This window comes from Alexandromys fortis, unplaced genomic scaffold (assembly GCF_014885135.2).
Source record: "Alexandromys fortis isolate MF-2015 unplaced genomic scaffold, M_Fortis_MF-2015_v1.1 scaffold_11, whole genome shotgun sequence".
NCBI lineage: Eukaryota > Metazoa > Chordata > Mammalia > Rodentia > Cricetidae > Alexandromys > Alexandromys fortis.
Genome location: NW_026067912.1, coordinates 8,368,370 through 8,440,458, shown reverse-complemented (window position 1 = coordinate 8,440,458; position 72,089 = coordinate 8,368,370).

Below are 72,089 nucleotides of genomic sequence, written 5' to 3'. Positions count from 1 at the left end.
CTCCAACATTAGCTGTTGTCAGTGTTTTAGATCTTAGCCATTTTGACAGTTGTAAGATGGCATCTCAGAGTCATTTTGAGTTGCATTTTTATGATGAATAAGGATATTAAGCAAATTCCTTAAATTTTTTTTGTCTATTTCTGTATCCCAATTTTTTTAAATGGATTATTTGGAATTTTAAGGTCTAGTTTCTTGAATTATTTATATATTTTGGAGATCATCCCTCTGTTAGATATGGGTTTTATGAAGACTTTTTCCATTCTGTAGGCTATCATTTTGTCTTATTTACTGGGTCCTTTTACATACAGAAGTTTTTCAATATCATAAGGTCCCATTTATTGATTGTTGCTCTCAGTGTCTGTGCTACTGGTGTTATATTTAGGAATAGATCTCTTGTGCCAATGCATTCAAGTCTACGTCCCACTTTTTCTTCTATCCAGTTCAGTATAACCAGATTTACATTGTGGTCTTTGATCCACTTGGACTTGAGTTTTGTGCATGAAGATGAATATGGATCTTCTACATGTTAACATCCAGTTATGTCAACACCCTTTGTTAAAGGTGCTTCCTTTTGTCTGTTGTAAAGTTTTGGCTTCTCTGTCAAAAATCAGTTGTTGGTAGGTGTGGATTTATATTGCAGCCTTCAATCCAATTTCATCGGTCCATATGTCTGTTCTTATGCCAGTACCAAGCTGTTTTTTATTACTCTCACTCTATAGCAGAGCTTAAAGTCAGAGTCCATCTGCTTCTTACATGGATTTACCAAACAAAAATCTGCTTTCAGACCACAGTGTCACCAATGTGTAAATGGCCATGGAGAACACTTACCAAGACCCATCTCAGACCCTAAAAATCTCCAGATGTACAGGATCCTTAGATAAAATGATGTGCTCCTGGCAGGATTGTAGCCCCCACACATGTTTCTGTAGAGCACACTGGCTCACAATAAACAGCAGATGAAATAAATTCTTAGAATAAATGCAGCGCAGGTCTTGGCGAAAGCACCTGCTTAGCTAACGTGAACTATTACTAATTAGGACTTGATAGTTCTTACTCCATTCAGATTTTCAAATTTATCTTTAGATAATAATTCTGTAAACATTTTGACCAAACACGTTCCTCATACAAACCAGGCAGCTCTACATAGATAGACTTGAATAAATTAAACCCTAAGGGCAACGTTCCACAAAGCCTTTGCCTAAGGAAGTCTGTACAGCCCAAGGAAGGGAAAGGTAGAATATGGCCCGTGAATATTAGCATTCTGGTGTGACAGGTTTATAACGTATGGAATTCATGCTTCATAAGAAAAGTTTTCATGGTTCCCGTTGAGTCACCTTTGCTATGATGCTCTTTTATAAAGATACATGTTGGGTCCAATGAAAATGGCAGGGATTGATTTGTTGCAGTTACACAGGATTTCATCTGTGTGGCAACGAGGTGAGCACACAAACTTCCCCCATCAACTGGTCCACAAAGCACACCTGCTGGCAAATGTCTGTTAGACAGTGAAGCTCACTGTCTCGGTGTGTGTCACACAGCTTTTCTTTTGCCTGGCAGCATCCCTTTTCACTGGATGCAGGGTGGCCAAATAAAACTTTTCAAACCCCCAGTCCCATATGCATACAAGGTTTTTTTCCCCAGTATTTTTAATAGTTTTAAACATGTGGCATGTATGCCCGTGTTTGTACACCTAAGTGCAGGCATCCACACAGTCCTAAAGAGAATGAAGGCAAGAGGCAGTTGTGCACACCTGGGCTATGGGTCCTGGTAATGAAGAGCAGATCTCCTGCAAAAGCAGGGATCTCCCTGTACTACAGAAGCATAACCCGGCCACACAGCCTTCACTGCAGTTTGCCAAGTATTATTCTTGGCTAAATATAAATGTATTTCTTAACCATTTAACGTGTGTGGAAAAATAGATTCAATTTTTCTAATGTTAGTAATAAATGTTAATAATAGCAATAAAATCAACACCGTTCCTCACAACTGATTTCCTTCCGTGGTTCTCACCTAAGCCCCTTGATTTTGCTGTGTCATTTAGCAAAGTGAATTCAGGAAATACTTTCTTGCACTGTGGCAGAGTTCTCTAAATAGGAAAGACACACATCTCAACTGTGAGCTGACTTTTTACAAATTGTTTGTATGTCTGGGCTTGACATTTGTCGGTGGCAGAAACACTTAAGTCACTGGCCAGCCTATAATTTGGACATTTATCTAAGATTACACGACATAAGATGCCAATATTATTTTTGTCTTAACAGTCATATTTCATTCTTAATAATCAGCTATATCTTGCCTAACGTAAGTATTAGTGTACTGCTTTGTAGTCTTAAAGACTTAATAAGCTTAGTTAAATATGTTAAGTAAACATATAATTCACAATCACGCAGTCCTCAAAACAGATAACAATTTCATACTTGAATTTAATAATATAATTTAATAATTTTTAAACTATTTTAGCTTTGAAACTGCTTCTCTCCCCCCCCAGCATTGAAAACCCTATAGACACTAACTCCATTTCCAGAATAAAGAATAAAAGATTTTCTCTCTGTGTGCTCTCACAGGTTGACTTTGAATGGGCACATGCACTTCAGCAGATGCTGCCATTTTCCATGTGGCATTCCAATGTTTGTCACTAAATTCCACACAGCATGATTAATTTTGATCCTTACTCAGGATCCAGCCTTGCCCACATTCCAGTGAGTCCACTAATATTTCATCTAATAACAAGGGAGGAAATGTCAAAACACTTAGGAGGGGAACCTTCCTTCTGCTTAGGAAGTGATTTGTGCCACACATCCAGGAACATCAATTAAAGCACTTCTTATTGTTCTTAAACTTACTGTAGAATAACAAATTCCTGTTTTAAAGGAAAGAAATCATGTGCACATTGCCACTACAGTACGTGTTGGGAGTAAACTAACTGAATAAACCTTTCTATGAAATAGGAAGTGGGTAGCAGTGCTTCAGATATACTGTTCTTTACTGTGGTTCTGTGTCTTTGAAAAGATATTTTTTTTTCATGAGAAAGAATTCTAGATGCATTTATGCTGACAGGATGCAGATACATTTTTTATTTTAATTTACACATTATGAAGGGAAACTGTTTTGTGGCTCTATCCTTGCCCTGTTTGAGTAATAGTGTACGCATTCATTAGCTCATTAGAGATCAAACTCCAGAGCAAGGTATAGGCAGTAGCAGCTTTACGTCCAGAATTAAGTCAATTTTATCATCTTCATCCTTTCATGTAGAGGGGCATGGCCGTAAAGAAGGAGAGAGCATCTTCATGGGGAAAAAATGTGTTGACTGTCACTATACACAAAAGAATCCATTCAAAGAATTTCCCTTGTTTAAAATAAGAAAAAAACTGAGTATTACACCTTTGTAAGGGACATGAGAACCCTGGGATTCCATGTATAAAACAATGGCTGTGTTTCATTTCATGACGTTGTTTAGTTTCTCAGGATACTTGGTGCAGAAAATAAGAATGGGCATGATGGCTATACTGAGACCATTGCAAATATGGCTGCAACCAGGGTTTCTGAAAAGTGTACCCATGAAAATACTATCTAAGCCAAAATCATTGTATAATGTTTCCATGGATCTATTAGCCTTTCTAAATTGTGGGCTGTGGATTTCCATGACATCATCAGTTCCCCATCTAGCCTTACTCTCTCGCATGCTGTTAATCACTCCATGTCTGCTGTCATTGTTGGAAGAAATAGTTCTAAAATAAAACTTCAAATAAAACAAACACATGAAAAGCGTGTCTACCTTTTATTTCTTAGCAATCTCTTTAGCTGAATTTTGAAGGAAGGGAAATTACAACACAAAATCCAATCTAAGGCGCTTCCTGATTAAATAACTAATGATAGGAATACAGAAATAAATGAAGACCTTTTCCCTTAAAAATAGAATCTAGCTGCCTGGTGGTGTCTCGTGACTTAATTCCAGCATCCTGGGGTCAGAGCAAGGTGCATCTCTGACTTTCACGTCCGACTGGCCTAGAGAGCAAGTGCCAGGCCAGGCGGAGAAACACAGATAAAACTTGATTTGAAAAACAAACAAACACAAATATAAACCTCTTCTTTCTCTCATCTATCATCTTTCTATCTGTCTGTCTGTAATAACCAGAACACCATTTGCAATTTCTGGTCTTCTTTTGCACTTAATTTGTGATGAATCACGAAATCAATAAAACATGCCGAGATTAAAATACTTAACATGTACATATGCTAATTATTAGATTTTTTTAAAGGAATTAGAATAATACGCCGAGCCAGAAATGAGACCCATGGAGAGTCTTATTTCTTAATTAAAACACATGAATCCTAAATACGCTTTCTTGGCCAATCATGTCATCTCTAAGGATATGCCATAAAATTCAGAGTGCACCCATATATTCCAATTAATGTTTCTATCTTGGCCGACTCACAGGGTAGGTTCAGGAAGCCAGAATACTCTAAGCACCTCACACACACAGCAGGGGAGCTGGCTCTGCACTTTACCATGCTAGCATTGTAATACCAAATACAAGGTGCAGCTCCACAGTAACCTGCAAATAACACACACACACACACAATGCTAGTGCACACTGATGTGCTTCTGGAGGTGGGAAACTCGGGTGTGAGGGTTATAGATGTGCGGCTTTTGTTATGACCCAATGAGTCCAGGAAGGTCATGAACCTGAGGGACAATTTATTTAAAAGCACCAACACAGTCCTGTGCCAGTGAATGCAAAGACATTTCTAGGCACCAGATTAAGTCGTTTATTTATTTGGTTGGACAAGATTTCTTCTGAAATAACAAATTCCATATGAGTTGAGTAGAATCTCTCCTTCATCCAAATATCCCGCAACCAGTTGAATTTTACCATATGCCAGTTCCCTGCTGCCCAATTATACTCTTAGGCACAATCCCTTTAACCAAAGGCAGGCAGATAACAGGGAGAGGTGGAGAGTATTAGGAATAATCAATGGGATTGAAGTATATTTTAGCCTGTAGAAACACCTTTCAGGTTTGCTCTTAACTTGTCTCTTCCTCTGACTTAAACATTGTTTAATTTTTATCCAAAGCAAATGACAGACTCTATCCCATGGCCATTGCTGCCTGGAATTTATGTCTTTTATTTGCTATCAGATATTGAAGTGTGTATTTTTTTCTTTAACCATCTCTTCTTATTCTGTGTAGGATGGTGTGGGAAGGGGTTGTACTGAATATTCTGTTTGTGGGAGAAGTGTATGTGTCATGGGCGTGGTGTATGTGTGTGTGTGGTGTGGTGTATTGTGTTTGGTGTATGCTATGCATGTTTTGCTTGTGTTATGTTTTGCATATGGGTATGATATGTGTGCATGTTTGTTTTATCTCTCTGTGTGTATGTATGTGGTATGTAGTGTTTTGCGTGGCGTATGCTCTGTGCAGTGTATATTTTTATAGTGAGTGTGCATGTTGTATACGTGATATTGTATGTAGGGTGTGGTATGCATCATTTACTTGTGGTATGTTTGACATAACATGTGATGTATGTGCATGTGTGTTGTATCTATGTGTGTATATGAGGTATGTAGTGGGTATCTGTGGTGTATGTGGTATATGTGAGCAGTGTGTGTGTGTTTCTTTCAAGCTTCCAGTATTCCACATGTGGTTATTTTAGGTTTCACCTGAATAACTTCATGAAAACTGGAGTATTTTTTTAATGGAACCAAGAGAATCCTTTGAAGGGATTTTCACAAATGCTTCTTTGTGGGACTCAGCACTTTCTGAGCAAATCTGATATCTAGGGTCATAAGTACACAATATTAACCATTTTCTCAGTTGATTCTTATGTCCACTAATGTTTGGAGACGAGTGCTTTCAATAATTTCACAGCTCAATAAAACCTCCGCTGTAGGTTAACGAGCAAATCCTAAATGGGAAGAAAAAAGTGTCATTCTATTTGTTAGTCACACTTTGGTGGAAGCCAGAGAAAAATACTGGCTAAATGAGCTTTTGGAATTGTGCCTGGCTTTTATTAATTTCTGTCATTTTTCCCCTACGACTGTGAAATATAAAAATGTGATGAGCTGAACTTTGGCTTCATTATATAAACTAAATTTCTGAATACGTTTTCGCAAAGCTATCTCTTAACTGGCAAGATGGAGGCACGTCGCATGTATTCATGCATTCATATATGCCTTTATTCTTATATCAGTCACTACTAATTGCCACATGATGGGTGCAGCCATCATTATTTTAAATGCGAGAGTGAAGGGATAAGTAACACAAAACCTCATCATCTAGGACAAAGCAGGATTGTGACTAACGCAACAAGCGTCCCCTGAAATTCAAGTTTGACCAAGCCATGTGGGAGGACAACGGAGTATCACATTGGCTCGGCTTTTAAGGAAATGAAGGGAAAGTTTCAGTCAAGGCTGCGTTGTGTGAGCTGACCTTCCGCAGACCAAAAGATCAGTCTTAGTTGCAATGCGACCTTGTGCAGGGAGGATGGTCTTAGAAAATAGGTTAGCCGGGGTACCTTTCCCAGCGCATGGGGATTCAAGATCAAAGCTGAGGATGGATGATGATCTATCTGGTACAGGCTGTTCGTTTGCGTAGGCTTGAGATGGGTTAAGGACATTGAAGCTATTTAGTAAGATAAATAGGATTTGTCATCAAATGATGAAGTAATACTCTGACATTAGGATCAAGATCCAAATGAACAAGAATATAGTTATACTGTGCCCCCAATTACAGTAACAGTGTTGTTTTGTGGCCTTGGAATATACAATAAGTGTGGCTGGGAGTAACATTATATACATTGAAAAGTTTAGATAAAGGTTAGAGTAGAAACAGTTATCAATTCTGAGGTAAGAGTTTTAGACCTTGATCTCTCTGCATTTGCTTCCATCAGCTGTTGGATGAAAGTTCTATGATGACAATTAAGATAGTCATCAATCTGATGATTATGGAGGAAAGGTAGTTAAAGGTACTCTTCCACTATTGCTTAGATTCTTAGCTGGGGTCATCCTGGTGGTTCTGGGACAAACTCCTGGTGTCCAGTCAGCGAGGGAGAAGTGATGTTACAAGTAAAAGGGTCAAGATCATGATGAGGACACCCACAGAACCAGCTGATTTGAGCTAGTGGGAGTGCCCTGATCCCAGACTGGCAGCTGAGGAACCAGCATAAGACCACGCTAGGCCCTCTGAATGAGGGTGACAGTTATATGTCATGGGCAGTTGTGGGACCACTAGCAGCAAAACCGGTATTTATCCCTAGTGCATGAACTGGCTCTTTGGAGCCCACTCCCTATGAAGGGATACCCCTCAGCTTAGATACAGTGGGAAGAGCCTTGGTCCTGCCTTAAGTGATATGCCAGACTTTATTGACTTCTCATTTGGAGACATCACTCTCTCCGAGTGGGATTAAGGGAGGGAGATGGAATGGGGATTGGTGTGTAAAATAAGATTAATTTAAAAATAAATAAATAAAAAGCTTAGATGTCATTTCAAAAGGAATAGAATGAAATGAAAGGTATAAATGAATTAAGATGAAATTTTAATATGGAAATGACAATGCCATGACCATAAGTCTCTTTGTAAAGGATAGTTGCACTAACACTTATTTTGTGTGTCTTATACTATTCCCTATGTGGATGTGTGGATGTATTATTGTAGATACATAATTGTGTTCTTTTGATCTATAGAACTATACAGTACCAGAACCATCTGAGCCATAGCTTCCCCCAAATAATGGCTGAATCACACATTCAAACTAAGGTAGATAAATTTACTAACGTTCACAAATTGTGTTTCCATACATATTAAATCAAGTGACTCAGCAAAAGTCATGACGACGTAGGAAAGCCATAATAAAGCCAAACAAATAATTGCAATAGATGATTTCTTGCAGGCTCATTTAGAAACAAAGTACTAACAGTAAAGGGGGAGAAAAAGGTGTTGCAGGCATAGGTCACAGGTCATGACACACCCATAGAAATGGCTGGTTTTATACGAATGATGGGTTCATTTCCTCTAGTAACTTACACTTGTCTTCCTCTGTAAACCCTGCATGGCTTGCCTCAGTGAAAGCCATGTATACTTAAACCTCTCTTAAAAGTAAAGACTAAGTAAAGAAATTGAATACTGAACTCAGTTTTAACTAATAAAGTATCTATTTATCCAACTTATCCTCAGACAACTCAAGGCTTATTCTGTCATTCCTAAACTATATAATGTTTAACATTTCTAAGCATGGTTTTAAGAAGAAAAACTATTTGAGCTGATCAACTGAATACGACTTTCAGTAGAATCTGGTCTCACATGCCTATGATCTCAGCACTCAGGAGCATATGGCAAGAGAATGCTGAATTTAAAGACAAGCTGGGCTAAAGAGGAGAGTCTGACTCAAAACAGAGAAGGGGACAAAAAGGACCAGCAGGACTGTCATATCCTGGCCCCTTGTCCTACCTTATACACAAGGCAAGGAGATAACAAAGATAAGGACCAGATGTTGGAGGGGTAGTCTAGTGTTGGGTTCCATTTCATACAACAAATTCTAAAAGGCATATTCAAAACACTTCCTGGTTCAGTCTCCCTACTGAATTTTTGGGCTGACAAATTGAAGACAATGGCCCCAGTCCCCAATACATTTTAGTATTGTGATTGCCTCTTGCTTCACTATCTGAATGCAAGGATGATGCATTATCTGGTTTGGAAACAAGGTCTTACCATGCTGCCATGCTGGTCTGGAATGCCTAGGCTCGAGTAATCCTTCAGCTTCTGGCTCCCAACTAGCTGAGACAATGCACACAATAGCAGGCTTGGCTAAAAGGTCTTGATATCATGGCATCAATTAATGTTTACAGAATAAAGTCCAAGTAACTCGCTTATCAAAATGGGTTATCTTGGAAGATTATAGAACAGGTCCCCAGATAGATGTGCCTTATGACAATTTGAAGCTGTTACAACAGAACTCTGGCAGCTAAAGCAGATGAGATGAGGTACCTTCTTTAGTTTTCTACAGGGCGGGATTGATACCAAACATTGCCCATAGTTGCTTGTCTGCCTAAAATGTAAGTATGAGTATAGGAAGTCTAACATAAAATTTTTGTCACGTATCCATCTATGTGGGCTAAGGAAGTGGGTTGTCTCCAGAGAAAACCCCCACCAAACTCCAGAAATGTGGACATCAAGAAAGTTCACTGAAGGCCATTAAAATTAATAACTTCTTTCTAAAATGGGAAATAAAAGCAACAAATGTTCATAAAGTCATCTAACTCAAACCAATGAATGAGGAAAATCATAGCTCTCTTCCCCAAAATGCTTGATTTATGTTTAACAGTCAGCAAAGGGCCAGGGATTGCATGCTAGAAGCCCAGCTGCTACTGAAATAGACACAACTTGTGCATACAATATAGTTAAAAATGCCAATGAAGAAAGGCAAAGGGTTGATGTGGGATTCCCCTCTGCATGCTGTGAATACCATTGGTGAATAAACTGCCTTGGCCTGTTGATAGGGCAGAACTTAGGTAGTTGGGGAAAACTAAACTGAATGCTGGAAGAAAGGAGGTAGAGTCAGAGAGAAGCCATGGAGCCACTGCAGAGACAGACATGCTGAAACCTTGCCGGTAGGCCACGAGCCTTGTGGTAAAATACAAAATAATAGAGACGGGTTAATTCTAGATGTAAGAGCTAGCTAGCAATAAGCTTAAGTAATTGGCCAAGCAGTGATTTCATTAATACAGTTTCTTTGTAGTTAATTTGGGAGTCTGGGCAGTCAGGAAATGAACAAGCAGCCTTCTTACAACAAAGGGTATTTAAAATAACGCCGATGTGATAATAATTTTACAGTAAAATCGTACACTTATTTTTTTTTAAAAAAAAAAGGAAAAGACATGTTCAACTTCTCAACATACCAATGTATGATAGACTCGTTTCGGGTAGTGTCCTTCTACCACTTGTCTTCACCGCAGTGCTTGGTTAACACATTCATGTCTCACTTTCACGGGTGAGAATTTCACGTAAATCACAACTGCCTGGCTCTGCCCCTCCTGCTTTCAATGCTGGGCTTTGGAGTCTGTCCTGGACAGTGCACCGCACTCCAGATGGGTCTGGGATTAATGCCACGAGCTTCACTTACTATCCCAACATGATTTTATGGCCTTATGTTGGAGCACTGTTGAACACTAGCAAGCCTAGATGACACTTTTAGTCACAATAATGACATATGGCACTGTCTTCGTAGCCCTTCCATTTGGGAGGAAAAAAAAATCCCTGCCTATTTTCTTAAAACATGGGGGCTGAGTGGCTGCTGCAGCTTCTGCAATGGGCACTCAACGCTAATGAGCGGTCGCCTATGGTGACCTATTCAGAATAGAAGACTCACAGTGTGACATTCTGTTTAAGTGGGCTAAATGATTGGACATCACTCACAGGAGTTTAAAGGTCTAAAGAGACGGCAAAATATTATTAATTCAATATCTCTTTAATGCTAAAAAGTATGGCCATAGGGACCCTTTGACAATGTCTTGGGCTATCCGAATACCTAATTGGAGATTAATCTCTAATAACCTCTTAATACCATCCAGAAGTTTAAATGAAGCCCAAACAAGAAAGAAATTGTCAGTTCAGTCGTGTCATTTACGGCTAATGCTATGGAAAACTGTTTAATTCATTACGGCGGCAGAGAGGGGCATTTCTACTTTACCTCATCTCTGGCCAATTAAATACAGTACTGGCTAGACGCTAAAATTAGAACATGGGAATGCTTGTCTCTAGGTTTAAAACTTCTTCAGATACTGTCTGGGCTGATGCTTCAGATTTATGTTAAGCATTAATCTCAAGGGGTGCTCTCCTCCCACTCCAAACTGAGTCAGGGCTTCTTTCATAGAGAGCAGGAGAAATGAAAATATATTTGTTAATTATCCATCATTCCTCATACATACAGAACAAGTACAGAATATTAGTAATCTAACTTTCCTCCTGGAAAATTACCTAAATCAGTTATCAAATACTTCCTTGTAAAACAATGAATGACTCAATGAATGAATGAATGAATACATAAAATTATACTGAATCCTGAAATTAAATCTGAAAAGAACATCATATATTTACCCTTGCTTCACTACAATTATATCATTATAACATAGTTTTGTAAGAATTTAATATATTTTGTCACCTCCATCATCTTCAGGCCTTCAAAAAGTATTCCATTTGGTTATGAGGTTCGAACCTGCCATTGACTGTCAAGGTGTAACCACACGGACTGTATAGGGCATAGACAAAAGAAGTCTCCAGATATTGACTTTCCTCCCATTTTTCCTCTATCTTGTTCTCTTTGCATAGTGCCTCAATGGTTCTCACCTCATATTTATCCAGTCTAAGGGATATGGTCCTTGATTGTGGTGAGAAAGGGGTCTATAGATAAGCACAGGGAATTCTCACTTATCAGAAGAATGCCATGTAAAGCCCTGGCCATGCAGGTAGTACAACCCATGCTTGACTCCCTTTAGAGCTCACATAAAACTATGTACGGGAACACATATCTATAATTCCAATGATCCTATATCACGATGAGGAGCAGAGACAGAAGAATTCTGGAAGCTTGAGGGCCTGCCTCCACGCAGCAGGAAAACATCAGAGGAGCCCTATCTCAAACAAGACTGAAGACGAGGACCAACAACACCATGGCTGTTTACTGACCTTCGTATGTGTGATCAGACACAACTACATATCACACACACGCATATACCACACCCAGAAGTAATTTTTTTAAAAAGGCACATTTGACTCCTTGTCTACCTTGATTGGCTTCATGGGAAAGTATTCTAAAGGAAATGGTTATGTTTTTAAAATCTGATTTCTACATTACTGAGGTGTGGATGCTAAAATTTATTGTATAAGATGTGCCTGCCAATTGCACCTAATATAACTCAATTGGAAGAGCCATCTGTGTCAACGATCATACATATGTTTTGTGTATTCATGTGTGTTGAAAACATTTATTGTTTACATGCCCAGCAAAATTTCAAGCATATACCAGTTCTGTTAACTGTAGTCCATGTTGCCTATTACAACCCCAAATTTGTTCACCTAACAGCTGAAAGTCTGTAACCTTTGATCAACATTCTCCAGATTTTCTGGCCCTGGAAATCACCATTCTGCCCTGAGCTCCTCTGAGTTTCTATATCTCACCTACCACACTTTATACCCTCTGGTTCCATCCATCTTATTGTGCACGTCAGGATTTCCTTCATCTTCATGTTATGCCATATTACATACAGTAATTTTCTGTACCATTTATATGTACATCTTGATACGTATTTATTTATGAATAGAGGAAGACGTATTAAATAATTACATGTTAACACTTCTCAGATTTAAAATCCCTTGGAACCAGGCTGGAGTACAATGGAGGATTATTAAAGAAAGGAAGGAGTAGAATCTCAAAAGGTAGAAGGAGCTACAAACCATCCTTCTCAAAGAGAACATTTTGTCTCAGCCATCCAGAAGGACATCACTGTTTTTAACGCTGTTAAAGGATTTGTGGGGGCTGAGAAGACAGATCAGTGGGTGGATAAAGTGTTTGCCTCCCCAAGCATGAGAACCAGAGATTGGGTCCCCCAACTCCACCTAAAGTTCAGGCAGTGGTAATAGCATCCTGTAATCCTACACATAACAGGCAGAGACAAGGGATCCCGAGAAGAAAATGGGCTAGACTAGTAAGAATTGACTAGCAAGAATTGGTGAGCTCCTTATTAAGTGAAAGAATCTGCCTCAATAAATAAAGTGGAAAGCTATCAAGGGGAACATCAGACTTCAACTTTGTGCCTACACACACGTGTACATGCTTATAGATGCCCTTCACCCACATATACACCCACCCCATGGTGAATGTGTCCACTTACCCTCATGTACAGCACACACACATGCACATGCAAGCCAAAGAGGATTTTAATCAGCATAGTTTTTTGCTTAAATTAAATGTGCCTAATTTCCTTTCTAACTGTCTTTATTATTATTACTACTATTTTGTGTATATGTGTGGAGGGGTTTTCATGTTATGGTATGTATGTACAGAGGACAGAGAACACATGTCCTGGAGTCATTCCCTCCATCCAGTGTTACATGGCTTCCAGGATTTGAACTCAGGCCATCATGCCTGAAAGGCAAGCCTCTTTACATGCGGATCTGTCCCGCTAGCCTCATGATTTTACATTTAACTTCTAAGAAATATTCAAGCTTTAGAATAAAGTAAATGCATGATGATAAAGCCCTGACTATGATGCTATAACACTATTTTTTTTTTTTTTTTGGCGACTGCAAGTTCTTGATTCATTGCTAAAACTTCAGGAGGCCAGTTATACCCCCAAAGAGAAGTTGTCATAGTAGGACAGAGAAACAAAAAGGTGTTAAATTCATGGCACACAGATGTAACAACAATAAAAAATTTATAGAACCAAGGAAAAAACCTGTCAAGACTATTTCCTATGATATCTGTTTTATCTAAGACACCTTTAAAAAGGTAAGATAGCTGAAAGGACACATGATGCTCTTCTAAGTTCAAAACACTGCAAACAATTCTACAAAGGAGCTCTTTTGGGACATCATGGTATAATTCAACAAGTTAGCCACACCTCATGGAGCCTGAGCCAGGAAGCCATTCATTGGCTTCTTACACAACTAAAGATGGTGAAGTTTTGACACTAAGAGCTCCCAGACAGAGAGAGGATGTCAGATATGGTGCAAACATGCTAGACAAAAATAGAGAGTGGGTTCAAAAAATTGAAGCAGAAGTTGGAGAATGACTCTAGGCAAAGCGCTGGTTATGCAAGCATGAATTGGGATATCCAACATCCTGGGTAAAGAAAAGAAAGTCAGGCCTAGCTATGGCTACAGTAATGGGGTAGTGGAGACAGACAGATTCCCAGTGTTTACTGACCAGCAGGCCTCCAAGAGACAACAACTAATTATGATGAAATAAGATACAGTAAGACAAGGCAAAAACCGTCATATTGAGGCTGGAAAAGGCAAGCCAACAGGAGGAGAAGAAAGTCCCAAGAACAGGAGCGGATGTGTCTTTCACTCTTTTGCCTGCTCTTCGTTTATTATTATACCATGGAAATATACTTTTCTTACAAGAATGTTAAAATTTTAAATATCCTGAAACACACTCTCAAATATTCATTTGCATTATTGATTACTTAAATTGCTATATAGAAAACATTTTGCTTACCTGGAATTGATTTTCTATGATTAAAAACAAAACTACGTAATGTACATGGATTGCTGCTTCAATCCATACTAGGCACCGAAATTCACTAGCTAATTAATGGTACTTAATATGTGTTATTCATAATGGGCTCCTGAATTTGGTCATTTATACTCAGAACAGAAGATTTTCATACTAGAACGTGTGTGTACTCAAGAAAAAACTAATTCTAGCACCTGCTAATACCAGCATTATTAGAAAACCTTTTCCTTGTTTTTCTTTTTGAATGTAATTAGAAATTTGCTTTAAAATCCCCACTGACACGAAATGTTAATATTGGTGAAGTTAATGAAATGTTAATATTTATGAATTAATTGGTGAAAATCTTGATGAAAGGAAGCTAACTGAGATCATTTATGCAGAATCTACCAGAGGACATGGGTTGTCCTTGGTGATTTGTTCATTTTGCTTTCAGAATATTATTTAGTAAAATAGTCACTGATATTTCAGAAAATGGTTGAAGTTCTCATGAACAAAGTTAGCAGGCAATAAACTAACACAGACATAATAAATGGAGATATTGTGGGTAATAATTCAAATATAATATTTTATTTTCAATACATTTCTATTTTGAAATTTTTCACTTCCCTGTATCTGAACATCAAGTCTTAGTCAGCCTTCTATTAAGTTATTGATAGGAAATTTGGAAGCAATGAGTTTTGAGTTTCAATTGACAGAAATTCCTTTGTTTCCCTTTTGTCAAACCCATTTTAATTTTCATGAGAATTAAGTAAGTTACATTTCTTTGAAGAATAGCAAGTATAAAGGAAACCACTAAATTATACCTGTACTACACCTCACCTAGATTAATCCTTGGACCGTCAGTTATATCATGTTTGGAGAACTACTTTTCTCAAATTTTAAATTTGCTCATTAAGCATTGTTAACATAGTTATTTTCTTTGCTGAACACTTTCAGAGAGTATAAATTTCCTTGTACATTTCCCTTTCTCTATTGTCTCAGACATTCATCTTGTCTTTGAGCAATGCTAGTGTTTTCCTTTGCAACACCTTGGGCACATGCTATGCCATTCTTCTAATTTAACATCTAACTACAAGATTGCAGTCCTCAGAATGTGTAGTCAACAATGGTCTACTTTTACCTCCGATGCCATCTTATTCTTTATGTTCTCAGTTCTCATATTTGTATTGTGTATTTTTGTGTGAATTTTATTCTACTTTTATTGTCTCTCACAGCAGACTATATCTCAAACTCAAGGAAAGGGCTGTCGGTTTGGGTTCACTGTTGGTGAAAAAGAAGTGGTTTTCCCATGCCTGGAACTCAGTAAATATACAGCATGTGATGAAATGATTGAACAAATATAAGAATTTGCCTACAAGAAGACTTGGACTTACTATATATACAATAAAACACCAGGCAAAACATCATGACAACCACAAAAACACAGTGGATGAAATCTTCCAGACCTTCTACAATATTCTATTACATTAGCACATGCATGTGAAAAATATCAGACTGAGCATGGAGGCTTGCACCTTAAACTCAGTACCGGGCAAGTCAATCTCTGTGAACTTGAGGACATCCTGGCTTACATAGCAATTCTAGGCCAGTCAGAGCTACATTCTGAATAGAATATGACATAGTGATTTCATCTATTTGGAGTTGTAAAGGCATCTCAGAAGTTAATAGTGTGTATGGATCTTATTGCCTTGAAGAAAACCCCAATCTGGATCACAGCACCCACATCAGGTGACTAACAACTTCCTATAACTCTAACTGCAGTGGAATCTTGACACCTACTTCCTGCCTCTCAGTACTGATACTCAAATGCATGCGCGCGCGCACGCACACACACACACACCATTAAAATTAAAATAATTTTTCAAGAAAAGAAGATATGAGAAATAATTCACATTAAAAACTATTTTTAAAGTGCTTAAAGAAAGGTCTCATTTATTAACATGTATTTCCCTATATATATCATTGTAAATGTAGATATTGAAACCACCTCATATTTCTGTTTGGGTCTGTCATGTATCATACAGCATGAGAATCACATTTGCTCCCTCAAGGTCTAAGCATCGACTCCTTGAAAAGGTGCAGTTCTGTAGCTACGCATTGGGTGTTCTTAAACTTCAAGATCTTCACAGCAGTTTATCAGCTAGGAAGAAGTCAGAAAATTTACAAACATTAATTGCAACTTATAGCCTGATCAAATGCTGTAAAACTCACACTTCACCATTTTCTCCCATTAATTATTCTAGACTTCTCGTGCTTACGAAGAGGTAGAGATGCCAAATGCAGAAAGTCTGTACAGTGACTGCCTCCTTTGGATCAGCGTCTTAGGAAAAGCCAGTAACTGCCATCCTGATTGACTGAGAGCAACAGAAAATCCCTGAGGCCTTCTGGTTCAGTTGGGATTGTAATGATAGACTAGCAAGATAAAAGCCTGCCAGAACACTAGCTTCAACTGTATGACAATGCCCTCCCCGAGAAGATACGACGCTGTGTGGATGAATATAGATTGGAAATGTGGATCCTGTCAGCGGAAGAGATTTCACTCAGTAAGCCTATACACTGCGAGGATGCTGTGTCTGCTCAGAGTGAGGACTCCAGTAATGTGTGAAAAATTCCTTTTCGCAGCTGGAAACACTCATGTGTCTTGTTGCAGAAGGGGAAAGTTGGGGGTCCATCATCACATTGAGGCTTAGGGAAACAGGAATGTAAAAGCCGGTCCCTATTAGAGGAGGAGAAAGGGGTTTGTCTTGGCCTAATCCCAGGGCAGGAGGGAGGATTCACACAATGCCCAGAAATCAAACCTCTACCTAGATTCTGGGAGCCCTCTCCAAAAGCACCCTGATGCCACAGTAATCAATTTTCCTCTCCTCCACAGAGCTCGCACAGCTGTCATCGTTTTCATTATTTCTCTGACTGCATCTCTCCTTTTGACATTCCTGAGAAGAAAATTTACTCTCTCCGAGTACAGGGAGGATGAAATCCTTCTTTTTAAACTCTTCTCCAAATCGGAAACTTGAAGGAAAAACAGAAATTTCAACGCTACCTGGTGAGAGTGATGAAAAGCCCTGACTTTGTAATCAGAGAACAGGCAATGGCATCGTCATAGCAGAATCAGAACAGGTTCTAGCATCATCATCACAGAATCAGAGAACAGGTATTAGTGTAGGGATAGCCCAGCCCATTGTGGGGCGTGTTCGCCTCGGGCTAATGTTTATGTATAAATCTAGTGGGCGTGAGCCCCACTGGTCTCTTTTTTGTATCTCCTGCTCATCTCTTGATCCCTGGTGTTGTAAGCTATCCCTTCATTAAAATTTGCTGTTTCATATTAAGCTAGCCTGGTTATTACTCCGCTTTCAGATTAGCATCATCCTAGCAGAATCAGAGAACAGATACTAGCATCATTCTAGCTCAATCAGAGAACAGGCAATATCATCCTCCTAGCGGAATCCCAGAACAGGAACTATCATCATCCTAGCACAGTCAGAGAACAGGAACGACCATCATCCTAGCAGAATCAGAGAACAGAGACTAGCATCATCCCAGCTAAGAGTACTTAAATCTTCGCAACCCTCCTAACATCACATGGATTTAATGATAGCAATAATATAAAATGACACACTGAAAGCTCTCTATAAATATTAACCAAAGGGACTATTGTTACCATGAATGCAATGGGAACATCATAACCCCCTTACAGCTATATGCATAGCTGTTTCTGTTTCATTCTGTGCACTTAGTAGCGTATCAGACTGAAGTATGTAAATTAAAAAGCATTTTTTTTTTATTTTAGAAAGAAGCCAGGCATAGCATGAAAGTTCAGCTGAAATTTCTCCACCTAGTGGGAATGAATGCATTTGGAACTTCACCTTAGAGATGTGGTGAGCGAAAGTCCTTTCCATGACATGACTGAAGATGCTCTGACATTTGGAATGAGAATGAAATATTTTTCACTAAAAATTAAACTGTCATTGGACTCTGTACCTGTGGGACATGTGTAATTCAGTCCTTGCAATTCAACTGTAATTGTTAGTCCTTCTAAAATATAAATGAAATCTTTTGCATTTTATCTTGCCAGTGGAATGGATTGCTTTTCTTGCTGGGAATAACTGAATATTAACATTACATGTGTACTTGCTTTCAGTTCTGGTTCATGTATATTTGTGGATAGTATATGAATGAATACGATGGCATTCTGACATTACCTAAGTTATGTCCATGTTATCTACAGATTTTATAATTCTTTCCCATTTACTGATTTTATTTTTTTTAAAAAAAAAAAGTTTTCTGAGTTTTGAACTTTGATACTGTTCAGGGCCAGACGTTCTCAACCTGTGGGTTGTGTCTCCTTTGGCAAACCTATATCTCCAAAACTATTTACACTACAATTCATAGCAGTAGCAGAATTACAGCTATGAAGTAGCAGTGACAATAAATTCATGGTGAGGGAGATCACCATAGCATGAAAAACTGTATTGAAGGGTTGCAGTATTCGGAAGTTTGAGAACCACTGGTTTAGGAAGAAAGATTTTAAATAACAAGATTTCTTTTAGAAGATTGTTGAACACTATTTTTATTTAATCACATTTTTATGATTTTTATGTTTTATTCTTTTTTCAAAAATAGATTCTTTTCTCTTTTTTATTTTTTTTATTAAGAAAAGGAAAAAAAAATGTTTCCGCCTCCTCCCAGCCTCCCATTTCCCTCCCTCTCCTCCCACCCTTCTCCCCCTCCCCCCACTCCTCTCCCCCTCCCTCTCCAGTCCAAAGAGCAGTCAGGGTTCCCTGCCCTGTGGAAAGTCCAAGGTCTTCCCCCCCCTCCGTCCATGTCTAGGAAGGTGAACATCCAAACTGGCTAGGCTCCCACCAAGCCAGAACATTTTTATAAAGTATGTCCTGATTATAGTTTTCCCTTCCTCTGTTCATCCTAGTTCCTCTCCATCTCCCCTCCTCTCTGAATCTACTCCATTTTTTTTCTCTCTTAGAAAAAAAACATACTTCTAAGAGATAACAACCAAACAGGATAAAAAAAACACATTTGTTTTCATTTTCCTTTGATTTTTATATTAATTCTTTCTAGAAACTCTAAACCTTAGACAATTAAGAATTAAGTAGTAGAATATCAATTTATATAAATGTTTCATATAAAAGACTGTAAGTCATTCACTTTAGAAAAGTAAAATGTTTTATTTTGTCCATTAACTAGGTGTGGAAGTCCAAAAGGAAAAGATAAGATGTTTACTTTGAACACACCATTTGAGTCATTTACTGATTTCTTTATAGACATGTATCGCTAAATGACCCAAAACTTGCTACATAGAATAGGCCTGTCTTGTACTTAGAATGATAGGTATGCCTTACCACATGCAGCCTGAAAGTACTGTTTTATATACTTAAAAATCACCTGTATGTAGGTCTACACACAGTAAAGTGTAACTCTGAACAACAAGAGAATGCTATGGAGGACGGAACATAAATTACAATGATACTTCTTAAGCTTCCCGTTTCTCTATATGAATCTTCGGCAGATCTTACGAAAGTGTGGATTTAATATGTTGGGTCTGAGTTGGAGGCTCTACCACTGTGTAAAGATCTCACAGATATTGGTGATGCTTGATGAGACACAAGAACTTAGACCATTCAGGGAAAGAAGAGTGGAAGCTGAAAGGGCACATGAGCTTGGGGGGGGGGTGATGATGATCGCACCAAGAAGTGACTCAGAAGAGTGAGATATTTTTGAAAATAATGTGCTATTAAAAAACAAAATCAGATGAGTTACAGAGAATAATAATAACCTCAATAAGAAAGACCACCATTGCAAAGAGAAATGAAATCTCTAGTAGAATGTGGGCTGGTCAAACAGGGCCAAATGATGTGAAAAATCAAATCATAAAAAAGAAGGGAAATATCATGAACATGGGAAAACAACTTGAATAACTCTTTCACAGTGAAACAGCAAAATTAAGCAAGGTGTTTAGCAGCCTCATTCATGGAATGTACAATCTTAAAATGTAACAGGTTGTTCATTGGTTTTATTCTTGATCAGAGACTTATGCATGGATCAAGCAAACTAAAGACACAACAGGCTGTGTTTTTCATGTTTAGAACTTTGTTCATGGAACATGCAAACTTAAATCACAACAGGCTTTCCATTGGTGTTATCCATGCTCATATCTTGTAACATTAAACCAAAAAATTTAAAAAAAAAAAATAACAAAAGTTGGCAAAGAATCTCTAGAAACTATAGAATGTTAAGAGAAGCAAAACTGATCTTCCCCAGGGAAGAGCTTCCACATTGGTTATTCAGTGCCTAATGGAAAACCCTAAAACTACATATTTACAAATAATTTTATATGGACTTAGCAGGTTGTGTTTATATATTTAGGCACATTATCTATTAATCTCTGTCTTTACCTCTATTTATTTGTATTTCTATAGATCAACAATTAAAGAAATAGAAAGCAACAATTTGAGAGAGAGCAAGGGAGTACACAATAAGAGTTGGAGTAACAAAAAGTAAGGGGAAATGATGCAATTAAATTTTATTTGCGAAAAATTAAAACGTAACAGGATACTATTACATATCTGTTACAAATGTCAAGAATAAAATATTTGAAGGCATAAAGTATTGGCAGGAATTAGGCTAACCAGAGCTTCTAAACTTTATATTTGGAATGTGTGCACATGCATGAGAAGCTTCCCACAGAGTTGAAGAGTTGAACGCACATCTCCACACTTAGCAATTCCATTCCTAGACATTTATTCAAGAGAAATCAAAGCATCTTCAGAAAGGAATCTACTCAAGACTCCTCATGCCAAATTCACCAACATTCATCCCTAACTGCATGAAACAAGCACACTTAAGTAAGATAATAGACCAACATATTGAAGTACTTTGATAAAATGTGACACACCCAGAAGTGGAAAAGAGTTAATTCCTGCTATACATAAAAACCTGGATGAAAGCAAAAAACATTACACTGACTGAAATGTGCAAGAAGCAGAGGAATCCACATGTGAAATTCCATTTACATGACTTTCTACAAGAAGAAACTGCAATAGACACCTAGTCAGTCTTCTTTAAGGCAATAAAGATCCTCCCTTTTTAATAACGTCAACGTTACTTACACATATATTGTGTTTAGGTGCCATTCTCTAACTAATTGTACCACTGGATAATACTAATTCTTTATCTTATAGGGTAAGATGGAATGTTCTAGAATTATTTACTTATAGAATGTCTATATTATCATGTTTAATAGAGTGTTCACATTAATACTTAAGCTATATCTTTCTCTAGTGTACATAAGTTTCATATACATTTTAATAATCATAAAAGAGAGAAAAGTAATTGTTATTTATACACAAAGCAATATATCAATAGGACTGTGTGCCAGACTCTTATATTTGGGAGTAAAGAAAAGAAGAAATGATCCATAATATTTTGAAAATAAAATAAAAATGTGGCATAAAATTAAACATGCTGTTAAATTTAAGAAATATTTGACTAAATATTTAACACAATAAGAAGAATAAAATAAGATGTAATAGCATGACCTTATTTAGCTTTAAAAAGATTTGACTAAATATTCAACATAAGAAGTATTAATAAGAGAAATCAGCTTGATCAAGGATGGCATTAGAGTAAACAGAAATGCTCTTGAATAAGAGACATCCATAGGTACCCCCTAAGCACTCAAATCCACATAAATTGAAGAAAAAATCTCATTGGGACTCTCATTTTTGTTTGTGGACTTTTGTCTGTTTCCTGAATGTTTAGTTTTGATCTATAAATAATTCTAGTGCACATATTACTGTTAAAAGTCAAGGTCATATCTGGTTACATCTTTTTAAGAGGTCTAAATGTTATCAGCAAAAGGTTTATTATATTCCCCCTCTCTCTCTTTAGTTTTTGGGAGCAGGCATTCTCTGTGAATCCCCAGCTGTCGTGGAACTCACAATATAAACAGGCTAGTCTCAACTCAGAGGTCTGCCTGCCTCTGCCTCCAGCATTCTGGGATTACTCTCTTTCTCCATTTATTCAAAGCACATATTAGGTACTGAGAGGGTCTGAGAAGCAAAAAAAAAATGTTATTTATGCTCACAAAACACAGGTGTCATGGAATCTTAATGTTAACTAGAAACAAAACCACTTAGATGCCCTTGGTGTTTTGCTCTCATGGTCTTGAGCCAGCAGCAATTTCAACTCCTAGAGAGCTGTTGCCGTCGTTCTTAAAACAGAGGTCTCCCATGGTGGTTGATTTTCACATCCCCTTATTTGAAACAAAAATTTCTCTAGAGCTTCTGCATTTTAAAATGAAATGTTACCTAAAATATTGTGCCATTAAGGATTTTCTGAAAGCTCCAAGAACAGTGCCAAAGCTTAGGTAGGTGCAGCAAAATCAGACACAAACAAAAAAAAAAATATGATGCAAGATTGGCAGGGGTTATGGTGATCCTGCATAGCAACAGAATTTAACTGAGATAAACAGTAAGAATGCAATTTAGACTCCATTTTTAGTTACAAGTTTTGTGACACTTTTGAAATCCGGGTCATGCTGAGGCCTTCTAGAATGAAGCAAATGTAGGAAAGCCATTTAATAATATTGTTAGGGAGTGTATATTTTATCCTATTAAATTTTTCATTTGCTAGTTGTTCATTATTCTTCAGGGAACTAAGACAGTTTATAAGGCAGGCCTTATTCTTTTCCTCAATTTTCTGAATTTTAAGAAGTCAAATATGTCATACTTGCTACAAATATTATATATTTCTTCACTGTAATCCAGCATATAGTACTGTGGATTGGGAGAGATATAAACCCTACAAAGATATTAATACACAGAAGAAAATAGTAGGAGTCCCTATGTTCATGAAACTAAAAGCTGATTTCACCTTGCAGGTTTTCCTTGAGAGTGTGGACTTACAGTTTTGACACAAAACTACAAAACTGTTTAAAAGTCATGGATCTATGAAAACATGATGCTCAGAAGTTGCCTAGTTTCTGTTTCTCAAATTAGTCATGTTCACTCTATATGATACATAATAGGATTAGTGCCCGCCTTTAAGTAGGCTATGAGGGGAATGGTTATGTTGATAGAAAAATCTTTGGAAGGGTGCCTTCCAGTAACAGATAGCTAGTAAATACAACCCTGTTACTATTGGAATGAAACCAAGGATATTTTATTGTAACAGAGACTTTATCTAATGGAAACATCACACACACACACAACACACACACACACACACACACACACACACACCACTGGATTTATGTATTAAAATATGTTTACACTCACAAACCACTGCTCTGGAATCCAAGACTTCTTAACACACAGTCCTAGCTAAATTGTCCTGTTTCCTCTTCTGTAGCCAACACAGAGTTCACTTCTTAAATGCCTGCCAAAATTTTTGTACATATCTAGTAAGGTTTTTAAAGCATGAAGCATATGCTGCATAGCAATGCTCCTATCTGTTCCCCTTATATGCTTTTACCTCCACCTATTCCCCCGCAATAGCCAGAAAATAGTTATTTTTCTAGTAGACACCTTGATTCTCATTTCATCTCTCACATAATATAGCTATACCAGTATTTTCTTCTTCTTCCTTTTTTTTTTTTTCTTGAACTCCCTAGTTCTCAACTTAGTACACACATAGTCTGCTTTGGAGTCTTTAATTACTGATCACACTATCCTCCTAATCTTTGCTTCTCGCTCTATTCACCCAACACTGATTTGTGTCTCTTGTCACAGCTCCTACAGACAAAACTGCCTCTCAATTAATGTACACCCGCCCCCCCCCCCACCCACTGATTTATAAAAAAAAAAAAAAGGCTTCCTATTCTGGAAAGAATGCCACTTAGAAAGGCTGTTAATCACCACATGCTTGTTCTGAGCTGTATTGTTCTGTATTGTGCTGCGCGGCTGAATTGTACGCTCCACAGGGCAGAGCCTTTGTTTGCCATGCCCTGACTATTGTTCAGAGTGGTGAACACTGATGGCACCATGGAAAACACAAACAATGGCTCGTTCCACGGTTTACTGTTTTAATTGTCAAATGGGATGGTAAAAAAAAAAAAAGAAAAGCACAATTCACAGAAGATGTTGAGTACACAGCCTTTAAAATTGGTCCCATAAGCCATCTGAGCAACAGAGGCTAACTTTAGTTTTTATTTTTTTGACTGTAACTTTTAATTTTTATCCTTTTGTCATTTTTCCCTAAAGACCTTCCTGAAAGCCAATCGTCAGTAGCTAAATGACTTCACATTTTCTTAGCTTATCTGACTCAAAAGAGCAATATCAGGGTGGGGTGTGCAACTGCCTTCCCAAATGTGGTAGGCAAGGCTTGCCCACCACAGAGATGTTAAGCCTGATGCTAAGGAAGTTTTGCAGTCCTTTTTTGAAAAGGGTTAAGAGTCCCTGGAAAATACTGCGATTAGCACCATGGACAGCAACTTTTATAGTGCTAACTGTTCATGGAATTGATTAGAGGTGAATTATGGAGAAATCATCTCTTGAACAAGGTGCAGTTTGCCTTTCTAGGAAACTTAGACAATCCAATAACAACAGCTCCTACAACACATCCCACCTGGGATGTCCTCAAGGCATCTGTTGATTTACCAGCCCAAACTCTAGATCAGCAGTTCTCAACCTATGAGTTACACTCTCTTTGGGTGTCACATATCAGATGGCCTGATTATCAGATATTTACATTATGATTCCTAACAGTAGCAAAATTATAGTTATGAAGTAGCAACAAAATAATTTTATTGTTTGGTGTTACCACATCAGGAACTGTATTAGGATAGGTGAGAGCCACTGCTCTATATAGACACAGTAAGAACAGTAGACTTATATATGGATAAATACCAAAGCAAATTTCAGGAAAATTGACTTCCAAATGGTTCCACTGCACAGATCAAATCGTAAATCATTTTCCAAAGTCAAGTTCAGAAGTTAGATAATTTTAAAAGAAATTCATATATTTTAGATATTTGTACAGGCATATATGATAATTATTGTTCTCTTATCCTTGAAGGAAGAATGATGGGGTGTGGAGAGAGCCACAGTTTTACTCAATCCTCTAGGCATTTCTCAAAATAATACATTCTTAGTTTCCACGTCAGAGTTTTTTAGACATATCTACTAGTGAATGATTGCATATATTTATATTTCTTAAATCTACACAGTTGATATTCATAAGTCAGTCAATGAGAGGTGGAATGCTGGTATGCGCAATTGGTAAAATTAAGCATCTATTTCATGAATTGTTTAGCTATTGCTGAACACCTTGGCCCTGGGAATAGCTGCTGTAGCAGTGTAAAACCTCTGTTGTCAAATGGGAAAAGAGAAACCTAGACTGCGTATTCAGGCAGATACTTTTGCCCCTAAAATTCATTCTGTGATTTTGGATGATAACATTAGCTGGTTCATATTGTTTCTGATTCATCTGTAGCTATATGAGAGGCTGAGAAACTTGCTAAAAACAAAATCGTTAGCTTATTATTTCTTCTGATATGTATGATATCAAGGATAATTTCCCTACAACATGGTAATGCATTAGCAATAAAGAAAAATGAGAATTACTTAAGAAATTTGGATGATGAGGGTGTTGAAAAGAACTAATAAGTGCATGTTTGATACAAAGACTGAATTAGGTCTTCGAAGGCTCTTAGGAGCCTCTTTAAGTAACTGTTCTGATGATATGGCCACAAGCCCCTGGAGAGTCGAATAAATTATTCTATGATTCCTTCATAAGATAATGGAGGCTAATTTGAGCAAGTAAATAGTAAGTGCCATATTAGAAGATTCAAACCACCTTTACAAGTATTTTTGGAATTCCCCATGCTGATAGATTTATTTGATGCTAAGTCCTTTTCCTTGTCTTTAAGTAAGCATTTTACATAATCTGGCACTACCTATTATACATACGTGGCATTTTGCTTAGCATTAAAGTAGTTTATTTGGAGAAGATCTTTTATAGACTATTCTGGGGGAACAGCCTGCTACCCTCTTTATGTAACAGCAAAGGATGCAGGGATGCTTGCTTAAATGCGGCTTCTTTAAACAGCTTGTGGAGCTGCGGAGCCGAACAAGAGAGTAAACACTATTAAAATAGCACCTAGTGCCAAATGTAAGGAAGCAAATGCCAAAAATTCTCCAAAAGTAGTATGGAATTGACAGGGATTGCATACTCCAGTATTTACATTCATGCTTTACTATGACTTATAAGGTTCATGCTCCCGCTACACTTTCTAACTCCTCAGTTCTCACTACACCTTTTCTCCCCAAGGGGCTATGCAGGAAAAGCAACAGATGGTTCTAGTCAAAAAAATCCACTAGCACACAGGGAGTAAAGACCCAGGTGGCTCTTGTAGACCCCAGCTTTTCTTTGAACAATCTCTTACTTTTCTGGTCCTTGAGCAGCACCCACCACACACACACACACACACACACACACACACACACACACACATCATGCAGGCATGCTCAGATACCACATGCACACCACACATACACAGACTGTTCGAACAAAAGCAATTACCTCTCACTGCTAAACACTACAGAGGGTTGTTCCTAAACTGATTACAAAAGCTCCAAGGACAAGAGTGCAGTGGACACATTTTTTTTTGTGGTGCCCATAGAAAGGCTATAAACATGGGAGATTTTTTGATTAAGCCAAGCGCTTTATATGTAACCCCCTTGCTCTTGGTAAAAACACTAGTTCCTCCACACTTCTGTATAGCAGAGTTCAAATGTAAAACTGAGACAACAGCTAAGCCCTTGGGATTCCTTTTGAAGAGTGTGTACAAGAGTGTGGCAAACAGCTCAGAAACTGTTTCTGCCAGACATGAATTTTAATATGCTACCCTTTGGTCTCCAGGAGGTCTGAAGGTTTTACATGGATAAGGTATTTTTCCGTGCCCTGAAAAAAGATGATGTTATGGCCTGTTTTCCTTCTCAACTGGGTGTATACGTAGTCCCTCCAAGGAGAATAACCCCACATGACAGTTGATGTATCTCCAGCTACTTGACTTGGTTTTCTTATAGTTAGTTCATTCCCAGGCATTAATTGACAGTGGCGGGACATGATGAGGCTATTTTAGTTTTTTTTTCCCCTTTTTTCCCCTTTCTTCTTTTTTTTCTTACTATAGAATCCAAAAGATAAAAGAAAATTCCTGAGGTTGCAGGTTACAAGTCTGGATAGCTCATTATAAAGTCTCCATTGAGATACAGGAAAAATCTTGCTCTCTGCATTTTTTTTTTTATTTTTTTGGATCAGCACCTCATTTTTATAACTAAAGTCTTGGTTGTTCTAATTTGCTGCATGCTTATCCATCTTTTCCTAACTGTCAGTTGTATGAACCCGGTTATGGAGAAAAAAATGTATTCAATAGATTTTTATGCTCTTAAAGGAGCTTAAAAGTTAAGTCGGAGGTAGCAGATCTCTGGACATAGCTAACATATGGCGGGTGAATAAATAAGGGACAGCATGAATAATACCAACGATAAGTGTTTGGAGTGACAATTATGTGTCAGGCACTATATTTTGTAACTCATTTGCATTACTTTGTTTGCTCCTCAAAGCAATGCTATGAATTAATTCTTCAGAAATAGCAGAATAAGCTACGTATTTAAGATCCTATGGGAAATAGTTGGACTGGGAAGTAGTTGTGTTTGGTTAGATACTAATTGAATTAGAATGTCTCATAAAGGACTGACATTAAATCTCTTAAACCTGTAAATGTACAGGTGAAAGATACCAACCCATAGCTTGTTCCTTAAGATCTTACAGAGTTTTAGATAAATCATCAGTATATACAATAGCCGACATTATATAATTTTTTTATCCATATGCATGTATGCACATATATGCATATCCTTAAATTTCTGTAGATATAAATATATTCAATTGTGCAAAATATTAATACAATTTTCATACTGTTATAAATATCATGGATCAATTTTTCTATTGTTTTTGCTTATCTGTTATTTTTTCAAATTGTACATGTATTAATAATCTAATAAAAATTTTCAATGACATTAAATAAGCCAGAACTTTAGAGGGGTTCATAAAAGAAGGAAAGAACACGGGTAAAATATCTCATCAGCATTTGGCATCTAGAGAGATAAGAGTCATTTTAGTCAAAGAAAAAGAAGTATCCCAAAGCAAGTTTAGACAAGGTTTTCACATACACAAAATTGGGACAGTTTTCCTGCCCTCTCATTATCAGGAGAATGAAAGTTGTGTTTTCCCACTTCAATTCCACAAAATCTAGAGAAGTGTCCACCCATAATTGAAACGGATAATACGGTTTATTTTCAAATTAGTATGTCAATCATTTCCATCAAGATTTATCATTGACCTTGCATCCATTTTACACGTTTCATAGAAAAAGATTCACTATAATTAAATAGGACTTAGGCCAAATAAGGACTTTAAAGTCATTTATACTTTGTTATAAAATCCTTTCTGTTGCAAAACCTGCCTAACAGGACTGCCAACTTTACAGTGTTCTGATGAGAAATACACCGCTCTTCCTGTGCCAAGTAAGGAGCGCAACAGCAGATACATAAAGATATTTCTACTAATGGGACCTGTTAACAACCGTGCTCATTCTCCTTCGGATAACTGGATGGAAAGGTCACTCATGGAAATGCTCAGACGTTTCTTGAAAGCTTCCTTAGAGGAGAATAAGATTCCCTTTCCCACTACCATGCAATCTACATGCTATCCACAGTTTGGGCTGTTAGCAATTCAGCTGAAATACTAGACAAGGATTATGCTTAGATCGAGTGACTGACTAAAGGAAACAGAAGAAAAAAAGTAATTAAAAGTGAACCAGAAAACTAACAATCCCGAGGCACCGGGTGGGGCACTTCACATTCATTTCTGGGTCTAATCTCTTAACATTATATGGACTACTCTTTTAAAAAAATTATTCTAATGATCTGGTTGGCACATCAGAAAGCTGAAATTCCAACATACATACGTACAGGTGATTCTGAAAACTATGGTCAGTCTCCAATGGGGAAACATTGCTGGCAAGAAGTGGGAGCCATATAGTCTAGTAGCATAAGGAGATCTCAGCTCACCAACTATTTTTTTTTTTACCCTAGGCTATGTCATTTAATTTTCACACTGTCAGCATTCCAGTTGTTAATGGAAATGTCAAATTCTAACAGCCTTATAGAACCTATTCTCTTCTCAGATCTACCAAGTGTAATAAGTTAAAGTCACTGACAATGGGACTTTTGAAGAAATGTTAGGATAATCCTTAAGTACATCTCAAGAACTGTTCTAAGAAGTTCGCACATTGCAGCTTTCCAACTACCCCATTGCATAGGTGCTATAGATATATACATTTACACCAAATGCTTTATGTAGGAGGCAGTAAAGTCACATGGATGTTAAGGAACATACTAAGGTGAAGCAGTAGAACTCTACATTATCAATATCTGAACAACTATCTCATGATGGGCCCTGACTCTTTCTGGTAACAAAGCAAACAAAGACTATAACTTTTAATACAAAATATTAGCACTCAGATGCTTGAAGGTGAGTGGTCTTGTGTAGTCAGAAAAGCATTTCGAGGACTCAGAATATCTAAAGTAGAAATAATCAAGGAGAACAGAAATTGCTACAACATAAGCAGTAATTGTCAAGGGTTTCACAGAAGCCATCACACACTTTCAGATACTTGTGCTCAGACTTTCAAGGCTATCCAGTTCTCAGAGGTCATAGTTTTCTACTATGGTCTTCAGATCAACAATATCTATGTCACATGGGCACGAGGTGTATCACCAGTCATCAGGCTGTAGGCTCTACCGGTTGAGCCAGACAATAAGTGTGGGAGGATCACTTTAGCAATCTGTGTCTTTAATTAGATCCAGAAGGAAGTCTTATGCATGCTAAACTTTGAGAACTTTTGCCTTAAAGGATGTGGTTTGGAATATATATATATATATATATATATATATATATATATATATGTGTGTGTGTGTGTGTGTGTGTGTGTGTGTGTGTATATATATGTATATATATACATATATATATTCAGGAAAGAGAAATATTCAGCTTAGATATATTTTTAAATTATTTTCTGATATAGTACATCTTAAATGCAGTTTCCCCATCCCTCTCCTCCCTCAGTCTCCACCTCCCCCTTCTCTCTCTCTCAGATCCATGCCTCCTCCGTTTCCACCCAGAAAAGAGCAGGTCTCCCAGAAACGTCAACTACACACAAGCATGAAATTTTTCTCTATTTTGATGCTCTTAGGCCAGCAACACCTGCTAGTTTACTGTAGAGTTTGCTTGTTAATGGGGAAGTACATTCAACATACTGCACAGCTATTGCACAGAAGTGTGCTCTGGACAGATTTCACAGCCATTTCTTCAACACACACACACACACAGAGAGAGAGAGAGAGAGAGAGAGAGAGAGAGAGAGAGAGAGAGAGAGAGAGAGAGAGAGAGAGAGACAGAGAGACAGAGAGAGACAGAGAGAGAGAAGGAAAAGCCCCTGATTGTATGTGTGACCTGGACAGACCTCTGAATCCCCAGAAGTAGCAGAGGCCAAAATTTGACTTTTATTTTCATTAATCCCAGCTTTTAGAGAAGTTTGGGGGACTGCTGGCTAGGAAGATGGCTATGACTGCCTGGTGTCAGTGTCATGTGAAGGACTTAACAACCCTGAAGAGCAAGCACTATGACTTGGAATGATATTTTGATGGACTATGGCTATGTTTTTCTCCTGTCCTTTATCCTGATGGAAGCATCACCTTCTGAGGTTCTGGGGGATCTGGTTGTTTAGGAATGTGTTTCTGTGGCACCAATCATGGCTTCTCTTTGAATGAACCAAGCAAATAAATCCAAGAAATAAAAATGACAAGTGAGGTTGCCGGGCGGTGGTGGTGCACGCCTTTAATCCCAGCACTCGGGAGGCAGAGGCAGGCGGATCTCTGAGTTCGAAGCCAGCCTGTTCTACAAGAGCTAATTCCGGGACAGGCACCAAAGCTACAGAGAACCCCTGTCTGGAAAAACAAAAAAAAAAAAAAAAAAAAAGAAAGAAAGAAAAGAAAAGAAAAGGTCAATTGAGGTATGTCCCATATACATAATGAGGCAATTTAGCTAAATTGATAAAATAGCAGAAAAACAGAACAAGTGGCCTAGATCTTTGAAGCAGCAGGATTAGTGTGTGCTAAGGCACCAGGTACCTGGTGCAAAGGTGACCAAAAATAGACGGGAGTTGTAGAGTGTACTGTTAAACTCACACTTCTCCTCTAAGAATAATGAAAAAATTATGAAAAATGTTATTGACCAGAATAGAATGTCCAGACTTCTGATTTAAAATTCCATGGTGGAACCCACAGCTTTTACAGAGTTGGCTCTGCACGTAACCTCATATTGTATTGGTTGTTTTATTTCCACATTGTGCGAGGAAATGCACAGCACCTGTTTGGAGCCATCACTTTCCTTCTTTATAGTTTCAGTTTTACTTATGCTCTGAAACGTGGTAACTACTTTCAGGTTTTGGAGAGAGTCTCGTCACTTAAGAGGAATGAAATGTGGAGTTTATTTTTATTAGAGTCTAATAACTGCCATTGAAGGAAATGCCTCATGCAGGAATAAATTGTGCGCACAGAGGAAAGCTGACATACATGTATCTGTTCCTCGCATCTGTTATTAGCTATATTTACTGATTTCAAATTTTTAGAAATAAAGTAAATTTTGACTGCTCAAGGCAAACGCATGCAAGGAAAATTTTATGAATGATAGCGTCAGTCCATGGCACAATAAAAATGCTGCAGCAGTGGCCATTTTTATTCAATCTTGAAATCAGGAATTATAAAACATGGGTGCTTCCAGCCATTTCTATTATTTGACATCCAATTAAAGTAACGTTGCAATAAAAAGAAATACAGAAATCCCTAAGGAAGCAGGCAAGGTTGTATACAAGCCTCCGTGGCACAATCAATAGCAAGCATCGACTACGGAAGCCCTTGGTTTATTCTAGACAAGTAACAAATGCTTTGTTAACGTTTTCCAAGATTGTACACATTATGCAATCCTGGCGTTCTTCTGAGGGTGGTTGTGCTTAATTTGGATGTTTGCAGATGTTTGCCCCTGCCACCCCCACCAATCAGAGCTTTGTCTCTCCCACAGGATCGTCACGCTTCTTCTCTTCTGCACTCAGCAGCTATTGTCAGTGGCAATTACCATCCACTACACAGGGTTGCTTCAGTTGATCAATTAGAGGAGGTAGATGTGTTTCTGTAGCTCTGAGATAAAGCAAACAGTACATATACTCCACTATAGATACTTCCTTCGATTCTGTGCAGCAGCAGAAGAAAAAAAAGGGGGGCAAAAAGTTGAGAGAAATGGGAGATAATTTGAAATATTTGAACTTATCAGCAGTACAAGAGAGGAAGTATTTTAGAGCTTTTAAGCAGAAGGAACGGTGTGTGTAGACTCCCTGTGGCAGTGACTGTATGGTGTGAAGAGAAACAAAGAAGTACAGTGCTATAGCACCAGCTAGAGTCTTTACTAGCCATGGCCCCCATTCCAACGTTACCCAGGATGCTCTAGGTGGGAGGATACCAACCTCATCTTGACTGACATCTCTTTATTTCATGTAGATGCTTCATACAAGAAGAGGGTTTTGCTGCAGACTGTTGTGCCCCTGCATTTGAGAGAAAATGTTTCATGGGAAGGAAAATTCACCCTTAGTTAAGACCCATTGTGCTAGACTCCCCCCATTTAGACCACAGACATCGCTTTTCCTCTGACTTTTATCCTGAAATTGCTAACATATAGAAATGCCTTAGCTAATGTTACTATTATTAGTGTTAATAAATAGTGTTATGTATTGCTAAAGTTAATATTTTGTTGTTTGCTAGCAGATGCATGGAAGTTCTGGTACACCTCCCCTGGCACCTGCTGACCCTGATTCTATCACTAAAAATGTCTGATTATTTCATAAAAATACTAAAAAAACAGAACCAACATGGAGAATAATAGCTGCTTATAGTATGCTACTATGCTATAGCTACTGTTTCAAAGCAAATCACACAATACACAGGCACAGACAGACACACACACACATATACCCCTGTTAGGGAATCTTTACCAGAAGACTGAGAGGTTATATCTCAGTCAGTAACGAACTGCTCACACAAGCATAAAGACCTGAATTTAAGCCCCAGAACCAGTCTTAAAAAGTTAAGCATATTAGTTAATGTCTGTAATTCCAGTTTGGGGGAATCAGACAGGAGTATACCAAGGTTCACTGGCTAGTCACGCTAGCAAACTTGGCATATTTTAGGCCAACAAGAAACTCTTTCTTAAAATAGGAAGGAAGGAAGGAAGGAAGGAAGGAAGGAAGGAAGGAAGGAAGGAAGGAAGGAAGGAAGGAAGGAAGGAAGGAAAAGACAGGAGACAACAACCAAAGTTGTTCTGTTTTCCACATACACATGTGTATATGTGCCCATACGTGCACAGACCCATTTTGATAAGTCATACTGATATTGAGAAAAGTTAAACAATGCATGCGCTTAAGAAAATCATCCAAGATTTTCCATTCTTTTCCTGCCTTTCCATTTCCTCCAAATCTATTCCCATCATCTTGAACAGGAAAGCTTTCTTCAGTTCCTCATGCAAGCAAGGCCATGTGTCGGAACACAGGTTCTCTTCTAGAGGACATAGTGCTCTGAATTCCCTACCCCCTGGTATGCAGGTCTGTTAGGACCTGATTTTCATAGGCACACCTCATCTAATGAGATCACCAGGCTCCCTCTCTAGACTCACTGCAATTGATGTTTGTTATGTCTCTATTCCCCCCCTCCCAAGTGTCTTTGTACTCTCTGAACAAAGCCAATTCTTTGTCCCTTGCTACTCTCTCTACATTCAGATCAATGCTTGCCTTAACATTACAGTAGTGTATATGTTACCAGCAGTTTGAGTGAAGGAATGAAGATTGAGTTGGTATTGCCAAAGCCATTTAGCTCAGAAATAACAGTATGGGGATTGCCACTAAGGTCTTTCTGAATTTAAAGCCAATACCAAACTTCTGCCCATTAGTTCATGTCTGCCTCAACAGTCTCTCTCCTGTAGTCTTCATTCCAATCCCACCCTGTTGCTGCTATGTCCTTGCGTGAAGTTAACAGGAGGCATATGGGTATCATGTGATCTGATCTCTGAAACTGTAACTAAATAAAGGCATCATTTATGATTCCATAAAATAAACACCTAGAAAGAAATGGACTATTAAATTGGAAAATCAAAACTGGTTGGCTTTAATAAAAAAAAAAATCCTCCAGCAACAATGACGCTTGTTTTAAATCCTGTACTAGATCTTCGGCATCCGCATGATAATGAGTTTAATACTGTGGTGGGGTTTGAAATGCCAAGCATCACACCCAGTGACTGTTAACAAATGGAGTGCCACCATGTGTGAAAATTTCATGATGATACAATCTGGGCCTCCCAATATATTTCAATAGATAGCAAGCGGTTCTGGTTAAGACTTTTGCAGCCAGGCTTCAGATTTCATTGAACTTCATTATGGTTGGATGACCTCCTCAAATCTAATAATGGGCGAGGGCACGAGGCTCCGCGAATGACTGAACGGATGTTTATAAGATCAAAATCGCCTCATGAAATATGTTTAATTATGCATAGGTGAACAGCTGTTTGCTTAGTGTACTGTATATGGGATGATATATTCAAGTCAATCATAATATAGAACCCTTTGGAAGAGGATATTAAAAACAGTTACTGTGTGAACACGCACGTTGGAACTGCATGCTAAATGTCAACCTTCCAAACACGAGGAGTTGCATTTCCTTATCTTTCTCACTGCTTGTGGTTTTGTAATTAGCCCACTGGGCAGCCAGCGACAACATTATAAAAAGGCTATTAATCTGAATTCATGATTTAATTCTTCACCAAAAAGAAAAGCCTGCTTAGCTGGTAGCTAAAGCTTAAATTATGGAACCTATCTTGAATTTTTTTTAAATAAAATGCAACAAAGATCAGCCAACACCCACTTTTAAGAACAAGGACAATAGTATCCTGGACGTTAGTCCCTGTCACCTTCCAACATCAAGAATCCACAGTTCATAATACTAAGCTGTAATAATAAGACTGTAATTCCTTCAGACTTGTAGTTGTGAAAACTGACCTCTCTCTATAATTGGATTATATATTATTCTATGTGCAAGTTTGAGCAAGGGTCTTTCAAATGACACTGAATGCTTTTGTTTGGTTTTCCTTTGTGTACAAAGTGGCGTATCCTATTTTTGTGCTTACCATATGCACAAGGGATAAAAGTGCAGGATGAAAAGTGGCTACTTAAAGTTTATTTTCCTTAGACAATTCCTTACTTCCTGCGGACAGCAGGGGCTTAATGCACCCTCTCTTAATATGTTTTTTGGTTTCATTGCTTTTTTTTAAAGCATTCTGAGAAAATTAAATATTTTTAAAAGGTTTAGAACATTAGCAAGAAAGACATGAAATTTTACAGAGCAAAGATGTCTTCATTTTGCCAAACTCATCCTGGGTAACTCCCTCAGGAGCAAGCTCTTTTGAAATCATCTCCTATAAATACTCCAACAGTCTCTGAAGTCAAAAACTTTGTTATTACAATTTTATTTAAAAGTCGCCAAGGCCGAGTAATATTGTAATCAGTAAGAAATTTTTAAAAAATTAATCCATATCTATTGTATCCCAAAGCCTATGATCTCATAGTGCATTATGATGGATCATATCACAAAGCAGTATTTATTAAATATCTACTATCCATATCAGATATTCTAGAGTCTAAAGTTCAAAGTTAAAATGAAAATATAAATGTACAAGCACATAATTGCAACAGAAAAATAAAAATTTTAGACAATAAAATGAACCAAGAAATACATGAACTAAGGAGTATATATTATTCTGATACAACACTAATAATACTTATGTAGTATCAAAATAAAATTTGGATTTTAATACAGTGAAGAAAAAAAATGAATGACCCACAATGGTATCAACTGTACGTTGCTTATATTGCAAAAGATCAGCACTATCCAGGGACCCTGCTTATCATGAAAGCCTCTTCCTCTCATGACTTCCTGATGATACCTGTTTTATGTACATGGAAACCAGTGAGTCATTCCACAGAACTTCATGCATAGTTCATTTTTACAAAGCATATACCTTGTATGGATTTCTCGGTTAGGAATTAAGGTTTGTCACATTTATTCAAACAATTGAGTATATATTTGGGCAAAGGTACAATATTTTAATCATATTTACTTATAAAAATTTAAGATTTTCTATATCTGTTTATAAAATCTACTTTACTGAATGCATGTGAAAATCTATATACATTTATAAACTTCTTTATGAATACTGGAAAGTTCTCTGTTACATCAGTTATGATAAGAAATTTGTATTCTGTTAAGTCTGATTCCTAAACCTTCTGTAAGAAACAAAATGGCAGTAAAGGTTAAATTCTTTTTAATTCATCTTGGTTATCAGTCCAAATTTGTAATATTCCACTGATGAGCCATCAAGGTTGCTTAAATCCAGAATTTAGCAAAATAGTTTTTAACTGCACTTAAGCTATCATAAACAATTCTCAATGTGTTAATCTTGTTGCAGAAAACTTCCATGGAGAACTTGCAAATTTATTTATTTATTTTTCTGAGATACACACAAGAAGCTCCACCATACCCTACAAGGTTCTAGCATTACACCCGAATTTAGGTCATCCTCATCAAATTTCAAAGTCAAACTAATCATCACTATCTGGTCTTTTTCTTCAAATGATTGTCACTTTCTGGTTAGACAATGTTTTTTTTTCTTTCTCCCCAAACTGCAAATGACATAAATGATAGCAAATAATAATGAAGCATTTACCATCAGTCAGACTTGATCATCAAGTGATCATGGGATTTACTCATTTAACTCTTGCCACAGCCCGATGCTGGAGTTGAATGGGGAGAAATTCCTATCCAGGGTGAATGTTGGAAGTCCCTTACACATGTCTGTGTCTTCTAATCCTCTGTACTATCAATAGCGTGATAGATTGTGCCTTTGTAGAGAACTGTGCTGAACAACACTACTGTGGCATTGACACTTGCTTTAAAATGGCTTTCTAAAGTTTACTAATCAAAACCATCATAGACTTTGAATAGGAACCACATTGTGATTTACCCAGTAGTTGCTCCTTTACTGTGGACAATGCTCCTTTTTTAACTCACAAAAAAAAAAATGCTTTTCTGTATAGTATATTCTGATTATGGTTGCAGCCACCCCAAATCCTCCAAACTCTCGACCTAGACAAACCTTCATCTGCTCTCTCTCTCTCTCTCTCTCTCTCTCTCTCTCTCTCTCTCTCTCTCTCTCTCCCATTAGAATACAAGCTTCTTTTTTTTTATAAATGACCCTTCTTCAAATCCCTCCCACCATTCTCTCCTGCTTTCCCAAGAATATTTTATTATGAGATCCTTTTACTTTCTTTCATATTCAGTCTCTGTTTGTGTGCTGTATCTTCACCCTTGCTTTACAATGCATTTTTATTGAGATGAAATTCACATAATATATTAATACACTCTGGAATTTACACACAATAGTGCTTCCACTATTCCATTCTAGTTTCTGCATCTCAAAGAATTCTTTCTGTACCCATTAAATCATTGTCCCTCATGACACCCACCCTCCCTGCCACATTTCATGGTAATCATCAGTTGAGTTCATTGGCGGTATTTGTCTAGGAGAGGAATTGCTTCTTGTTTTTGTTCAAAAGTGTGTTTCCTGTTATCCCCTAAATTCACATGTTGAAACTTAGTACACATTGCAGTAGCATCAAGAGGTGATGGGGTAACGAGGCCAGGCTAATATGATTATTGTAGAGCTCTTATACAAAGTTGCTAATAAGTCTGTTTGCCCCTTCCACCACATCAGCTATAAATCACCATCAAGGAGAGAGGATGATGAGACATAATCTACACACACCTTAATCTCAGTTTTCCCAAATACTGTAACCACAAGAAAAAGTCCAGTTGCCTCTTAGCCACTCTGTATGTGGTTGTTTTTGATATATCATTTCAAACAAACTAAAAATAATTATAAATTGTTCCTTTTAAGAGCCAGTCAAGTCATATCAGTAAATATCAACTAAATGTTTTCTGTTTCAACTAACCTCTACTGAGAACTATTTATATTTTCTGTCAAGATTATTGATACTTTGCTTTTTTACTTAATTCATTCTACTTTGTCTGCTGCCTGAGGACCAAAATATTTCTGGAAACACAGAAGATTTCCAGGTTTCCATTTTTATTTCAGTCTCCCCGTTTCTGTATCAACAGCATTTAGTGCTGTTGCTTGAACCCATCCATCCTTGTAGAAACGCTACATTCTTCCTGGATTCTCATTCCCTTCCATGTGATTTTTTTTATCTGATTTCCCTGAACTATCTGTTTTCCACTTCATTGCAAGGTTAACCTCATCTAGCAAAATTCTATGTGTTCCCTTGTTTCTGGGTAGTTGTGAGGGTGTTTTCTTTTGTCTGATTTTCAACCACAGGGTCTCTCACCAGCTTTGTTGATTTAGATCCCACCTCTTTCGCTCTGTCTTGACTGAAGTTCTTGCCATAGGTCTTTTAGACTAGACTCCCATCACTTCCCACTTTAGTCTATCCTCCTTTTAATTATCTGTCTCATTGTCAGTTCTTCAGGAAAATCTTATTGTCACCAATAAGTTAAGACTCAATAATGTGCCTTTAAGGCCATAAGTTTCCTTCCATGACTTTTTTCTATTATTAGTAGATAACTTGTTTGCCATCTCTCTTATCCATTCCACTCTATGTTTTACTAGACTCCAGATCTGTTTTCTTCTGAAAGTTCTATATTTGTTTAAGTAGATCTAGAATGGTGTTTGGGATATATTACCTAAATAAATATTGTTGGATGAAAAAATAAGGATGAGTGCAATTAAAATCATAAGTCTTATAGGTGAGTAATTTGTTTAGAAACCATTTATATTTTCTTCAAAATTTCGTTTTACTCATTAACCCCTATATATGTTTATTAAGTAACATAACCAGTCTTATCTAGGCTTTGAGCAGTATTTCTTAAAGAATTGCTTCAATCTTTTCTTACATAATCTCCAGAAAGGCTATAGTTCAGAGGCAAAAGGAAAAGAAACATTGGTGGGAAGCAAAATTTTATACATGATTAATAGATGTATTTTGAAACAAAAAATAAAACATGGACATGATGATGTGGCATAACACAGTTGGAATGCAAGGCTAGTAATCACATTTAACAATAAAAGAGATCTCACCTCATCGCTCAAAACTACTAACTCCCCTCTGATTCCATCCAACTACTTCTAATTTTCATAGAATCATACTTTTAATTTGACAAAAATAGTTATCTTTGAAAATATAGCCCATAAGTTAAAACATTTATGGTGACAACTTTCTTCGGAGTGCTGAACTGAAGCTTTTAATTTCTGTGTTGGATTCTTTTCCCCTAGAAACAGTTCATCGTCTACCAGTTGCAGAAGACAGAGACATGCGTGCTATAGTTTGTAACAGCCTCACCTGCTCTTCCACTGACCTAAAGGACTGGCCATGTTGTTAATATCTATGTCTATTGGTGTTTATAAACCAAATACTTCAGACACTTTTCCTAGGGGAAAAAAAAAGTGACTTCATGCAAACAATTCCTTTGGACCTCAAGGAAGAGTATCTTTTACTTTGTGTTTGGTTATTTAATAAGTTTTACTAATGAAATTTTTGTAATGGGAATTCTATGAAGAAGAACGTGTCAAATATTTCTAAAAAATGTAGTGGGATAGTGAGTTTTCCCTCTCAATTTGATTTGAATTAGGATCATGTAGGAGATAAAGGGCCATCATACAGTGTGTTTGTGAGGACCTTCCCAGACCAGATTAGACAAAGTAAGTGGCTTCATGCGATGAACTGGGGCCTTGGTAGAATAATTGGGGTGGGGGCAGGCATCGAAATGCTCACATGTCACCTTACTCTTTCTTTGTCTCATGTTAGGCATGATACGATGCATTTCATACTATGGCATAGCAGTTATTAACCAACGGGGCATGGCTTTTTGGGGGGTCGTATATCACATATTCTGCATATCAGATAGTTACATTACAATTCATAGCAGTAGCAAAATTACAGTTATGAAGTAGCAATGAAAATAATTTTAAGACTGGAGGACAATAAACATGGGGAACTGTATTAAAGGCCGTAGCATTAGGAAGGTTGAAAACCACTGCTATAGAGGAGCATCAAAAGAAAGTCTCAGCAAGAATGAGTGACTATAGGTAATTGTCTTGGGACTATGCAAATAGCATTGAAAGATATATACAAACTAGTCATTGAGCTGTTACTGCTAGATTCAGGTTTGCATCAACTAGCAATCCTAGAGAAAGCAAGAAATGTCCTTCTCATCTTCCTCTCTCCTCTGAGTAGCAGATTAGTGGCAAGCAGTGAATCTGTAGATTTTATACTATAGATTTTCATATCAGGGATGCAATGGCTGACTACTTGGTCAGAGCATATCTCTAGCAGTTCTACATCGTTTTATGATTGCCAGAATCCTACAGCTCAGAGAATAATATATTCTTGATTGTAAAGGAGGCACTATACCAGGTAACATAAATTTAAAGAAAGAAATGGTATCTTAGTTTTATGCCCTCAAAACAAAGTAAACTTGTTATATGGTGAGAGCATTAAAAATTTAAATGGGAACATTTTAAATTTTGGATTAATATTTAAACCACTTGCCACAAGTTTTAATATCACACACTAGAAGTTGCTAGAAATACAGTGAGAAGCACTCCAGGGCATCCACTTGAAGGTGATGTGACTGTACTCAGAAAAATGCAAGGCGTTTCACAGGCTAGAGTCCACTTTGTCAGCAATGCTATGCTTAGATATTCTGAGATTATATTTCATGGAATTGTATTTCCTTCAGTGCACATATGTGAACACATGAAATCATGTGTTGTCTCTGTGTGCATATTTACACGTGTATGCAAATTGATATTGCCTTGGTATTTGGAGTTGGTAAAGAAAGCAAGAGAAACATCATCAAGAAGAGTATCCAGGGCATTTTAAAATCATCATAATTGTCGTGCTGTATGTGCGCCACTGCGCATGTGACACAGGTGGAGAGCAGAAGACTGCATTTGGGAGTCAGTTTTCTCCTTCTCTGGAGGATTACAGGGCTTGAACTCGGGTCATCAGGCTTAAGTTACCACAGGCGCTTTTACCTGCTGAGCTATCTTGACAGCCCTCCAAGGCGGTTTTTAAACGAGGCGTATCTGCCTGGTATCTTCTAGCTCTCTAAATGAAACACCACCAGAACAATATGAGATACTGCTTATAACATCAAAGACTTGCAAAGATTGAACCTTCCTGATCCTGGTGAAGAGTCTATAACAAGAATTCTCATATCAAAGCAGCTAGAGATTAACTCCTAGTGATTAGGGGCTAAGTGTAACAGCTTAAATGTATGTTCTGCCTCTGTGCCCTTAACATTTCTTACTGTAACGCTGTATCATTTTTAAGAACATATTTTTGAGAAAACAATAGGCCACAGAAATTTATGAGACGGTGGCTTTTTATGTCACTGAATTTTATAAATATTAAACAACTTATTTTAAATGATGGGCTTTTTCAGGAATCCATCCACTGAACCACAAACAAACACGTACGTGTGGCCAACTTAATTATTATTGCCTATAAGAGGGACTTTCTATTAAGTAGGAGTTTCACAAACATTACATATCAAGCTAACTACAAATACTCTTCCATGTATGTCTTTAAGTTACCTCTTACAATAGACAGCCCAGTGTTTCAGAATTATATACATTTCCTCAGTAACAAGCACTGGATTTTGTACTATATATGAGGCTCCACCGCATCCTTGCTCACCCTTCTCTGTTCTAGTAGTTCTGAGTCCAAATCATCCCTTAATCTTCTACTCTGAGGCATGAAACTCGGCAAGTCTTTCTTGTCAGTTTCCTTTTAGTTCCCATTCATGTTCTCCTGAACACTTGCTTATGTCACCCCCCCCCTTGTAGGGGAAATACGCCATTCAGGCATTGTGTCTAAGACATCTTCCCTATCTTTATTCTTCACTATTCATCATAGAAATACACTAATATAAGCTGCAATAAAAACAGTTAACACAAAGATTGATGCAATTTTTCTGTAACGGGTAGATTTGGAAATGCCCATAATTCTCCCACTTCTTGTTATTGATGACTTATTGTTGGAATAATGCCAGCCAGTATGTTCTCCCTTGTAAGGAGCAGGCTTCAGAAAAGCTGGGGTAGCACAACTTCTGAGATTAAACAGTTGTTGTTTAATTGAGATTTATCAGTGTCAGTTGTGTGTTTCTTTGTTCACTTGCTTTGAGGCCACTCATTAAGGCTGCATTCTGTCCATGTGTAGGCACAGCAGAGACCTAAAACCTTCCAGCAGTCACACAGTGAATGGAGGAGAGGCAGATTCCCCTGCACCGCAGGCTTGCAATGTTGCCGCCTCGATAGTTACCTCTACTGCAGTACCCGGAAAGGTACCTGACTTCTCTTCCCTGCTAAGCCATCTCAACTCTCAACCAGCAAAATCTATGAGATAAAATATCTTTTGTTGCTTATAATTCAATGTTTGGGGTGGATTTGCTAGGTCAAAATAACTAACAAATGAACTTGGTAATAGATATAGACACATATACTTGCTTCAATAAGAGCAAATACAGTATAATTTAATCTATAATTATTTCCTTAGCAATTCTTGGTGTTTGATGCCCTGACTTTTAAGTTATGGAGGCAATACTTAATTTTCTTCTTTTAAAATATATATATAATCTAGTTTAGTTTCTAAAAGATTTTTAAAGATAATTTCTGACTAATGAACTAAAAAATGTTTCAAATAACTTCTAAATAATCCATGTCCTTCCATTATCGCTATTCTGTATAAAACATTATAAATATTTATTTACATCTGCTTTTGCTAAATAAACTGAATTCCTAAAGTGCAAGGACCATGTATTATTCATCTCTACAAGCAGCCAGTACATCAGACACAAAATGTAGATTTCACAACTGCTTCCTGAATGAGTAGATAAATACAAGTGTGCCTGAACAAGAATGCTAATAACAATACATATGCAAGCCATTCTCCTGCAATGGCCTTTCTTTATAGATTATATTGCAAAAATGTGAACATTACAGATATAATAGAAGACATTTACTACATGTTTTAGATGACTCTAAGCTTCTTCTTCTGAACCTAGGGCTAAGTACACGATGTATAAATACTCTGATCTATGACCACCCCCTCATCCAGAAAGACAAACTCATAGTAGGACATACAGAATGAGAGAAAGCTAAGAAGCTCTAAAGAAAAACATAAATGAAAAGAAACAGGTTAAAGTAATTTATAGGAGCTAGTGGGACAAGCATAAGCCAAGGTTAAATGAACATTCATAACTAATAATAAGTCTCCATGTCATGATTTGGAAACTGGATGGTGGTCCAAAAGAATGCCTACTACAATATTCAGTTTTTACTACAAGGAAATAATGAGCCCCTGAATGCCAAAGCAAAATATTATGTTTTGGATATACAATGGGTTAAAGCCTTACGTGTTACCATTTTAGTTTGTAGTTGGTAAAGGTGATTGAGTTTTGATGCCACAGATCTCATTAATAAATTTATCCCTTGAAGAATGCATAGCTGAATGAGTTATTAGCCAGGAGGCAGGCCCTCGTTGGGGAAGTAGGTTAGTAAAAGACCTACACTATATTCTTCTCACCCCATCTCCCTACCTCTGATTCTGTTGTTTTCTGAATGTGATGGAGTCTCACAGAGAGGCAATTTTTAAAAGATGTGAAAAAATGGTTCCACAGAATAGACACTGAGCAACTGAGACTAAATGGCATTTGTTGAAATGGTGAATTCTTCAAACGGTCACCTTAATGGCAACATAGTCCCATAGGAGCCATCAGATGACATCGGAGACATCACTGAAATTTCAGCAGTATCATTGAGAGATCTCAAAACAGAAATCTCTGGCAATATTCCATACCAAAAGAATTATGAGATGAATATTGGTTTTCAACAACATGAAGACTTCAGGTGCTTTTACACAGCTACATGATGACTTGGACTGACACTGGATATACAAAGGTCTTGGGGAAATAGGATGTAGGAAGAAATCATAGGAACAGCAAAATTGGTATTTTGTCTTTCTTGTATAAAAGAGACAAGCAAAAAAAAATCATGGGGCTTAAAATTCTATGTATGGAGGAATCGCTCAGGCCATCTGGATGTTGCATTTTCTTTCATTTATAATGTATAAATTTCATTTTTAGAAATTCTAGCATATATTAGTTTTAGCTATTTGACGATAATAAAAATGAGCGCAGACCTACTTATATAAAAATCTAATTTCCTGGCAATGGTTGAAGCAGTACTAGGTTTCAATGTCCTTTCCAAAATACATACTGAAAATTAACTGTAATTATAATGCTATTAGGAAATGAAGCCTTTAAGAGATGATCAGGCCATGAACCTGTCCTCATGAGAGGATTAAAGCTTTTATCTCAGAAACGGGCTCTTGATTTTTTTTTAAAAAAGATAAATTTGGCCTTTGTTTTCTCTTTATTTTGCATATGCCTGCCTATCATCTGGTTTGGGTAAGATGCAAAGCGAAGGTCGTTACTAAATGCAAATGTCATGCTCTTGTACTTTCCACACTCCAGAACCAGGAGTCAAATAAAATTCCATTGTTTATCACTTCCCTAAACTTTGACATAATCTTATAGTATTAGGAAAATAAACTAAGCTAAGAAGCATGCACATTTAAAGAGAAAAGTCAAATAACTGAACTTTGGGAAAAATGGCATGTACAACAGTCTAGAAGATCCACCCAGAAATAAAAATGAATATGTAAAAGCTATATAAACTTTTAGCATTCTGCTTGTTATTTATATTTATTGGGAAGAAAAACCTATTTTTATTAACTTGGTCTGTCCCTGACAATATTGCTCAGTGGATGACTGGATTCTCTGGCTAAGAGTGTATCATATGTCTGCCTCTGTGACAAGAGGCGGCCTTACTGAAGTACGGTACTGGGATTAAAAAGATTGGTTACATGAGGAGAAAAATGGGATCTGTGATTTAAAAGAAGAAAAAGAATGTAGGTTTGATGCATAAGTTGAAATAGCTTGCATATGTTCCAGAAGCTACAATCATTGGAGCTCCATTAGAATCAAAGCAATGCAATTCCTTTAATCGGTGTGACTTTCAGCAGGCTTGATGCACACGCTGACTGGTACCTTAAAGGCACCACCTGACACTTGATATACATTTTATGATACGGACAGAAGAAATTGCCTCTTCAGTCAAGGTGTCTTCTATGGCTTCACATATTCACATATTCTTTCTATTGCAGAAAAAGAAAAATCCACACACTTCAAATGGTCCTTCAGATCAGACCACCCCAGGGCCAGAATTGTAGCAATTCATCCCACCTGGCACTTCCTCATTCATAAGAAAAGGAAGTTTCTTATGCAGAAATTGAAGCAGTTGGCTGGCTCCTTTTTAAATACTGCTATGGCTCTTCTTGGTTGTCAACTTGACTATGTCTAGAATTAATTAAACCCAAAAATGGAGGGGCACACCTGTGATGGAGTTTTGGATAATATGAAATGGGAAAATCCATATCTAATCCAGATGTTTGAGATGGGAAAGATGCCTTTAATCCAGATCTTTAGTCATGGGAAGACCCACTCTAATATGACCCAAACCTTTTGCTAGAAGCCTATATAAAGGACATGGAGGAAGGAAGGCTCTCTGCTTGATTGTATCTGTTACTGTTAACAAGTCCTTTTCTTCACTGACATTAGAGCCTACTTCTTCTGGAATCCAGGGTATACTGAAGACCTCCTGAGACATCCAGACTTATGAACTGAACAATTACAGGATTCTTAGACCTTCCATTCATAGGCAGCCATTGTGGGATTATCTGGACCATAGACTGACATTTAATCTAATAAACCACTTTCTATTACATAGAGAAATTCATACAATAAATTCTGTGATTCTAGAGAACCCTGACTAATACAGGTGCTATTGTATATTTTAGTGATAATAGCTCATTAAATTGTGTATGACATGCAAATTTATACACCATTTGATACTGCAAATCAGTATGACTCTACTATATGATCAATAACCTCCATTTGATATCATGATTTCAAACCTCATCACAACCAGCTGCATGTAATCTTGTTTGCAACTGAAATAAAGATGAAGGGATAACGGCTCTATTGGAGTATAGGATCATCATTCAGCAAAGTCATGCTGTCATGAACTCCACCAGGATAAATATCAAGCTTTGCACAAAATAACATAGGGTACAGTATAAGTAGAATACAAAATGTTAAAAATTACATAAACTATACTAGTAATTGGGCAATGTGTAAACAAAAATGCTGTCTGTTAACAATGGAAGTCTTTCCTTAGGAAATCTTAAAAGATCAGCCCTCTTTTAAGCTGACGAGGGGTTGTTGAAGATCTTTTCCAATTCTGTGGGCTGCCGTTTTGTCTTGTTAACCATGTCCTTTGCTTTATAGAAGCTTCTCAGTTTCAGGAGGTCCCATTTATTCATTGTTTCTCTCAGTGTCTGGGCTACTGGGTTTATATTTAGGAAGTGGTCTCCTGTGTCAATGTGTTCAAGGGTCCTTCCTACTTTCATCAAAAGAATAAACAATACAATAATAATGGGGTACAGACCTGAAAAGAGAACTCTCAACAGATAAATCAAAAATGGCTAAAAGACACTTAAGGAAACGCCCAACATCCCTAGCCATCAGCGAAATACAATTCAAAACAACATTGAGAATATATCTTATACCTGTAAGAATGGCCAAGATCAAAAACACTGATGACAACTTATGCTGGAGAGGATGTGGGGTAAAGGGAATATTCCTTCAATGCTGGTGAGACTGTAAACTTGTAGAGCCACTTTAGATATCAGTATGGTGATTTTTCAGAAAATTAGGAAACAAGCTACCTCAAGACCCAGCAATACCACTTTTGGGTATATACCCAAATGATTCTCAATCATGCCAGAAGGATATGTGCTTAACTATGTTCATAACAGGGTTATTTGTCATAGACAGAACATGGAAAAAACTAAAATTTCCTTCAACCAAAGAATGGATAAGGGGCTGGAGAGATGGCTCAGAGGTTAAGAGCACTGACTGCTCTTCCAGAGGTCCTGAGTTCAATTCCCAGCAACCACATGGTGGCTTACAGCCATCTATAATGAGACCTGGCGCCCCCTTCTGGCTTGCAGGCACATGTGGAAGGAATGCTATACACATATAATAAAGAAATAAATATTTAAAAAAAGAAGAATGGATAAGGAAAATGTGGTATATTTGCACAATTGAGTACTATACAGAAAAAAATGACATCTTAAAATTTGTGGGAAAATGGATGGATCTAGAAAACATATTGAGTGACCCAGAAAGACAAATATCCTATGTAGTCACCCATAAGTGGCTTTTAAACATAAAGCAAAGAAAAACAGTCTATAAATCACAATCCCAGAGAACCTAAACAACAGTGAGGACCATAAGATAGACATACATGGATCTAACCTACATGGGAAGTTGAAAAAGACAAAGTCTTTGGAGTAAATTGGGAGCATGGGGGCCATGGGAGAGAGTAGAAGGGGAAGGGAGAAGAAGGAATGAGAGTGGAGAAAAATATATAGCTCAATAAAAATTATTTAAAATAAAAGAAACATTAGGAGCTGAGAATTCTCCTTTGTGTAAATGTATGACATTTTCTTAATCCATTCTTTAGTTGAGGGGCACCTAAGTTGTTTACAGGTTCTGGTTATTATGAATAATGCTGCTATGAACATAGTTGAGCAGGTGTCCTTGTGGAATAATTTAACATCCTTTGAGTATATGCCCGAGATAGTAATGCTGGATCTTAAGATAGATTGATTCCCAATTTTCTGAGAAATTACCATACCGATTTCTAAAGTGGCTATACAAGTTTGCACTTTCACCAGCAGTGGAGGAGTGTTCCCCTTTATTCCACATCCTCTCCAATGTACGCTGTCATTAGTGTTTTTTTTTTTTTTTTGTCTTGTTCTGTTTTGGTTTTTTTGGTTTTGTTTTTTGAGACAGGGTTTCGCCGTGTAGCTTTGGTGCTTGTCCTGGAACTAGCTCTTGTAGACCAAGCTGGCCCTAAACTCACAGAGATTCACCTGCTTCCACCTCCCGAGTGTTGGGATGGGATTAAAGGCATGCACCACCATAGGCTTGTTATCAGTGGTTTTGAACTTAGTCATTCTAACAGGTATAAGATGGTATCTCAAAGTTGTTTCTATTTGAACTTCCCTGATGACTAAGCATGCTCATCAATTCCTTAAATGTCTTTCAGCCATTTGAGATTCTTCCATTGAGAATTCTCTATTTAGATCTTTACCCCAGTTTTAATTGGGTTATTTGGTATTTCAATGTCAAGTTTCTTGAGTTCTTTATATATTTTGGAGATCAGCCTTCTGCCAGATGTGGGTTTGGTGAAGATCTTTTCACATTGTGTAGGTTGTCTTTCTTACATATTTATCATGCCCTTTGGCTTACAGGAGCTTTTACAATATCATGAGGTCCCCTTCATTGGTTGTTACTCTCAGTGTCTGTGCTGCTGGTGTTATATTTGGAAATGGCCTTCTGTGCAATGACATCATGAAATTTGCAGGCAAATGTAAGGAACTAGAAAAATCATTCTGAGTGAGGTAACCAAGACTCAGAAAGACAGATATGGTATGTACTCACAGCATACTAGATGCAAAGCGAAGGATAACCAGGTTATAGTCCACAGCTCATGGTTCGACTGGGGAAGGGGAAATAGGTGAGCTCTCCTGGGTAAACTGGGAGGACTGTAAAGGGGAAGGGATGGGGATGAGAAGATGAGGGAACGGGATGGTCGATTTGGGGGATGGACAGAGTGGGAGAGCTGTGAAAGGGAGATCTTGATAGAGGGAGTCATTACAGGGTTAGAGAGAAACCTGCTGCTCAGAAAATTCCCAGGAATCTACAAAATGACCCCAGGTAAAACTCCTTAAACAGGTCCTCCACATGTGAACAACCGTTGTATGGCTTGGTCTGTTTGACCGTCCTCTGGCAGTGGGACCAGGATCTATCCCTGGTGCATGAGCTGGTTTTTTGGAGCCCATTCCCTGTGGTAGGATGCCTTACTCAGCCTTGATGCAGCGGGAGAGGTTCTTGGTCCTGCCTCAAGTTAATATGTCAGGCTTTGTTAATTCCCATGGGAAGCCTTATCTTTAGGAGTGGATTGAGGAGTGGGTTGGAGGATCAGGGGGAGAGAGAGGGGAATTGTGTTTCGCCTGATTTCATATAATCTGAAGGGCAATTTATTTCTACATTTGTATACTCCCTGATTTCCTTGCTGAACTGGTATAGACAAAAAAGAAAACTCAAGCACCCTCTTCTACTTTTTTTTAATCTATTTTATTAAAGTAAGTCTTTAAACCCTGCTTGCTGCTTTTATAGCCTCCATTTATAACCAATTACCTCTTACAGAAAACTCAACTTTTTTCAAAACCCCTTGCAAACTCCAAGTTCTCTCTCCCTGTATAGATATTTGGAAGACCCTGCCCTAGAGCCTCCCTGCATCTTTTCTCCAGGAACTGCCTGCCCTGATACATAGGTATAAGACCAGAGCTGTGAGAAGCAGCAGCTTCTTGTCTCTCACTTCAAAGGCTTAGATAAGAGAAGAACCTGCTCTACAATGAACTGGAGTAAATGGACTTTCTCTTGGGGTTTTTTAAATAAGAATCAATGGCCATTCTTACTAGTTGCCTCAAAAATTAATACTCTAGCTTGTCATACAAGTTAGGTTTTCGAGAGAAAAAAAGGTTAAGTACAGAAATCCTATAGAAGAGATGAATAGAATGGAAACGAGAAAAACTGAATGAACATATTCTGTAGGCTTCTCACATTCTATACATCCCTTTGCTAGCTGCCTTTGAATCTTGGCCACATTCATAACCTTCACTTCCAGGAGACACTTCCAACTTGTTCATTCTATAATATAAATGTCTTATCTGCTTAAGAAAAACATATAGTAACATACAGCAACCAGGCAAAGGCTTACAGGAACTTCACAGATCCTGCAAAGCAAGAATACCAGCCAAGGCCCCTAACTTGTAAGTCACACCCACTCTGATGCTGTAGATTCTTCCCACTTTCATCTGACTTGGATCCACAACAGGCTACAGCCAACATTATTCAAGACACAGTGCTGGCAATATATACATGTTTAGACAAGGCCTTAAACAATGACTCAAAACAGTGTCACATTAAGAACTGCAGAAACACTTAAGATTGTCAGCGTAGCAAAGGAATGACTAGAATAGGTAAATGATCTCTCTTTAATAATGTAATAAGGCATTTAACTTAATGTTTCTTGGAGGATTGTTTTTCTTAATCCAAGACCATTCATTGAAATGAAATAGGTTCTTCTTCCAAAGGTATTGACTTACCTGATACTGGAAGTATCCCAACAAAATCTAGATGCCCTCTTAGCAGAATATTTATTTAAAAAAAATACATTCAAGACACAAAATCAAATGGGTAATACCAGTTCTAAATTCCCTAACAACTCTAAGTTTATGATCTATCAATTTCTTTTAAATGACTGTAGTATCCATCATTAAAATATAATGCTAATACCTGCATGTTAGTTGTATAGAATTTTCTTGGAACTAAAAGATGCTTTTGCAGAGGGATGGTAAACAATTAGATGGGTTTTTTCCCCTTCTAAAGGAAACCCCATTGAGACAAAGGAACTAAACAACTCACAAATCTCAGGAAGTCCCTTAGGCTTATCATGTTCACAAGATTCATTCCTCCATAGTGTTGTATGAACAGTAGAGATTGCTGAGAGAAAAAAAGACTCTGACCTGTGGCGATGCTTTCAGGTCATACAGAGAGTTCTGGGCTTCCCACACATGGTATATTCTATACTCTTGCTCAAGGTAATGTACCTACCTTGGATTGTTTCTGCTCCTGTAATGAACTCTTTACCCTTATTCCTGGTAGTAACCCCACAAAAGTCAATGGTTTATCAAGTTGGACTCTGCAATAAGCTTACTTTGGATAGTCATCAATTCCCAATCTGGAGTTAGTAGAAGGCTCTTCATGTCTCCCAACGAAAACTGCCATATAACAATGGTAAATAAGATTTCATTTAATTCATAACTAGTACCAGGGAAATTTTTCTGATGAACGGGCATTATGAAAGCACAGATGTCAATGATATTTACCAACTGTATGATCCGATACTCAAATAAAGGGTAACGTGCTTTGCAATGGCATTTAAAGGCACACATTTGTTTAATATCAACTTATAAAACCAAGCAATAAGCACCAGATACATCAAACACACTCTCAGGGTTAATGACATCATCACTGAATGTCTTCCTTTGAGCCATCAAGCCCGGATTCCTAGCATCATCACCTTTCTAGAAAGTTTTGCCCTCAGAAGCTTGGTTATTGTTGCCAAGGTTACAAATTAAGCTAATTAGAAGTTTAACATTTTTAAGTGGCCTTTTCTTCCTTTTAAAAACTGTTTACTGTAGCATCCAGACATTCTCCCAGAAGGTTTCTTTGATTAATAAATTTGTAATTTTTTTCAGACACATTTTAAAAATAGGATAGAGCCAGTAAAAAATATAAACAATTACTATGTCTTGTGCTGCTGCTGCTCTAAGAGTCTCAATAATCTTGTTCAGACAGTGGCATGAGTAACAAGCGGGAAATGGACCCAGTTACATTTCCTGCCATTCCTTTCTTGGGAATACTAAGACCATATGATGTACGATAAAGCCTATTCTGTTTTTTTTTTTTGTTGTTGTTGTTTGTTTGTTTCTTTGTTTGTTTTGCTTGCATTTCCTGTATTTCATCTGAGTTTCCCAATCTATAGTGGACTCAGGAATGTATATCCAAGTCTTAATTCCGGGAAAATTGAAACAATGTCTTACATAGTGAAATAACAATAACTCTAAATTGGAAATCATGAAGTGAATCTTACTTAGGGCTTTAATTGTTGTCTTGTATCTTTAAAGAAAAAGGTCAGTGGGGTACCACTTAGACACATGGAGGACAAAACTGGCAGAAAGACAGGAGCAAATACTTAAACCAAGAACCAGCAGAAACCATCAGAAACAGGAGACGATAATGAACAAATCTTCACTGACCTGAGCATACCAAGACCTGCAGACACCCTGATTTCTGTTTACCATTCAGGAAAAGTTTATTGACTTTTATCTATCATTTCCCTGGAATGAGAATGAAAGTATTCATATAGCAATTTTCAGATATTTTAGATATTCCACAAAAAGATATAAAAATGCCTCTTATACTTAGGAAAGAGGTCTTTCCTTATATAAACAGAGGCTTAATGGTGCCTGCCCTAAGAGGTCATCCATAAACCATTAGATGGTAAAAACACAAAAGCTTAACAATAAATCCTATTGGGTAGATGGTGAATAAACATTTTTACTGATACCAGGGGGGGGGGGGAAATCTGAAACAACCTTTACGAAATTCAAAGATTCAAAGAAACTAATTAAAACATGTGTTTTTTACCATTTAACACAGAAATGATACATCTAGGAACTTACTATGAAGCTTTAACTCTGAAAATATAAAAACAGGAAATACTTGTGCAAGGTTATTTATTGTGACATTATTTATAGCTGTAAATTTTTAGAAATGATCTGTTTCCACATATACAAAAAGGTGAATTTGATGATATTCTGTGCTTCTATAGAAGGGAGAGGAGTGAAGGAAGGAAAGAGCAAGGAATGAAAGAAAAAAGAAAGAAAGAGAGAGAGGAAGGAAGGAAGTAAGAAAGGAAGGAAGGAAAGGATTAAATAAAGAAAATACTGTATTAAGTGTAAAATTAGGTAAAAACCATCTATTCCGTTTGTCAATATTAATTTAAAAAAAAGAATGGAAAATCAACATATATCTCTCCGTTTTTTTTTTAACATTACCAAAAAGTAACATTTAGGGTATAAAGTGTTTGAAATTAATTGGATCATATGTGGTAGCAAGAATGTGATAGAGCAGAAAAAAGAGCAATATTTTTGAGGTTATAACTTACAGATTAATATGTTCACTGATATATGTTCATATTCTACATATTTCAAAAGATACATTGGCCTTGTAGGAAAATATAGCAGACAATGGAATCAAATAAGCCTAATCCCAATTCATATGATTTCTGTATATACAATGAAAGCCAATCAAACAGCCATCCTGAGTGTTTACAGTCATCGAGAAATGTGGGGTGGTGACAGAAGCTCAGAGACATCTGACGTCCATCTGTTTCATGTGTCTACTGTAATGACATGGACAAGACAATTTATGGAACTATTTTTTATATATTATATTATTGGGTAAATGAGTAAACACTTCAGTCATGTTGTGAACTAGAACTCTACTTTGGAAAGAAGGGATGAAAAACTGATGGATTTTAACATAGGTGTTAACTGAGGCAGGGCAATAGTGCAAGCACAAGCCATCATGGAAACTCACAATGAGTAAGCAAAATTGGCCAAGACACTCCGTCAGTGGACAAAAAGCATGGTAACTAATGGCACGTGCTACCAACCAGAAATGTTCATGCAGCAGCTTAATTTCTCTAACCCAATAAAAATGCCTGACCTTTTTACAATAAAGCATTGCTGCATTGGAATCTCCCAGAGTTTGTGCATTACCTCCCATGTCATCTCACCCTCTTCCCCTCCCCCAACCCCAGGAAACAGGGATGGTAGAACAGGCAACATCAACAAGCCCACAAAAACTATATATAACCACATGCTTGCACGAATGAAGACATAGTAGCATGTGTGTAGACATGTATGTAGATATTTATAGGTCTTCTTCTGCTGGAAGTACCAGAGTACAGAATTCCACAACAGCATTGAGTTAGCGCACATCTAGACTTTGATCTTTACTGTTCACTGCTGGGAACATGTCCATTGTTGCCTACACAAGACTTGAACAAGATCAAGCAATCCACATTCCAGTAGGAAAGGGGACATGTCTCACAAATTTCCTCTTGACAGTTGACTGGTACTGGTGGAATTAGAGACATGTTTCTTTCATAGAGTGATCCCAGATTGTTAGAGCATATTCCAGTGGACAACCTTACAAACTGGACTCGGCATATTAATAGAAAAATAGAAGACATAAAGTTAGAGAGAGGTGATAGTGCAGGAAGAGAAAATCAAAATAAAGTGAATACATATTTAAAATTTGCAGAAAATTTATAAAAATTGTATATTTATAAAAAAGAGGAAATCAATACATATTAACAAGTATTCATTTTAAAAATTTAGAACACTTGTTTTTTATTGCAAATAAATAAATAAAACCACCTTTTCCCTTATAATGTATTCTGATCATTCTTTCCCATGCACCAACTCCTCCCAGATACTCCCCACCCACCCAACTCCACGAATCTTTGTCTTGCTTTAGGAAATAAATAGGCAATAAAGACTGACAGAAACTGGAATATTACAAAAAAGAATATTTAGAAAAAAAAAGAAAAATCATAAGAGACAGGCAGCAGCAAGAAAAAACATAAAAACAGAAACAGAAAATTGCAAAACCTAAAATGTAAGCAGGACACAAGTGAAACATAATCCCCCCACACCTATAAAAGCTAAAACAAAGCAATATGAGAAAAAAGTCTGTAAAAATACTATTGAGTTTGCTTTATTTTTACCAACTACTGCTGGGCATGGGGCTTACAATTACATGTGGTTAATATACCTAGTGTATATTTTGATATTTTCAAATATTATTAAAGATAAAGGCTTTAGAAATGTTCAAGATTAAAGTGGGCTCCAAAGACAAGACAAGTAAATAAAATGCCCTTGACCTGGATTCTTTTCTGGTGGAGGTAAAATTGCTAGACAGGATATTACTGGACTGACCAACCAAATTGAAAATGAGCTGTAATTTTAGAAAATGGTATGGACCAGGGTGAGTTTCAGAATGTCTACAATGGCAATGTAGCCAATGAAAAGGTATCCAAGTACACAGCAGTCGTACTGAAGAACTTGTGGGTAAAGGCTATCAATGCATGAAAATTTACTTGAAATACTAGTAAAAAAGACATATACAAGTCTATGAAAGGAGAGTGTAGAGAGAGCTGTTCAGGGAAAGAAAATGTAAACTATCAAGCAATAAAGTAGACTTGTAAACAGACAGATATGTATGAAAATGTTAGAGATGCCGTTTAGCCACTTTCTCTTTCAGACTTCCCAAAGAAAAATAAAAACAGGAAGACTCTCTAAAACAGGCACTCACTGAATCTTGAAACTGACACTCCAGTCACTTTCTCTGGTAATAAAGATGGAATCATCACAATGACGCCTCCCCAACAAAGACCCACATATCTTTCTCACTTCAACGATCTGTATGAACTCATTCATCCTTGCTTCTGTCTTTTCCCCTCTCTTCTTTCCTCTGCCTTCTTGTGGGAGATAGAACCAATAACCCCTCATTGACAATTCAAACAAGTATTCTGAAACTGCTTTTCTAGTCTCCTGAATCTGCTTCCCAAGGCCATGCTCTGCTGTCTCCTCCGCGTATCTTGTTTTCTTTATTACTGTAGGAAACATGGGAATTAAAGTGCAATCTTCTACCCATTCAGCCACTAACATTTATTCCTACATCTCTGCAAATATTCTAAACACAGGAAATAACATAAAATCACTAAAAACAGTTTGTTGTTTGTTTTATAGGAAATCTACCAGACTTTCCAGATTAGAGTTACAATCAATTCTTTACATCAGCTTTGTACCCAGCCAGGATAATCTATTTAAAACTGTACACCTGAAATGGTGATTAAGTAGGTTTATTGTAAATGAATTATTTTCATACTGAGTGAATCAATAATAATAATAAGAAGAAGGGTTAAACAATGGGCTGACGTTATGCACTATGCAATTCCCCAGTTCACGTGTTCCCACTGGCTGAAGATGGCTCCAAATGGACTTATCAGTATAAACTCTACCAGTAGCATGTGGCATCTCTTGAGAGACTTCCACTGTCAATTCTAATGAGTTATTATGAAAGACAGGCAGTTCCTCGCAACAGCTGGTAGTATTTATCTAGTATAAGAAAGGGATAAATGAGGCCTGTGACAACCTGAACTGGCAGCAGGGATAGATCAAGAAGAGAGCAGAAGGGATAGATCGCCAGAAGGTGGGGGAAGCAGAGCACCACAGCTGGTTGTGTTCCCGAAGGTACATTCCCCTCACAAACTTGCCTTGGGCCACCTAGTTCACAAAGTGTCTTTGGCAGATCTTTTGATACAATTGATAGGTATTATGCATATATATATTTTTATATATATATCACTTTTCCAGGAATTTTCTAGAATATTCAGTCAAAGACATTTTCACATTTCAGATTTCAGAGTGGAGTGTTTGGTTTGTAACCTTCTAAGTTTTTTTGTTACAAAAAAAGAAAGAGATCAGCAATTTAGAAAAGCTTGAAAATTATCTGTTACACTACAGCAAATTGCATCTACCGTGGCCTCTTATTTTGATTTTTTCTCAAAAGAATGCAGCCTCCTTAATACTGCTTCTTATTCACACTTGCTTTCCAAGGACCCGAGGGTTCTAACAGTTTGACTGCTATTTCCTATATCAATCATGAGTGAATTACTCTGCTGCCAAATTCTGTTCTACTTTTTACTGTAACTTAGTAACCAATTATTAGAGTAAGATAATAATCAAACAAAGCAAATTTAGTCATTCAACAAATGAATTTTATTGATTGGATTTAGGCAGACTTCTTTTGCTTGATTTCCTACATAGGATTATTTTTCTTTTTGATATTAAGCAAACAGCCACTTTTGTGACTTATGGGGCCTTAACAATATTTTTTTTTTCAAGACAGTGTTTCTCTGTAGCTTTGGAGCCTGTCCAGGATCTAGCTCTTGTAGACCGGGCGGGCCTTGAACTCACAGAGATTCGCCTGCCTCTGCCTCCCTAGTGTTAGGATTAAAGGTGTGTGCCACCACCGCCCGGAATGAAAATATTTCTTTGTATATACATTTATACGGAACTCTATCTAGCTCATGCTTTTATACAGCATCTTTATATCGGGTCTGTGAAGTCATGATGCAAAATGATGAGGAAAATGTGGTGTGATGGTTAATTTTATCTGAAAACAGGTACTGGGCCAATACTGGTTTAACATTCTAGGCTTAAGAGTATCGGATATTTGTTCAAGAGACTAATTTTTTTAACTTTCTTATTATTTATTCTTTGTGTCTTTCACAACATACCTCTCGATCCCATTCATTTCCCGATCCTTTCTTATCCATCCTCTGTCCTTGCAACACTCCTCCCCCAATAAAATAAAATTTAAGAGAAGAAATAAAAAAAGAAAATGGAAAAAGAAAAGAAAAGAAAAATCTTGTCATGGAAGCTGTGGTGTGACACAGCAAATAACTCAGTAAACCTTTTTGTTCAAATTTTTTACTGGCAAGTGTTCATTGCACTATCACTTATCTGACTCAAGGCCTCTGGTTTCTGCTGCACTATTGATGCTAGGCCCTCACTGGTACTCAGCTTGGATACCCTGTTTTTGTCCTGTGTTGTGGAGATCCTACAGTTTTTGGTCTGTAGGACCAGGTCCCTTCACATGCTCCAACAGATCATGGTGTAGACATCTACCCAGGCACAGAACAAGGGTTACGAGTTGGTCCACGCCAATATTCACCCCATCCATGATTTGTGGGAGACTAATATTTTAATATGTATAGGCTGATTGAAAGCATGTTGTCTTCCCAAAAAGGTGTGTGCCCCATCCAGGCTATTGTAGACTATGTACAACAAAACTCTAGACTGCAAAGTAGAGTGAATTCTGCCTGTTTGACATCTAATTGGAAAATTGTCTGCTTTCCATGTCTTTAGATTCTAATTTATTTCAAGGGCCTTGAGTTTACATGCCTTAAGATGAGACTGTACAACTGGTTGTCCAGGCTTTCCACTTAAGTAGTTGTAGGTCTCTGTGCATGCCAGCTTCCAGAACCTGGTGAGCTAATCTACGTGTATTAGCCTGGATTATGTAGGCACTAGAAATGGATCAACATCCATTTTGGTAGCTATTTCTCATACTACCCTATATGATAATTCCCTAAAATAAGCTAATCTCATAAAAATATGTTCAGAATGAACTGTTTAAAACTTGTGGTTTAGGGTGAAATGTCTGCTAAAGGAGCATGTATCTCTCCTAGAACTGTAAGCCACAATTCTTCCTTAAGTTGATTTAGCTAGGCTATTTTATAGCAGCAGCAAAAAGAGGCTAAGACAAATGCCTATTTACATACATTACTACTTTACTTCCCAATGTTTAGTACACAGCTAGTCCACAATAAACAATTGCTAAAAGAATGAATAACCTAAACTATTTCAGAACTATTGTACCTAGCATATTGGTTTAACTTCATTAAACATCTATAAAGGAAACACACAAAGTATTAATCAACTATTTCTATAAGAAAGCCTGCGATGAAGTTGTTGGGGGCACTATGCCTTCCTGAAATGGACAAGCAAGGTAATTCTGAGTTCTGTGTTCAAGCTTCATGTTATCTTCTAATATGCATGTATGTATGTATTAACCTGTAAATGTTGATGATGTACGCAAATCATCAATGCAATATGTTTGTTTCCTTATAAAGTGAGAAAATGGAACATTTTTAAGTATCTTACAAATTAACAACATAAGGCAAAGAAAATACCGAGTAATTATAACATTAGACTGAAAATAATAAAAATTAAAAAATAATTTATTAATTATCAATTCCAGTTTACCTTCAGATATTATACCTATTCAACGCCCTAGTTTATTCTGTTTATTAAAAACAGTTGCATTGAATATTCCACATCTCTCTTACAAACTGCAAAGTGAAGTAAGATATAACTATTAATTCTTTATCACTTTTTAAAATTGCGTATCATGAATGTTAACTTCACTTCTTTATTTTCACAGTGTATTTCTTATTATTAATTTATGATACTGAGAGTTCAATTTACATTATTTTGAATGTGTCACCAAATGACAGTCATAATTTTCTAATATATAAGTTATTATATTCAAGAGATTAAACTGTTTTCTTTCTGTTTTCATACTTGTATCATGAATTAGGTGAAATGAAACCTCTTTGCTTTCTTCTTTGTTAGAAATGTAAATGCTGGCCATCACTTAAGCTTGTTTCCCAGGCTTCTAACAAGTACAGCTACCTTTTAAATGCTTCGATCACAACAGAATTTTTCTAAAAGTGATGTGCAAAATTAACATATCTTCCTTGCACTTCTCTCTGTATTAATTTTATCAGAAAGGTATGATAACAAGGAAGCTATCAAAGGAGGAAGTATAGTGGAAAGTGAAAGCAAATTTTTTTCAGATTTTTCTCTATTAAGGCACAAAGCACACAAACACATACTCAGTGTATTTCAAAACCATAGAAATGATTTTATAAATGTTTTGAAGAACTATTATTTTTATAACTATCTCACTGAAACTAAAGAACAGTACTTACTTAAATTCAGTAAGTCAACTGGGACTAAATTACAAATATACAGAAAAAATATTTATAAATAATTAAAGGTGATACATGATAAGTTGATGCTGGTATATTACAAACTTCAACCAAGTAATGGGTGCAAACACTTTGTAAAATGAACAGAAATGCTGCCAAAGCTATATGTTAAAAGTAAACAAAGGATAGAAGATTATAAACTGCAAAGACAGGAATGGGATTAATCTTTCTAGTGTAAAATATATAGAAGACAGTGTATATCAAAAATTTAGAATGAAAATGACTTGGGCTTATAAACTTGATCATAGGCAATGAATCTAATGGCTTAAAATATTATAGAGTTATGCATAATGATATTATTTTTAAATAATTCCAGTATCTGATTAAAAATAGGAACATAGATATAGCCTTAAAATATCCAAATTTGATATGTTGAAAGTAAAAGCCCCAAACAACCACTAAGACAGATAATAAAATATGTATCAACATAGGAAGTAGCACAGCCTACTTTTAAGATACAAAATTTGCCTCTAAAGTATATAATCTGTAATCTGCAATCTTCAAAATTGCAATCTGATGTTTATATGCACATTCATTTCTCTGTGTGCAAATAAAATTTTTAGAAATAGTTTATAGCAGATAATGTTGACATTGATAAAATTATGTATTTTCCTTCATCATATTTCAGTGTGCTTGTCATTGAAATGCTTTATTGAGGAAAATCTTTTGCAAGAAAAGTGAACGTGGAAGAACTTAACACAAATGATCTTTAAACTGTTCCATAAAAATAGAAATTGGTGGAAAGTCCCAAGCTCATTCTAGAATGCCACTATAACCAGACAAGGATGTGACACAAAGAGAAACTATAGACCAATTTCTCTGATGAACACAGATGCAAATACTATGAGCAAAATCCCTGTCAAAACAAATTAAGAACACGCATAGAAGGTCATAACAAAAACCAGGTTGAGTATTTTCCAAAGATCCAAAGAATAGTTCAACATACACAAAAATATAGGTGCAATATAGAGCCTAAATGTAAGAAATTGATCTTCTCACCAGATGTAGAAGAGAATTATGATAAAGTTTGTCACCATTTCTTGATGAAAGTTTTGAAGGAAGTAGGAATATAAGGAATCGACATCTGTATGTGTGTGTGTGTGTCTATCCATATTTATATAGATATAGATGAACGATATATGATAATAAAACTAAGTAGGAGGAAGTTGGGCAAATTTCTTCTAAAATGGCATGCAAGGGTACCCACAGTCTTCACTTATTGTATATAGTGATTTAAGACATAAGGTGAGCAAGGAGGCAAGAGAAATAAATAAAGGGGATGCAAATAAGTAAGGAAGAAATAAAATTATTCATTGTGGAAGACAATCTGAAAATACTAAGGATTTTACTAGGAAGTTTTTAGTTTGTGTAAACAATTGCAACAAAGCAGAATACAAAAGCTATATATACACCAGGAATTAAGCCAAGAAAAATTAGATATTATCATCATAATATCTTTTAAAAGTCACTTAGAAATAAATCCAAATGAGAAGATGTACGAAAATCATACCAAATACAAATTTTCATAATTGAACACAACTGAAGAATACAATAGAAAGTGTGTGTGTGGAGGGTGACAATGGTCATAGATGGGCAGAATTAGCACTATGGAAACAAGTACCCTACCAAAGGAATTTGTACTTTCAGAACTGTCTCAATTCCTATCAAAGTTCCAATGATCTCTCAGAACTACAAATCACAACTCCTAAGGCATATGAAAACACAAACAAACAAAAATCCAACTTGCTAAAGCAATTCTACACAGAAAAAGGGATGCTGAAGATTCCACAATGCATGCTGTGAAATTATACTAAAGAGCTAAATGTACAAAAAGAGACCTAACACTGCCCTGAAAAGAGAGCCACAGAACACTGTAGTAAAATAGAACTCCTTGCCAAAAAGTCATTTTGCTATAGCCATCTGATTTTTGACAAAAGAGTCAAAAGATGTGTTGTGAAAAGAAAGTGAGCTTCATAAATAGATATTGTATGGAAAATGTGTTATTTTCATGTTGACGATTTTAATTGAATTGCTATTTTTCATCCCTCATTAAATCAATTCAAACTGACTAAATTCTGTAATAGATGGCCCCAAATTCTGAAACTGCACAAGATAAAAATTATAAAAACCCTTGAAAACATAGGCAGAGATAAGGGCTATAAAAGGACTCTACTATCTTGAAAAATAGCCCCAGAACTGACAAATGGGTTTACACGAACATACAAAGAAAGCATACCTTAAAAGAAAGATTTGGGGAAGATGCTTTCCAGCTGTACATCTGACATGGTATTACTATCTAGAATCTACGAAAAACTCAAAATTGTAGACTGAAAGGCTCAAATCATCCAATCAGTAAACGAGTTAATTGAATTAACCTTTCAAAAACAGATATGCAAATGGACAGTAAATGTATTTTTTTAAAGTTCAACATCATCAGTTTTTAGAGTAATGTAATCTAAAATTACACTGAGATTCCATCTCTTCCAAGAACAGTTGTCACTAATAAAGTAAATCCTCTCAAAAAAGGGAAAAACAGAACATTTATTAACTGCTGGTGGCAATTTGAATAGGTACACCACCTGTGAATTCATTATGGCTAGCACTTAAGAAAATTAATCATAAAATGAACATATGACCCAACTATACCACTCTTAGGTACATGCTCAAAAAGACTCTAGATCAGCACACTGCAAAGACATTTGCATATTCACATATATTTACAGAATTATTCATAGGAACCAAAATGCAGATCTAGTCTAGATTTCCATTAGCGGAGAATGGGTAGAGGAATATGGTGTGTGTGTATATGCATGCATGTGTATTTGTGTGTTTATGTGTGCATGCAGGCATGTGTGTGTGTGTGTGTGTGTGTGTGTGTGAGAGAGAGAGAGAGAGAGAGAGAGAGATTTTATTCAACGGCAAGGAAAAATGAAATTATTTCATTTGTAGGAAAATACAAGAGAATATCATGTTAAGAAAAATAAGTGAAATTCTCAAAAACAAATATTATTTTTTTCTCTCACACGTGAAATCTAATTTGAATATATGCACATGAATAATTTGAATTCGTTTGTTTTCTGTTGCTGTGATAAACACCATGACTAAAAACAAATTGGTTCAGGAAAGGGTGTATTTGGCTAACAGTTTATTAGAGATTACAGGTCGATCATCCAGGGAGATAAAGGCCAGAGGAATTCAGGTACATACTTGAACAGAAACCACAGAGAAAACTGATCATGTTTTCAGTCAGGTTGACAATAAAGTTATTGATCACGCTGATGAGCACACATAAACGCACATGCATAAGAAAGTAAAAGAATCATGTGTGGAAATAGTCAATGGTAGAGAAGATGGGAGAGGAGAGAGTAATGAGAGGAAAATGAGATTTCTCTTTTTGGCCTCTTGAGCAGAATTTGGGTTTAAATAAATGTTTGGGGAACAAGATAGGTTGTGGAGGGAAGGAGCGGGAGGAGAGTGGGGTGTGTAAAAATGGCTTAATGTAACAAATTATTGTACATAACAGTTAAAAACTAAAATCTATAAAAAACAGGAAGAAGATTATTCTATACAGTTTTAATCTTTCCTCATTTAATGTCCTTTATTTTTATATTTTTATAGTGGAAAGTTTTACTATTAGATATTGTAGTGAATTTTACATTTTTAAATGTATGGCTACTTAGGAATGTGAATGGCTTTAGTATTCAAGGAATTTAACTGAATTTATTTACCCATTTTCCCTTTTTACACCAGACCACATGATAACCAGTTATTAATAATACTGACATTATCATAAGGGAAGAACTTTGTAAAAGTGCTTATGAGGGAAAGTACAATCTGAGACTTTTAAAAACCACTTAACCAACTTAACTTTTGATAATGATTACCTATAAGATAAAAGCTTTAAAAAAAGAAGGTTGGGGAGATATGGTGTTTTAACATTTTCATCTCATGAGACTTTAGTATGCTAGAAAAGAAAGAGAAAGGGGATGCTTTTGGACTGAAATTTCATTTACAGTCACTGAGAAGTGTCTACACAATTCACCACACAAAGGAAGGCTACTTTCCAAACAAAGTAAGTTCCAATTGAAATTTCCTTCTAGTGGATCTAATTTTATTAACAGATATCAGATGAAGAGAATGCATTTATTATTCCATCCTCCCTATGAAAAGCAAAATCATCTATATCTTTCTGGAGAAAATGGCTAACATTTTTAAGAGAAAGAATGCTATTTTGGCAGGTTGGTTTTGGTATTGTGTAACTGCCAGAAGATCACAAGTAAGCACACATACACACTAGCACAGAATAGAGGGAGAGAGAGCGTCAACTTAACACATCAAGTGTGGAAATACAGAAACAAATATCTCCTTGCCAGAAAATGTAAACCCCTACCTTAAATAAAAGATCGAGACAAGAAAACAAGCAAGCAAAGTACCAATAAAAGCTTCATAGAAAAATCCAAAAATTCCAAAGAATTTGTCATACATTTCTATAAATCCTATATAAACAATAAATGATTTTATTTACTATGAAACAACGCTGACAATCTTACATTTTTCAAGAATATATCTGAAGAGCTTGAGAAATGTTACTTCCTCTTCAAACTTAAACAATTTAAAATTAAGGTAAAATGTATCTTCTCTGCACTGAGTAGTCTATGTGGCTCAGAGCTCCGGGCCACAAGAGAAACACTGGACACTTCTTGCCAGTTTCTTAGATATTCTGTTTAACAGATGGAGCTATGACAAAATATTAAAAGCAGAGGCAGACAAATCTATGGTCAATGTATGTAGCACACAAAGATTAGCCTTTGCTTCTGGAAACCTAGAGAAACACATCTCAAAGTAAGACAAAGAAAAAGTGGCAGGACCTTTTCATTTTACAGACTAGCCACTTTTTGAGGACAGAGTCAATTTGTTTTGGGGGTTCACAATACGATACCCCAGTGTACAGTCCCTTGTCATAGGGGACATTTTGAACAGCAGGGAAGAAGCCCAAAAGTTTTCCTATAATCTTCCTCCTCCTAGAGGGGTGGGCGTATAGAAAGTGCCTCTTTCTGCAACCCAGTCTTTAAACCTGAACTAATGATCACACTTTGTCAACCTTTTGAGTAAGAGCTGAAGAAACAGAAAATTTGACCCTCCTTGTGCTAGCCCTCAAACATCCTCTTCTAGAAAGAACATCAACCTAGATTTGTAGGTGGTGGTATGGGAAAATAATGATCAAATACATTGTATGAAGTTCTCAGATAATGATTTAGAACATACACAATTGACAGCCTTTTCTAGAAGAGGTCATGGTTTAAGGCTTGTTTCCCAACCTTTGGTGCTATTGGAAGTGAGGCAGCTTTGTGGAGGCAGGACTTAATGGAAGGATTTAGGTTCCCTTGAGCCAGCTCTTGAAAGGAATGTATAGAATTCTGGTAGATCCTATCCTCCCCCCCCCTTGTTTTCCCAGTCATTCAGGTAGCACACTCACTGTGCAACCTCTATTGTAATGTATAATCTCACCACTTCAACAATGAGGCCAAGGGATGTTGAGGTATTCTTTTGTAGTAATGGGAATCTGATACCAAGCAACCAATAAAAATAGTGTAGTAGAAAGATAAGGAGAAACTCCAGCCACATCTTCTATGGATCCAAACTCATTTCTGTAGGCTTGGCCATTCTTCCTTGAGTTTTTCAGAAAGAATAGCTTTCCTGTCATTTGCATCTTTTTTTTTTTTTAAAGAAAGCTGTTATGCCCAAATACGCAGGGTCTCCACAAGAGCCAACAAAGGAAACCAAGTCTCATAAATAAAAGCAAAGAGTCTTTATTTTAATCAAGATTGCAAACTCAGTCTCTACTCATGCCCAAAGTATTGGAATATCCGGAGAGCCTCGATCTCAATTAGAATAGGGTTTTTATAGTAGTAAAGGTAGGGGTAAGGGGTTTCTGAGGTTTAGGGCCCCTGATTGGCTGACATTTGTCTGGGGTGTCCTATTGAGGTACACTGGCAGGTGTCTTTGTCTACAGCTCTTGGAATGCCAGGCATTTCCTTTGAATGGTCTGCTCTTGGGTAGGGGTCAGGCAATCTTCCCCTATGGTTCCTATTGCAGCCAGGCATTGTCTCAGGGTAAACCTTTAAGACTTCCAACTCCATTTAAATTCATCGATGGCCAGAGTCCCAGGTGGTAATGGTTGGAAGTAAAGAGCTCCCTTTGGGTGACCTGCCAGATTTAGCTTATCATGGCTGGCCCTTGATAAAGTATTTTTTTTTCATTATACATACAAATCCAAGTTCCTACTCCCTCTCCTCCTCCTATTTCCTCCACATACCTCCCACCCCATCCCATCCACTCTCCTTCTTTCTTCCCAAGGTCCATAAAACTTAAATGAATTTGTTATGTATTTCTTCTGCTAATTAGTCTGTGGCCGCTTTTGTTTCAGTCCTAGGCAGAAGAGATCCTAGGAGGGTTGAGAAAACGTTTCCCTTTCTGTGGCCATTTTCCTTCAACTTTATCCTTAGTGCCCTGAACAACGTGAAAGGTTTTCAAGCAATGAATGGCAGAATGGAGAAGACACAAGACAGAGACGTCTTTATAAGACATAGCCATGACAAGCTATATATTATATATATATATATATAAATAATAGAGGCCTGAGTCTCAGTAGCTTATGTTGAGGCAATACCTGGTTGCAGGAAGTACGACAAACTGAGATTACCCAGCACCACCCAGGAACAGACCATCTCTAGGAAATTTCTAACGTTCCTTGCAGATAGGATCACCTGCCAGCATACATTCACCAGGAAACCTGTAGACAAATGTCAGCCAATCAGAGCTCCTGAACCTTAGAAATCCCTCACCCCTTCCTTTACTACTATAGAAACCAAACTCTAATTGAGCTCAGGGCTCTCCAATCCATTGGACACATGGAGAGACCGAGTTTGCAAACTTATATAAAATAAAGGCTCTTTGCTTTTACATATGGGGTTCAATTTTTACATATGGGGTTGGGTTTCTTTTGGGGCGGAGGGGGCTTTTCGGATCTAGGTATAACAATCTTAAAATCAGTTCAGAGTACTTATTGCCAAAACTCTCCGGAAAGCCCCTGCTTGACCAGACACCTCCGGGTCTGCTTTGGAACCACTTTCTCCTTCTCAATTCTTGTTTAGGGGCAAGTTCTCACATGCCACAGGACTCTCTTCCTGGTGACAAACCTGACCTTTATTAATTCAGGTCTGCTCAATCTCCACCACTGATCTGTCACTTTGGACACCTTGTCACACTGATTCTGCAGAGAGAATGCTGAGCAGTTCATGGGCCGTCACACTGATTTATTTAATACCACCAAGAAAATAATAATAGTAATAATAATAAAATAATCCAGGACCAACTTCACTCCTTTTCTATATTTAAACACAGGCTAAATTGAAGTTGCACAGATGATCACTCATGTGGCCCCAAGAGTTCTCAAGATGAATACCAGACTCTCTATGGGAATAGTTATACTATTCATGTGCTTTTATAAATTGGTTTTCATGAGTAAATTTCCTGGTTTGCCCTTTTTGGCTGAAATATGTCCCTTGTTGCAGGAAAATGCAATAAAGCAATGCAGTGTGTGTGTGTGTGTGTGTGTGTGTGTGTGTGTGTGTGTTTATAAACTGTGGAAAGTTGAAAAGGTTACACGCTGTGTGTGAGGTTTCTATTCTCAGAGTATATATACACATTCTACGGGGGGAAAAAAGCCAAAGAAAATCAGCATGATTTAACAGATCCCCGTGTCTCTGTTATCCCCACACAGGAGTTTTCTGGCAAAGAATGCATAAAAGTAACTCTGCAGAGCGACAGCAGTTCATTTGGATAAATTTCTATTGGCAATCATGACCCTAAGTCTTTTCAATGCGGAAAACTGAAAATGATAGGCATGCACCCTTTGAGAGTTAGTTATTACACTCCAGCACGGGGGCTCAGAGCTGCTTAACCAGCTAAGTCAACTGCAACCCACTGGCATTTAGTTAACATGGGTGTGATGTTTTGCCGTCCCTCTAACAAGTTTAGTTACAGTACTGTTTTTTTATAAAACAGACATCTATCACTGATTTTACTATCATTGGGCGAAGGAGTCCTCAGTGTTTTATTATGATGGCAATGTATGATTTCAAATGCGTAAAAGTTAGTTACTTTTGGTAAAAGTTGGCCACAGAGCAGATTGAGAAAGTCAAATGTAAAAACTTTCTTATACAGGGCTTCTTATATACTGGGTTTGTGATTTATTATATCATCAAACTTGAGTGAAAAAAGGGACTGACAATATTTTCTTCTCATAGATGAAAGTATCTATTATATCTATTGTCTACACGACAGAGAAGCTATGAATGGTTCAAATTGCACAGTTAGTAAAAGGCCGGCCCCAAATCTGACTTCTTAGTAAGCTGTATTGCTTCCCTTATTTTGTCAGTATGTATAAGGGTAGTCTTGAGTTAGATCTGTACATAAAAGAGGGAGGTCAAAAATCTAATGGATCTCACATTTGTTAATATAATTTTTAAAAATATTTCTCTAAGTCATTGAGCAAAACCTTGCTATGTAAAAAAAAGATTATTTAAAAACACAACTCTTTGAACTATAAAAGAAAATGTTCTGCTTTCTTAAAATTATTCTTATTACAAATAAGTGTGCATGTGAATACGTGAGCATGAGTATAGATGCCCATGAGGGCCACAGATCAGGCAGAAGCTGGTGTCACAGAGCAAGACACCTGCTGTGATGCTAGAAACAGAATTCTGAGCCACTGAAAGCCAGAGAGTTCTCTCACCTGCAGATTCATTTATCCAGTCACTCAACTATTGCAAATCAACCATTGCAATCAATGCAAAAAGAAATGAGAAAAAAGAAACATTGTTTGTTTGTTTTGAGTTACTCTTCAGAAAAGTGGTCACCAGCAGAGGTAGCAAGGAAGATTTGCAAGCAACTAAGGTAAAATATTCAAATTTTAAAGAGGGGTGATAAAGGTCCCCCCCCCTCTCTCTCTCTCTCTCTCTCTCTCTCTCTCTCTCTCTCTTTCTCTCTCTTCCTGTTTGTGTGTGTATGTGTGTGGGTGTATGTATGTGTGTATGCATACTACTTTCCTCCTCCTCCAGTTCTACATATGGGACAAAGAAATTTAGTATGGAAATATCCATGAGATGCTGGTTACAGTCATACCATGTGCCAGACACTGCAATAGAAAGAATTCTGCAATCTTTTCATCAGTTTTCCTTGCTTCCTTGTCCTAGGCAAAAGTTAGTCTGCTAACTACATAAGCGGTAAAAGCTTGACACACAGACCCTGATTCAGAGAATAAATATTTGTGCAAAGGCAACTGGGCATTAAACAATAGAAACCTGGCCCAGCATGGTGGTGGCAGATAATTATGATAGAATTACATGGAGAAGACAATTATTTCAAGTAGGGGAAGACCCACCACCAGTCATGAGGACCCTGGGACATGATAGATTATTTCTACTTCAGTACCGGAAACTGAAACTCACAGCCTTTTCCAAGAGATGTGTCTGCTTTGGAAGAACTGAGCAGAATGCTTTTTCTGGAAACAATTTCTGTACATTATCTTTTTAAAAAGCTTAAATATTTAACACCCTTGCATGCTTAAAATGATTGGGTTATACTAGAATAACTAATGCTTAACAGTGTCAACCTAATTTAAATTTTTTTGAAACTACAACCTTTGTTTGAGGCTAGAAAAGCATGGGACATACTTCTGGGAACTCTCCTCTAGCTAGATACAATAATAGACACACTTTAAGTGTCTTTGTCTGTCTGCCCACAATATGTGTAAGCAGAAAATCAGTCATCAAGTTGTCTAAGAAATCTCTAAATATCTTAAAAAATAAGAATTGTAGAACATTCCTCATTTTGTGAGATTCCCAAAGTCAAGGAAGCTTCCAGAAATTTCTTGCCATTGTTAAAAACAAACAAAACAAAGAGATCAACAACTCCAATTCTTGTGCCTTCTTTCTTTCTGATAACCATTCATTATATTTTTATTATAGTGTGCGACAGGATAAGAAATAAGAATTTTCGTTAAGTAATTTATAAGAGCTGTCCATATATCACAAAGCCAGAGGTCCTGCCCTCAGCTCTTTATTCCCAGCTCTTTAGTATGCATCTGCACATGACATTAATAATAATATCTAATTAATGGATGCCTATCCATTTTGTTGAAGGAAGCTTCATGGCTCACTTCCAGAATCTCAGGAGTACCCTTGTAGAATACTGAAAACTCAGCTCAATTTTTCATTGCCAAAGTCAGAGATGTTGGCAGCACCGTAGTACTGTACTCACTTGAAGTTTCACATGAGAAATTTCTCACCAAAGCAGAAACAAGGAAGAATCATTTGGAATACATATACAAATAAATTTAAGAAATTACCCCTAACTCTGAATTCTGGGAAATCATTGAAAAATACTTTAATCCATACTAAATAAATGCATTGTCAAACTTTTCAGCCAGTCTTGGTGATACTTTCTCGAGACAGTATAATAAGATGTTAATATTAATATTGTTCATTGGAAAAGATGAGGGACATAATGAATTCACGTGGAAGCAATTGGCGTTACTTGAGGAGGAGATGTGAATCTATCGTGTCATAGTCCCAGAAAGATGTAATTGTATTTCCATTAAAGAACCACTTGGATTATTCTTACAAAATAAGCAGAAAACAAACAATGCTTTCATTTATAATAAATAAAATCTGATTTTTATTTTAAGTTTGTAGTCGTTTAATTTTGTGGGTATATATTTGTTTGCGTGTGCATGTGTATGTCAGTACAGATGCCATAGGGGTCAGAGGGGAACGCGGATTTTGCTTTCCACCCTGAAAGCACATTTTTTTTGTTGTTGTTGTTTGCTCCAGTTTAGACCAGTTTACTAGGCTCATGAGCTTCAGAGGTTTGCTCCTGTCTCTGACTCCCATTTTACATTACAGTTTTTGGAAACAAAACATGTTATGATGCTCAGCTGTATGTGGTTTTGAAGAGTTAAAGTCAGAGGCTTCCACTTGTGTGACAAGCACTTTACCCACCAGGTCATATCAATCAGCTCCTGATTTAAAATAATAATAAAGGTCTTAGGTTCAATTTTTATACCCTGCAATGTGAAGTTTAATTAACTATGCTTTTTAAAGTAGAGCTGTTTTACACATTAATGGTGATATATTTTAAAGGCAATTTATTTTGACTCAGACAGAGCCCATTTAGTTTAAATAGTTAGGAATATCGAGATCCACAGAGTATCGACAGCCAAACAATCCTTTTATTCTAATAGTTGCTGAATGTGCTGAGAGCTAAAATTTATTTTATGCAAACTTACATAATATTTTGCTTCGGCAATGATGAGACAAATGACTTGATCTGTATTGAAAAAGTAGGCTCGTGTATTTTACAGTCAAGTACATATTAGGTATGGAATTTTATAACAAGCAAAATCATTAATAACTACATATGTAAAAACGAAATAATAATCCTGCAATTCATATGAGTAACCTGGGCCCCAGTGAAATTGTATGACATGTTTAATGACACAATGCGTGTAAATTGCAGAAGCTGCCTTCATCTGGGGTCTCTTGACTTTCATTCATTATGACCCCATATACACTATCTTTTCTTGATTCTGGACAGCTGCAAGACACTGTAAATTATAAACAAATGCTTTCAAAAACACATCTTATCTGCCAAATGTTCTACAATCAGAAAATAGGCCTACATCAACAAATTGGCGCCAATGTGGCCAACTAAATCCGCTTAAAACCTGAAAGAATTTGGGAAGGAATTCTAGACACAAAGGAATAGCGTTTAACACAGCTTCTTGCTCTGTTTGCTGGCAGCATCCCACAGCTTCTTTAAGAGAGGTCTTCCTGATTCAGCGGTAGCAAAAACAAAAACAAAAAAGTCATGGTTTCAAAAAAGCAGCTTCCTGGTCCATGCTACAAGCAAAAACTCTGTCTTTTCCATGAGGCTGAACACTTAAATTGAGTTTGAGGGCAGTGTGCTGCAAATTACTTTGTGGCAGCATGGGCCAACTGGTTACCAGAGTTGAGGTGGTGAGCATGACTCATA